At 37.2% G+C, this 72089-nt stretch overlaps 1 long non-coding RNA gene across 1 annotated transcript; it reads left to right on the top strand.

Moving 5' to 3' along the window:
- The first annotated feature begins 21891 nt into the window (after positions 1 to 21891).
- Positions 21892 to 28440, top strand: LOC114048763. The gene is made up of 4 exons (XR_003569800.1): positions 21892 to 21979; positions 26374 to 26509; positions 27414 to 27508; positions 27795 to 28440. It is a non-coding gene; the product is annotated as an uncharacterized LOC114048763 (long non-coding RNA).
- Positions 28441 to 72089: the final 43649 nt, after the last annotated feature.

Here is a 72089-nt window from a genome sequence, read left to right as displayed (position 1 = left end):
ATAACCAGAAGTAAAACTGTCCCCAGAGTTGCCAGAAGATGATGAGCTAATGAATGTGAGAATAGGGCTTCTCATTCACATATTGAGAAGTCAGCCTACTCCAGAGGTAAAGTCATGAAAACCACAATAGCTCGGTAAAGAACAGGGAATGGCACATGTCATCAACCCTGTGACCTCTCCTAGAATTCTATGAAGGTGTATGTCTAAGGCCAAGTCTTAAAATGGAGGGTGCTGAGATATAACAGATGGGATTCCTGTTAGGGTACAGGGTGAATCAAGTTATCCTTGGAGTCTTCTCCAATTCTAAGATTCTAAAGAAATGAATGGACATAGAAATATAATGGTTTGGGAAGGGAAGGTGTAAGAAGCATTAAGCATAGGAAGTATGGAGGGGGTCGAGTGAAGAAAGGTCATAGGAGAAAGGGAAGGGAGAGGAAGAGGTAGAAATATAAAAAGAGAGAAAGGTAATAGAGAGATGTATACATCTCAGTAGATTGCCATCACCAACAGCCTTATTTTTATTATGCCATTGGAAATAAAGGAAAAGTAATGATAATAATGATGATGATGATGGTGTTACATAGCACTTTAAGGTTTGTAAAGCACTTTATAAATAATATCACATTTTATCTTCACAACAACCCTAGGCAAGAGGTGCTATTATCATCATCTTTTTACATATGAGGGAACTGAGGTAGAAGTTAAGTGAGTCACCCAGATTCAAACAGCTAGTAAATGTCTGAGGCTGGATTTGAACTCAGGCTTTTTTGACTCCAGGTCCAACTCTCTACCTATGATGCCACCTAGGTGCTTCAAAGAAAGTAATCCAATTTAGAAAAAAGAAGAGACAGAGTGAAAAACTCCAATTAAATTTTAGTTATTTCCTTTTGTCAGTGTGCCTATCACATAACCTTGTGAGTGAAGGTTAATTTAAAATGCTGTTTTGTGCCCAATTATTTCCCAGCTATTTCTTCAAATCCGTCTCTTGATCTCTCTCAACTTGTCCAGTGCTCATTGGGTGTAAGTTCCAGGAAATAATGAGACATCTAAAGGTAAACAAGTTTTGATTCTTTTGACTCAAAAAGCAGTGTGACATCCAGATCCACAGATATAACTTCCATGAGAATGATACATTTCCCAGTCTCAGATTTTCAACTTAGAGATTAAAGTAAAGAAACATTATATTTTAACCAGAAGGATAGAGGGTTGAGATATTTTGAGTCATAGGAGACAGACTTTGTGGGCACATAGAGAGACTTTAGATACTCATTGGTGGAGTCTGAGAAGTTGGAGGTGTAAAGTCCAACCAAGGAAAAGTAGGTGGAATCAGTGAGGAGAAGGGTCTAACTCAAGATGGAAGGACCCAATCAGAAAGAAAGATAAGAATAGTTGCAAAATCCCCCTGGAGAGTTGAAAACTAAGAGCTATGGGAAATAAATGTGATTCTCATGGAACACAGAGAAAAGAGAGCTGGAGAGAGAGAGAGAAAAAGAGAGGTGGGGGAAGGAGGTGGCACTAAAATGTGTCACTAAGAGACATTTTTAGGGGCAAATTAGAGGGGAAAGAAAATAAAACCTAGGACTGTCCTCCCAAGATGTTGATCCCCTGATTGTAGGAAGATGACATTTCCATATTGCCAGTCTACTCTAAAATGTGCCTGACTGTACTTTGATAAGACCATACATTAACATAGCACCTTTCCACATTCTGAATTGCAGTCCAAAGGAGCCCAGAAATCATTGTAAGTGTGCAATGAAGATAATTATTACTGAGGTGCACTGTATTTTCTCAGTAGCATAAGTATAGTAATGTGATCTGACTTTGTAAGTGCAACTGCTCTTTTTAAAAGAAGAATATATGGTTGGGGCAGATGGGAAGTGTGAGGAACACCCACAAAACTTAATGAAAGAAGAGTCTAGGCTGGTCTTAAGTAGCCTGAAGATTTTTTTAATCTGGAATCTAAAAAAACACTTGAGAAGTTAAAAGTATTATTCATTATTTAGATGAATGTAGACCCTTTCCCATTTTGTGAGGTCATTAAAACAACAGTTAAAAACATTCCAGACCTTGTGATTTCATCACATACCTAGGGATGATATTCTTCAGCCAAACTACCAAATGTACATTAAGGAACTGATGTTCACAGTATAGCTGATAGCTAGTGGAAATGAAATAATCTGTATTGACACATTTGGAAGTTTCACATCTTTTTCCACTTAACATGCTAACGTGATAATTGCCAGACTGATGATTTTTCCAGTGACACATCTCCCTTTGTCAATATTTAGACCTGTGTATAGAAAGCTTATCTAACACACCTGGCTAATTTTCACTTCATTTAAAAATAAACGGAACATGTTTAGCTTGCAGGGTTAGAACAAAAAAAGGATTTCATAAATAATTCAGAACATCTTTGCAATAACAAGAAAATAACTACAAAAAAGTAAAAAAAATTATTGAATGTACATATTTGATCCAATAAAGTCCTTAGCCTAAATATGCCTTAAAATTAATAACATATTAAATATTGTAGCTTTGACTTGCAGACAACTCTTTTAAGTCACTCAGAAAGTAGTTCTTTATTTCCTAAGGAATAGGTCAATCTAGCTGCTTTAAGAGATGCTCTGCATTTACATTTATGTTTATTTTCATGCTTTGGAAATCTCCTCCCAGGAACTAATTCCTTTTCACATTAAACTTCAAGACATTAAACTCCTCAGATCATGGAGTCAGCGTCTTGTTCCTAACTTGACATCTTGAGAGTTGAAAAGTAATACAAGATGGTTCCTTACTGGAACCAACAATAGACGGCCAATCTTCTTCCAATTGCTTAGAGAGACACTTAAAGATGAGTGGGTTGGGGGGGAGGGGTGGTGGGGTGGAAGGTCCCTAACATAACTTTTTTTCCTGAAGCCTGATAAAAGATGGGCCATCTTAGTGTTGCTTGCAGTTCATCACTGGCTTGGAGGGCAGGAGTCTCAGGATTGCATATGAATCTCTTTGGCAGCCTATGCTTTCTTTCTTTCCTTTTTTTTTAAGCCTATGATTTACCCTTGCTAACTTGGCTAATAAGAAAATAGCAGAGGGATTGGAAATTCTTATGTACATATGTATGTATGTATGTATATATGAATATATGTATATAACACACATGGAGGTCCTAATTTTTTTTGATTGCTTTATCATCTAGCACCTGAATGTGCATTAATGGATCTTGGGTTTTCTCTCCCTCCATAATTTCCTCCTTCTCTCCCCCAACCATCCCCTACCCAATGAAAAATAGTTGCTCTTAAGAAAAATAAAATCAAGTAGGCTTTCTTTTGAAGGAAGAACTATGGTAAAGAATTCTAGGAAGAGTAACTAGATTAACTGTACTGTTGGTTTTTTCTCAGTTCCAGAGGATGATTCAAAATGTGGAATAAAGCTCTCTTTCTTATTTTTGTATAGGCTAACAACTTCCTCCAGCCTTCTAATTTGCTGTCCTGTTGCATCAGAGTTCATTATCTTTGTGTTACAATTTAGTCACTCTGCCTGAGTTTCTATTCCTTTTTTCCTTCTCAAGTCCCTGCTGAAAACAGCAATACAAGTAACTCGGTCGAAGCTTGTATACAGACAGAAGATATAATGAGACTAACACTTCTCATGGGAATTCAATGCAACATCACAGGGTTTCATTTGCAAATATTTCTCATGAAAAGCATACTCAAAGTGTATTGAGATGGAGTCTTTGTCTAATTTTTTTTCCCTTGCCTGTCTTCCCAGGAATGCTGTCAGAGCACAAGATAAGGCATGCTGTGATAGTGAATCTTCACATGCTTACAGAGGGAAAAAATCAAGCTCTCTGCCCAAAAGATTAGAACTCAAGGCACCAGAGGTCGTTAACCAGGACCAGTTTTACAGCAACATTAAGGACAATAGCAAGACAGTGTACCAGTGATTTGAATTATGGAATAAAGGGAGATGCCATAAAAGCAACAGTTGAATAGTCAGTCAGGTAGCATTGACTGAGTTCATCTGGAGAGCAAATTCAAAAGAAATAGTGTGATGCTCTTCTTCCAAACATTATCTGGAAACTGTAAACCATTAAGTGGGAACTTTAAAAAAAGGAATTAGACTTTTAGGGATACACTGTTGAAAAAGAGGACTTAATTTCTCTAGTTACCATACTGTTTGGGGCCCAATAGACAGGGTTAGATTTTTTTTAATGGAGAAAGAATATTATCGAATCTCATTAATTATTTATTTGCATGTTCCCAGTAGGCAGAGAATATGTTATGTACCCACGTAGAATAGCACCAAGTGCTATCATTTCTATGATGAAATAATAGCACTGAATAAATTAATGTTTCTGGATGATACTGTTATCAGTCACTTCAGAAGAGTTTAAATCAATGGTTATGATTCTCTAGTGAATAAATAATAATAACAATAATAATAATAATAATAATAATAATAATAATGATAATAATTCACTTTTTCTATCTCTTTAAAGTTGCAACAATCCTGCATGATAAGTAATATCAGTTTAATTATCCTCAGTTTACAGTTTATTACCCTGTGATAACAGACACAGAGAAATGAAGTGACCGTTAAATGATGGACTATTGTTTTCCAGTAAAAACTATTGTATTAAATAACCCCTTGACAGTCTAATTAGTGAGATTTGGTTGACAAATATGATGATTCCTGACTTGCATGGTATACTGGAAAGAGTTCTTGTTGAATTCCAGCTCTTTAATTAGGATGCCATGAAGGCAAAGTTAGCCAGAATAAAGATATTTGGAAAGGGCTATGTGTATGGACTAAAATAAGGGCAAGGCTTTTTTTTTTTTTAATTGAATGATGGGACAAGATTTCCTTAAGTATAATGGTGTCTCCTCTTGAAGAGGCAGCCTGAATTTTGGAGGAAATTGAGGGGAAAATACACTCACCTCTTCTTTTACGCTAAATTCTCTATAAAGAAGTTGGCTGAAACAAGCAGAGCAGAAGGGAATAAAAGAATATTTAACACAAGAGTAAAGATCAACAAAATTTTGTCATTCAGTGTAGGATTAAATAAAATTGTGGGAACCAACATTCTTGTTGGTGGGGGCAGAAAAAAAGAACAGAGTCAGTAGGATCCTCTTCCCAGGCCCTTCTTTTGGGACTGAAGAATCTTTATTTAATTGGGCATTGTATTTTTGGTTTTAGAAGGAGGACCAAACTTTTAAACAGCCTTTAGGTTTTTGAACCAATCAACCCCATTGACCCATGGGCCTAAGATGAAGATCTTCCTTTTATTCTTTTGCTATTTTCTTTTTGTCTCCCCCCCCAACCTCCTTCATTCTTCTCTTAACTATTATCTCTAGTGGGTAAAAACCTTTCTAAAGGGAATTGTTTAAATTGCATTCAATTTGGAATTTGTTTTGTTGAGCTCTGCATTTTATAAGAATAATTGCTACGTGGAATGTGTCAAATGATGCCTTACATCCTGCTAAATGAAAAATGAGGAGATGTAAGAGTGCCTGACATCTTATTTCCCAAAGTAATGAGAGTTTTAGCTTGGTGAAACATGCTTGGAAAGAAAGAGAACCATTTCTTTCCCTTATCATTGGGGTATAATCCATCAGGAGATATCATAGTGTTTCAAGGTTCTTATAAACGAGTGTGTTCTCAATAAATTCAGCAGGATCTGCCCCTCCTTGATGCACTACCTCTTTGTTTCCCCTACCACAATTCCAAACATAGACCATAAGTTCCGTGACCATAGGCATCCTGTTTTATCTAAACTTAGAGTCTTTTTCCAGTGCTTAGCCCAGTGTTCCCTGAGCTCATAGGAGTTTCATTCAGAAAATTTGTTGATTTGAATTACAGGGTGTTAGACTGAGCTAATCTAAAGGATTTCAACTGTGTGCTTAATTCAAGCAACAAATTCAGCAAACATTTATTAAATATCTATTACTTACAAGACTGTCCTAGGTTCAAGGGACATAAAGATTAAATATGATAATATCTTTCCTTAAGAAGCTTACATTCTACTCATGGATGGGAACCTGCAGCCTTGAGGCATGAGTCCTTCTAGGTCCTCAAGTGCAGCCCTTTGACTGAATCCAAACTTCACAGAACACATCCCCTTAATAAAAGGATATGTTCTGTAAAACTTGGACTCAGTCAAAATATTGCACCCAAAGACCTAGAAGGCCACATGTGGCCTCAAGGCCACAGGTTTCCCACCTCTGTAGATGGCGGATGGGGAAGGAGAGGTGAATACAATATGAACAGTAAGCATAATATTGGATATGGTGTTATAGGGGCAAAGGCAAAGAGAAATTTGTGGAAATACTCATCTTCTCCTCATTTAAATTGAACCTTCTTTTGAAACAAAGAACAGAAGTTAGGCAAACAAATAAACAAAAACTTGATACAGGGACTGCATTTGACAACTGTGCTCTAGGAATTTCTGAGGAGCTTCTAGGTGGGAAGGTGGGATCAGAGAAGGCTTCATATAGGAGGTGGTACCTAAGAGGAACCTTGAAGGAATGGGGGAGGGAAAATAAATTATTTTTAATGTTCTTATAGCATATAATCCCTGAATTTGTCTTGGCAGGTATACTTCCACATATTTTATATTATCTGTTATTATTTTGAGTGGAATTTCTCTTTCCATCTTTTGCCACTGGGCTTTGTTGGTAGTATATAGAAATCCTAGTGATTTATGTAGGTTTATCTTATATGCTGCAACTTTGCTGAGGTTGTTGATTATTTCAATTAGTTTTATAGTTGATTCCCTAGGGTTCTCTAAATATACCATCATATCATCTGCAAAGATTGGGAATTTTGTTTCTTCATTACCTATTTTTATTCTTTCAATTTTTTTTGTCTTATTGCTATAACTAGCATTTCTAGTACAATATTGATAATGGACATCCTTTTTTCACTCCTGATCTTACTGAAAAGCCTTCAAGTTTATCCCCATTACAGATAATGCTTGTTCTTGGTTTTAGATGGAGATTCCTTATTATTTTAAGAAATTTTTGATTCCTACACTTTCTAGTGTTTTTAATAGAATGGATATTGTATCTTGTTAAATGCCTTTTCTATACCTATTGATAAATTCATATGACTTTTGTTGTTTTTGTTATTAATATGGTCAATTATACTGAAGTTTTCCTAATATTGAACCAGCCCTGCATTACTGGTATTAATCATCATAGTGTATAATCTTTATGATATAGTGCTGTAATCTGTTTGCCGGTATTTTATTTAAGATTGTTGCATTGATATTCATTAAGGAAAATGGTGTACAGTTTTCCTTCTCTGTTTTTGCTCTCCATGGTTTAGGTATCAAAGCCACATTTGAGCCATAAAAGGAATTTGGTAGGACTCCTTCTTTACCTGCTTTTTTCTTTCTTTCTTTTTTTTTGATACCTTCTTTTTTCAAATACTTTACATAGGATTGGGATTAATTGTTCTTTAAATGTTTAGTAGAATTCATGTGTGAATCCATCTGATCCTGGGAATTTTTTCTTTGGCTGCTCATCAATGGCTTGTTTAATTTCTTTTTCTCAGATATGGTTATTTAAGTATTCTATTTTTGACTCTATTGAGCTGGGCAGTTTATATTTTTGTAAATATTTATCCATTTCACTTAGACTGTCAGGTTTACTGGCATATAAATGGGCAAAATAACTACTAATAATTGTTTCATCTTCACTGGTGGTGCATTCAGCTCTTTCATTTTTGGTACTAGTAGTTTAGTTTTCTTCTTTTTTTCTTGTAATCAAATTAACCAATGATTTATTTATTTTGTTGTTTTTTTTAAAAATAAAACCAGCTCTTAGTTTTATTTATTAGTTCAATGGGTTTTTTAAACTTTTAGTTTTATTAATCTCTCCTTTGACTTTCAGCATTTCCATTTGGTGTTTAATTGGAGATTTTTAATTTATTATTTTTCTAGCTTTTTTTTAGCTGCATGTACAACTCATTGATCACTTTCTCTCTCTTTTTTATTGATCTACGTGTTTAGAGATATACATTTTCTCCTAAGTATTGCTTTAGCTGCATCCCACAAATTTTGGAATGTGGTCTTGTTGTCATTCTATTTAATGAAAGTATTGATTGTTTCCGTGATTTGTTCTTTGACTCATTCATTACTTAGGATTAGATTACTTAGTTTCCAATTAACTTTTAATCTGTTTTCATGGCCATTTATTAAATGTAGGTTTTATGTTATTGTGGTCTGAAAAGGGTGCATTTAATATTTTTGCTTTTCTGCATTTATTTGTGAGGTTTTTATGCCATAATACATGGTCAGTTTTTGTGAGAGTGCCATGTACAGCTGAGAAAAAGGTGTACTACTTTCTATTACCTCCCCCCCCCCCCCCCCCCAGCTCTATCATATCTAACTTTTCAAAGATTTTATTCATCTCTTTAACTTATGTTTTATTTATTTTATGGTTAATTTATCTAGTTCTGATGGAAGGTTGAGGTCCCCCACTAATATAGTTTTACTGTCTATTTTCTCCTATAATTCATTTCACTTTTCCTTTAATAATTTGGATGTTACACTATTTGGTGCATATATGTTTAGTATTTGCATTTCTTCATTGTCTATGATTCCTTTTAAGCAAGAAGTAGTTTCCCTGCTTGTCTCTTTTAATTAGGTCTATTTTTCCTTTTGCTTTATCTTTTGCTACCTACCCTGCCTTTTTGTCTTGAGCTGATGCATAATAGAGTCTGTTCCAGACCCTTATTTTGACTGTGTGTTTCTCTCTATTTTAAGTGTGTTTCTTATAAACAAAATATTGTTGGATTTTTGTTTTTAATCCATTCTGCTATCCACTTCTGTTCTATGGGTAAGTTCATACCAGTCATATTCACAGTTATGATGACCAATTGCACATTTTCCTCTATCCTGTTTTCTTCTGTTTATCCTTCTCTCTCTTTTTATCCTGTCCTTCCTCTCAAGTCTGTTTTGCTTCTGATCACTACCTTCTTTTTACCACTCTCTCCCTTTCTTTTGTCCTCTTTTCCTCCTACCTTATCTTGTTGGGTAAGATAGATGGCTATTGGGGCAGCTAGGTGGCACAGAGGATAGAGCACCAGCCCTGGATTCAGGAGGATGTGAGTTCAATCCAGCCTCAGACACATAACACTTACTAGCTGTGTGACCCTGGGCAAGTCACTTAACCCCATTGCCTAGCCAAAAACAAGCAAACAAAACAAGCAAGAAGAAGATAGATGGCTATTACCACTTGAGTATGCATATATATTTTCCTTCTTTGAATCAATTTAGATGTGAGAGAGGTTTGAGCATTGTCCTTGAACCCATTTTCTTCTCTATTGTAAAAACTCTTCCTTACATGCCTCTTTTATGTGAGATAATTTTCCCCATTCTTCTTCTCTTTTCCCTCTTCTCCAAAGACATCCTTCTTTCTCACCTAACAATTTTTTTACATCATTCCAGCACATTCCCACGCCCTCTTTCTAAGTAAAATCTTTCTAACTGCCCAAATAATTGTAAAGTTCTCAGAAGATAAGTGTCTCATCTTCCCTTATAGAAAGGTAAGCAATTTAACCTTATTTAGTCCCTTATGATTTCTCTTTCGTGTTTACCTTTTTATGCTTCTCTTTAGTCTTGTATTTGAAAGTCAAATTTTCTATTCATCTCTAGTCTTTTCATCAGGAATGCTTGAAAGTCCTCTATTTCACTGAATATCCATTTTTCCCCTTGAAGGAGTATACTCAGTTTTGCTGAGTAGGTTCTCCTTGGTTATAATCCTAGCTTTTTTGCCTTCTGGAGTATCATACTCCATGCCCTCCATTCCCTTAATGTAGAAGCTGCTAAATCTTGTGTTATCCTGATTGTGTTTCCACAATACTTGAATTGTTTCTTTCTGGCTGCTTGTAATATTTTCTCCTTGACCTGGGAACTCTGGAATTTGGCTACAATATTCCTAGAAGTTTTCCTTTGGGGATCTCTTTCAGGAGGAGATCAGTGGATTCTTTCAATTTCTATTTTGCCCTCTGGTTCTAAATATCAGGGCAGTTTTCCTTGATAATTTCTTGAAAGATGATGTCTAGGCTCTTTTTTTTTGATCATGGTGTTCAGATAGTCCAATAATTTTAAAATTCTCTCTCCTGGATCTATTTTCCAGGTCAGTTGTTTTTCCAATGAGATATTTCACATTATTTTCTAATTTTTCATTCTTTTGGATTTGTTTTACGGTGTCTTGATTTCTCATAAAGTCACTAGCTTCCAATTGCTGTATTCTAATTTTTAAGGAAGTATTTTCTTCAGTAATCTTTTGGACTTCCTTTTCCATTTGGCCAATTTTCCTTTTTAGGGCATTCTTCTCCTCATTGGCTTTTTGAATCTCTTTTGCCATTTGTGTTAGGCTATTTTTTAAGGTTTTATTTTCTTCAGTATTTTTTTGGGTCGCCTTTAGCATGTTTTTCATGATTTTCTTGCATCACTCTCATTTCTTTTCCCAGTTTTTTATCCATTTCTCTTACTTGCTTTTCAAAATCCTTTTTGAGCTTTTCCAAGGCCTGGGACTGATTCGTATTTTTCTTGGAGGCTTTGTATGTAAGAGCTTTGACTTTGTTGTCTTCTTCTGGTTGTATGCTTTGATCTTCTTTGTTAACAAAAACAGATTCTATGGTCTGACACTTCTTGCGAGGTATGCTCATGATCCCAGCCAATTACTTGAGTTATAAACTCTTTATTACGGTAGAGGTCTGCTTCCAATGTGGAGAATGTACTGTCCCAAGCTTCGTGGGTTTGTACACCTGTTTTCAGAGCTACTTCTAGGGACCTGTAAATTTTCAGTTCTTCCAAGGTGCTATGATAAGGGGCAAGGTGTTTCCTCTCCACAGCCACTACAAACTCCACCATGCCAGTGCTCCTCCTTGCCCCAGGACCGCCCCTCAGAACTGTGACCCAGATCCAAGCATGGGCAAAGGGAGAGATTCCGGCCTCAGCACTAGCAAAGAGATCCCTGTAATCCCCCTCTGATCAGCCACGTGATTCCCACTCAGTCTGTGTGCCAGAAGCTTAGGAAGCAGCCTCTGGAAACCACCACAGCTGCTGGCAATTTAGTGCTCTGAGGCCTACTTCAGGTTCATTTCGACCTTTGTGCCTACACCAAACTGTGCTCCTCTCCTAGCCCAGCACAATATATGTTTCTGATCAGCCATCCAGGTTGTCTTGGGTTGGAAATTTGTTTTACTCCGTCTTTTTGTGGGTTCTGCTGCTTTAGAATTTGTTTAGAGCCATTTTTTATAGGTATTTGGAGGGGTTTGGGGGAGAGCTTAAGCACGTCACTGCTTTCACTCAGCCATCTTGGCTCCACCCCCAATTCTGTTTTTAAAAGTGTTATTTCCTTCAGTATTTTTTGTGCCTCTTTTGCCAAGCTGCTAATTGCATTTTTATAATTTTTTTCCTTTACTTTCATTTCTTTATCTAATTTTCCCTCTACCACTCTTACTTGATATTTTTTTTTTAAGGCAATTGGGGTTAAGTGACTTGCCCAGGGTCACACAGCTAGTATGTGTCAACTGTTTGGTCTGAGGCTGGATTTGAACTCAGATCCTCCTGACTTTAGGGCCGGTGCTCTATCCACTGCACCACCTAGCTGCCCTGGCTCTTACTTGATTTTGAAAATTCTTTTCAAGTTCTTCTAGGAATTCTTGTTGGGCTTGTGTCTAATTCACATTTTTCTTTGAGGCTTTGCTTATAGCTGTTTTGACTTTATTGTCTTCTTCTGAGTTTGTGTCTTGATGTTCCCTGTCACCATAGTAGCTTTTTATGGTCAGATACCTTTTTGTTGTTTGCTCATTTTTCTACCCTATGGAGCTTTGTGTTAATGTTAGGCTCTGGGAGTTTGGAAGAGGCATTGTCTTAAGCATCAGGCTTTTTCATATTGCTATTTTCTGAGCTAATTTTGGGGGTGTGAATTTTTCAGTTCTTTCAAGGTGGTGTGATGTGGGGAGAGATGTGGTCACTGCTTTCCCAGTCTGCACTCTGGTGCTTACCCAGGAAGAGCCCCTGATCCCTTGGGATTACAGTAGATACTCCTCCTTAGGGCCTTTACTTCCTTGGGACTGGAAGCAATACTATTCCTCAGTGTCTCTGATCTCTTGGGGCTGGAAGTGATACTGTCCCTCAGGGCTTCCACTTTCTCTTGACTGAAAGTGCTTCTCCCCACACTTCAACTCTGACACAGAAGTGGGTATAGGCAATAGAGTTGCCAGAGTATAGTCCTACTTCTAGTACTAGTACGGAGGTCTCCTGTAAGACCAGGTCCCCTTACCATCTCCAGCTTGAGAATTCCTGAAGCTGCTTCTGCTTCAGTTACTACCACCTTGTCCCATAACTAGTGTTTTATACATGCGGGCTCTGGGCCAGCCACTTCCTTCTCTTTCTGATCTCCTATGTTGTGTCAGGCTGGAAGGATGTCTCATATTGACCTTTTGTTGGCTCTGCCACTCCAGAATTTCATTTGAGGCATTATTTTAAAGTTGTTTGGAAGGGGATGTTGGGAAACAATCCATTCCATTTAGAGAAAACAATAATTATTTGGAATTTTCCTCTTACATTGAAGAGGAATCTACCTATGCTAGATCCTAGCACAAAGCAAGAGCTCTAATAGCTCCTTACCCCTTTGCCAAGGGGAGGGAACCATGTATCATTGTCTCATGTCTGAGACCATTACTGGTTTTAATTACTTAGATTTCTACGTCCTTTTAGTGGTCCTTTAATTTCCATTGTTATTATCACTATGAATAATGTTCTTTTGGTTCTGCTTATTTTAGTTTCATATGTTCTAAGGGCAGAATTTTGCCCCTCCAGGGCAAAGCAGAACAAGACAGTTCCTTCTTCTAGATGAAAACACTTTAACTTTTCAAGATAACAATCATGTCTCTTTAGTTCAATTCAACAAATATTAAGTGTTTGCTGTGTGCAAAGTATTGTGCTAAGCACTAAAATAAATACAATGAAAAAATGAAAGAATCTTTTAGAATGATTGATTGCATGAATAATAAATGAAAAGGCATTTCTCTAGGACTTAATAAATGCTAGGCATTGGGGGTGGGGGTGGGCGAAAGAAGTAAGACATGCTAACAAAGGAGTTTACATTCTAATGGAAGGCAACACATGAACCCATGAGCTAAAGTTAGTAAGTGTTTATATTGTATTTTGTATGTTTGTATAACCTGATAAAAACATGGTTTGGAAAGGGCTATGAATTTTATAGTTGCCTGGTTCTAGGCAGGATGATGTGAGAGTTCACTTATACGAGTCTAAGATCCTTTAAGCAGAGTTTGAGTTCATATGAGAGGAAGAGAAAAAGAACAAAGAGGAGGAGGAGGAGGAGGAGGAAGAGGATGACCGGAGTGTAGGTGGCATGGTTTGGAAATGACCAGAGAGTATGTAGTCGCTTGGTTCTAGGTAAGATAAACTGAGAATTCATGTATCAGATTAACTGTTGACCCTCCTTTAAGATAGTTTTGGATTCCTCCACAATCTTGGTATTTTTCCTCAGAATTTGGCCCGTCTTACCAATGTCGTTTTTAAGATGTGATACCCAGAATTACACATGATGCAGATTTACTATTGCTCAGTAGTATATTTCATCATTTTTCAACTCAAAAATATTTCGGTTATTCCCTCTTTCTGTGTTCAACTGAGTATCCCCTTTCCTTTTTGTTTCTTTTTCCTTTTGTCAAAGCCCAAGTATTCTTCACTTGGCATGGAAGTCAAGAAATACATTTCTTAATGAGACTGCCTTTTCTTAGTGGTCAAGTAACCCATCCTTGAACTGGGTCATTTGAGATGGAAGGTTACCACCATTAAATGGGTTCCAAATAATGCTACCTTCTACTATTGTCCAAATGATTAATCAAGACTATGATAGAATCAAGTCCTTCTTCAATCTTAGCAGATACAATGATGATACAACAAGTGCACATTCACACTTGCTATAGGATCTTGGAGAATTTCCTTTCCTTTCTTTTTTTTTAAAATAAGTTTTCCTGCTGCCTTTTGTTTTTACACCAGAAAAACTTCTGGAAATATCCTCCTTCCTCCTTCCCCATTGAAAATGAACATTCTTTTGAAATAAACAATGGTAGTGAAACAAAAACACCTGATAATAGTGACTTCATTTGAAAATACATAAGACGTTCCACTCTAATAGCTCCCTACCCCTTTGCCAAGGGGAGGGAACCATGTATCATTGTCTCATGTCTGAGACCATTACTGGTTTTAATTACTTAGATTTCTATGTCCTTTTAGTGGTCCTTTAATTTACATTGTTATTATCACTATGAATAATGTTCTTTTGGTTCTGCTTATTTTAGTCTGCATCAATTCATGTAAATCTTCTCATGTTTCTCCGAATTAATTGCTCATGGTGATTTCTTACTACCCAGTAATATTTCAATATATCCATAGAACCCAATTTATCCAGCAAGTCTCCATAGATGGGTGAGAATTTTCTTTCAGAAGAAGAAATTATTAGATACTGACAGTAACTAAGAAAGTTAACGTCTGTTGCAGGCAAGCACATTTTCCTAGTTACTTTTCATATAATATTAAGTTTCTTAGGCTAATCAGAGAACTATAACTGCTGCTAGTTATATACTTTGACCTTTGGAGTACATTGTCTAAATGTTACACACATTCACAGACGCAATTATAGCATTATATCTTCTCTGGCGTGACTAAACTATTTGATAGGTTTTGCAAGAAAAGCCAGTAGTTAACTTCAATGTGTTTTACTTGTGCTATATAATTATAGTGAAGGTGTGGGCTGCCCTAGTCCATCCCCACTCCCATTTCAGGTTCTATGGCTCACAGATTTGATTATGTGGAGCACTGTTAGAGAGGGAGAGACAAACATTCTAAAGGTGAGTAAGCAGCCTATCCAGATTGCTTAGTAATTAAATTAACTAAGTGATATTCCATGTTGTCCCATCAAAAAGATCAATGTTGCTAGGTGTATATCCCAAAGACATCCAAAAAAGGGAAAAGGGTCTATTTGTACAAAAATATTTGTAGCAGCTCTTTTAGTGGTGGCTGAGAATTGGAAATCGAAGGGATGCCCTTCAATTGGGGAATGGCTAAAGAAGCTGTGGTATATGATTGTAATAGAATATGCTGTAAGAAATGACAAGCAGGATGATTTCAGAAAAACCTGGAAAGGCTTACATGAACTGATGCATAGTGAAGTGAAGAGAACCAGAATATTGTACACAATAACAACTATATTGTTTGACGAAGAATTGTGAATGACTTAGCTATTCTCAGCAATACAGTGATCCAAGATAATCCCAAAGGACTAATGATGAAGAAGACTATCTCCTCCAAAGAAAGAACTGATATTGATTGAATATAGACTGAAGCGTGCTATTTTCACTTTCTTTGTTTCATTTTTTTCTTCTGTTCAAGTTTTCTTGTACAGAATGACTAATATGGAAATATTTTACATAATTGCACATGTATAACCTGTAACTGACTGCTTATCGTCTCATGGAGGGGAGGGAAAGGAAGGGAGGGAGAGATAGAATTTGAAACTCAAAACTTTAAATAAAAATGTTTAAAAAAAGATCAGTGTTTTCTGCATTCCATCAATACTTTTTAGTGATGCTTGCTAAGGCTGACCTGCTCTCAAAGGGGTTATACCCAAATCTCCTGGCCCTGATAATGTTCTACAGGTTTACTAAGGAGCATACATCAGAAGAAAAGTAAAATTTACCTTTTGTTTTCCATGCATGTTCAGGCTTTTTCTAAGCTCTCTGAAGAAATGGCTTTATCTTTCAGAAATCATGAAGATACAATAGCATTCTGATAAATAACAATTAAGGTTTTAACTTCAACAGTGATCAAGCTGGAGGCCTATGTCAGAAATTCATTTCACTGAAATACATGATGTGTTTTGTGTGACATTCACCTATGACCCAACTACATATCATCAGGGTAGACACTAAATCTGAAGACTAGTTTCCAGATTTCCCTGTTTTCAAGCTCACACATTCATAGGATAATAGATTTAGAGCTGGAAGGGATCTTAGAGGTAAACTAGTCCAAACCTCAAACTCGCTCAAGGTCACATAGCTAGTAAGTAGCAGATCTGGGATTATGAACCCAGGCCCTTTGGTGTCAAATCCATCTCTTTTCATTGCACCATGCTTTTTTTTCCAATTCCACAGGCCTTGAGTGGTGGCATGAAATGATAGATAGAGGGCTGATCTTAGAGTCAGGAAGACCTAGATTCCAGACTAATATCTGACACATGCTGGTCTTGTGACCATGACCAAGTAAGTCACTTACCTTTTGGTGCCCATGCATGTAGATAAATATATATGTACTCGTGCGCGCACTTACGTGTGTGCATGTATACACACATACTCACACACACACACACACACACACACATATATATATACATATACTTCTGTGAATTATACATATATATTAATGTATTATCAATTCACTTTAACCTGGATAGGCCCTTTTCTTTATCTGTATTCACAATCTAATCCACAGTACTTCATTTCTCACTTTTATCTCAATTTGTGAGACTTAAAGTGGGTACCTGAGACTATCCATGGATTAATGTAGGGATATGCAGATCTCAAATTTTTCAGTGATGGAATGAAATACCCTAAAACTATCTGGCCCTGGTTTGACCTCCCCTTGGGCACTGAAGTTCCTTTTTAAGCTTAGCACTGGCATTCTTCCCATATTGGATGTTATTCAATACTAGGCCTTACAAACAACTCCACCTCCTTTTATTTTTTTCCCTTGAAGTTTTTTTTTCTTTAATGTTAATCTACATATCTTACGCCTCCATAATTACAATGGTTGGAGAAGTAGGAGCCAAACAATTAAATTCTCCATAGGTGCTGGGGGTAATGGTTTCTAGTGAATCAGAAGATTAAGCTTGGCAACAAAGAATAGTACAAGATGGTCTAAACTCTGTTTTTCCTGCAGAACTGGCAAATAGTCTCAAATCAAAAGGCAGTTCTCCTTAATTACCACTGTATGAGGCAGTGGGCTAAAAGCAGGCTCATTCTGTAATGTTTTCTGTATAGCTACAGTATGTACACACAATTCAGGCCTTTATGTACCATCTAATAGACAATACTACACACACTATTATTGCTGACTTTTCATCTGATGTGGAGGGAGATACAGCCAGAGAGCTTAGGACACTGGCCCCTGAGCTGTGTGTGCATTGAACTAAAGGAGCAGTTTTACTTGCTCAAGCTAGTCGAGACTATTTATATTTAAACACATTTCTTCACAACTTACAACATGTCGCGCTAGGTGACAGTCCGTGAGCTGGACAGACTGCAATCACAGGCTTGCTGCCTCCGTGAAGCTCTCAAGCTGGAGCTTGTGGCGAGCTTCACCAAGTTTACACATTTTCTCTCTTTCTTTACCCTAGAATCAGCTACCCTGCTGATCCGGAGTCCTTCTGGGACGTGAACTCTCATAGCAGGAAATAAGAGAACTGATGCAGTGAGAGGAAGAGCAGAGCTGGGGGCGGGGGGAGGCTGGGGGGACATCTCTCTCCCCACCCTTCTTCCCTCTCCCCAAATTAAACCTGCTTGTTTATTGAAATTGGTCAAACAGTTTAATTAGCATTCCATGTTTGTTATTTCTTTAATCAAGGTTTCAAACAGAACAAGGCAACAAGCCAGGCCAATAATGAGTCTCTTCCACCTACTCTTAAGTTAAATACTTGTTGAGATTTCCTTTCATTTCCCAGGAATCTTTTCACTTGCTGATGGTGCTTTCACTCATCATCAAGGTTACTGGGCATCTTGCGTAAATGTATGCTAATTGGCAGCAGGCAATGTATATATTTATGTAAATATATAGTTACATAAAGGATACTAGAAAAATATGCATACTTTTTTTTGAAAGCCAGGAGAGTAGAATGAGTTTCTAATGAAATCTGTGATAATGTGAAGGCTGTCTATGAAGAAAAAATAAGTGATTCACCGGGTCTACTGACTCATGCTTCAAAAGCCATAAATTAACCTTTCTGCTTTTAGAAAGTTCACTTGAGACACAATAAGCATGGAAATGAAAATAATTATTGAAAAAATGTTAAAGCATTCAATTACTTGGGTTTCTACCATAAGTCATGGTAATTATATTTTTTATGGAAGGTCAGCAGCAGACAAATGCATTTCGTTTTGTTTTATCCAAAATACCATCTTACTTTTAGCTACAAGTAGAGATAACTTAGGTAAGAGCTCAAGAAATTATGCAAATTCTAATTTGCTTCCTTCTTTTAAAATACATTTAGACTAAATGTAATAATTATTTGAAAACCTTTTTTGAGTTGAATGTACAATAAAAGGAAACTTTAGGCAAACAATGGAGGAGAATATCAGAGTTGTAAATGAGGGTGGTGGTGAGCCTCCTGCCCAAATTAGGTATAGCCTGAGATTAGTGACTGTTGCTCTTCCTAACCTGGTGCTTCTGATCCGTTAAGGTCTACAAAGCTTCACAAGCACTGGTAATGGACGTAATAGTAAGAGTTACTGAACATTAATAAAACTAAAGCTGAAGTCTGAGTAGCAGACATTATAAAGAAATGATGGGTGTGAGCTGGCCCAGGACGAGGACCAGATAAGGCTTTTGTGAGCATAAACACAGGTCAAGTGTATGAATCAGAGTTTGGACTTTAAAAAGGTGCTCAAAATTTTGCTTTTCCTCAGTCTTTAAATGCTTAATTGAAAGTATGCCAGTGCCATCAGTTTAGGGCCTAATTCCTGGGAGTCAGAGTAGTTCTGAGGATAAGGAATGGATAGAGAAGAGGTCAGTATGCTGATATGAGGGAACCAGATTTGTCTAGGATAAAACAGATCCTATGGACAGCTAGGTGGCACAGTAGATAAAACACTGAGTCAAGAAGACTCATCTTCCTGAATTTTAACCTGACCTCAGACACTTACTAGCTGTCTGACACTGGGTAAGTCATTTAACTCTGCTTGCTTCAGTTTCCTCACCTGTAAAATGATCTGGAGAAGAAAATGGCAAACCCCCTCCAGTATCTTTGCCAAGAAAACCCCAAAGGGAGTCACAAAGAGTAGGACATGACTGAAATGACTGAAAAACAACAGAAGGGACCCTAATGAATTCTGCTGTGGGGCATGTTAGAGAAGAGGTACTAGTGATCTCTTGTTGGTTTTAGAGATCATAGATTTAGATGTGGAAGGGACCCTACAAGTCATCTCGGAGCAGCGGGGTTCCAGATTATAGGATCTGGGTTTGGATCACCGTTCTGCTACTTCCTGGGTAACCCAGTGCAAATTACTTAACTGGGCCTCTCCTTCGTCATTTATAAAATGAAAGGGTTGGACTAGAGGACCTCTTGGGTGCTTTCCTGCTCTAAATCTGTGATCCTGCATCTAATCCAAACCCTTCATTAAATAGACAAGGAAACAGAGGCAGAGAGATTAAACCGCTTGCCTAAGGTTACACTGTGGCATGGTGGAGATGGATTAAAGGTTTCTCAGAGCAAATTCAGGAACCAGAAAGGCAGAGGAATCTAGTCCAGGGCAAAATCTGCCTCTGAAAGTGGAAACCTCCTGCTTTAGATATGGATAGTGAGGACCTGCATAAAAGATGGGCAGGTTCTTTGGGATGAAAGAGAAGAGTGGTTCCTTTGGGATGAAAGAGAAGAGTGGTTCCTTTGAGATGGGGATGCTTCCGTTGTGCTTTGGATAGCTCCAACGGGGTGGTGGGGTGGTGGTGGTGTTCCAAATTAGTCAGGTCTATGGGGATAATGATGGAAGTCAGTTTTAGTTTGAGTAAAAAAAAAAACAAACAAATCTCAGGGTGATTAGCGATCATCTCTGTCTGAAGCTCTAGTGGTTTTCCTCTGGTTCACTTTATTTTTTTAATATCTTGTTTTTTATCAATATTATTTATTTATTTATTTATTTATTTTATATTACCAGACTACTAGACTTGGAGTCAGGTAAACTTAGGTTCAAATCCCAATACTTACTAGCTATGTGACCATGGGCAAATCACTTACTTAATCTGTGTAAAATGAGTCAGACCTGATAATTTCCAAAATGAAATCTATGATCCTGCGATCCCTACCTAGTGAGTCATTTCATATGACAAAGGTAAGGGAGGGTGGGAGGTGGAGGGATGGAGGGAGGAAAGCAGTACAGTAAAATTTAATTCCCTTTAGAGCAGAGGAATCAAACTCTCCATCTGGGCCCCAAGCTACCCCCAAACTCCCAGTGCAGCCTGAACCAGATGAAAATTTAATTGGGAAATATTTAACAGAATAAATAAAATGCAATACAACATAAGTTCTTAATAACAACTCTTAAAAGGTAGTTTGTGCTATTATTATTATTTACAGATGAGGATACTGAGACTTGAATGCAAAGTGATTTAGCTAGTCATGAAGCTAGTATGATTATATATTATATAGCATATATAATATATACTGTATACATATTATATATATACATATATATATAGAGAGAGAGAGTATGATTATATATGATTATACAAATAAGTCAAACCTGGGACTTGAACCTTGGTTCTCTGTCTTCAAGGAGGATGTTCTTCTTTTATTTTTGGTGCACTTAATAGTATTTTATTTTTTCCAATTATATGTAAAGATAGTTTTCAACACTTACTTTTCAAAGATTTTGAGTTCCAAATTTTTCTCCCTCCTTCCCTCCCCCTCCCCAAGATAACAAGCAATCTGATAAAGGTTATATATGTACAATCATGTTAAATATATTTTCACATTAGTCATGTTGTGAAAGAAGAATCAGAACAAATGGGAAAAACCACAAGAAAGAAGAAACAAAAAATAAAAGTAAAAAGGATGTGGATAGCATTTTCCATCACAAGTCTTTTGGAATTGTCTTGGATCATTGCATTGCTGAGAAGAGCTAAGTCTATCATAGTTGATCAAAGTAGGATGTTCTTTAAACACTAATTCAGCCAATATTCACTTCAAAACTACTGATCCTTGTGCCTGTCTTTTTCTGTTATCAATTTTCTTTTCTTGGATGTATTTTTTTCACTGAGTTTTTCTTTTCCTCTTTCATTTTTTTATTTCTCCTGCTCATCTAATTAGTCTTTGTTTCACTGAGCTTCCTTACTTTTAAAACACTGTAAATTACATATATATATATATTTAACTTTTGTAGTATTTACTGAACTAAATTATATTTGATTTATTCTTATTCTAAAAGGCAAGTGAATCATCTCTCAACTGATTTATTTTTTCCTGTAGGCCTTAGGCCCCAAGATAAAAAGCCTCAAATAGAGGCTTGTTTGCCTTTGAATGTAATGGCAGATTTGGGTTGAAGTCTCAATCTGAGTGTTTGGAAAGGTTGTTCAGAGCTCTGGTTATTACAATGGAACGTTCAGGATGCCACATTCTCCTTAATCCCCACATCACCTTCAGGAGTATGAGAAGTATTTCCCATTTCTGTCCTTTTCCTTTTACTTGGGGTTATCAGTAAATTATGTAGTTAATCTCTTACAGGATATTTCTTTACTTAATAATCACTTATTTTAAAAATATAGGTGAGCAAAGAAATGAGAGGGTTATTTACCCTCCCAGCTACTCTTGCCATGGAGGAAAATTCCATCAGAGCACTGCCCGCCACCAGCCAACAGCCCAGACTCTAGGGATACAGTGATGGACTTCCTGGCATCTCAGTCTCCAAGGAATAAGAGACACATTTTCATGGAGATTGTTCCATTTTTAGGAAGCAAAACTCACTCTTCTCTACAGGCTTATATAGTAAACATGAGAGAAAACTGGACAAGAAAGATAATTATGCAACACTACGTACTAGGGTACCATCACTAGACTTCCTGTTTATTAGAACAATTCCTGTGGAGTAATCATCCCTGAGCCCAAGAAATTAAGCGCTGCATTTCAACAGAGAACTTAACGGGAAGAGAAGTATTTTGAGCCCAGGTTTAATGGTGAGTAGAAATGGGAGCCCAAATGTGTGTTTGTTGTGCTGATTTCCAGCATTTATATGTGTGTGTGTGTGTGTGTGTGTGTGTGTGTGTGTGTGTGTGTGCATGCGAGCGTGTGTATGTAACAAGGTTTACCTGCCATAATCTATGGACCAGGGACATTTTTTTAAAATAGGAACCCAAGGTAAGCCCCCAAATGACCCTTTTAAGCTCATTAGGTGTACTGAATACTAATGCACAAAGGAAGTTTTTTTTTCTTTTTTAAGCATATTTTCCCTTAGATATTAAACAGCTCCAGCCACCAAAACACCTCTTAACTGACCTGGAAAGATTTGTAAATAATACTGAACACTTGGATTTATGGGTTTCTAAATAAGTTCAAAAACACTGTATCTTGCATTTTTAGCATCCAGTAATTAACCACATGTGGATATTCAAGCAAACAATTGTTGAACTTGATCCATGATTATGTTATACTCGGGGCTTATTTTCTGCAAACTTTAATTAAAGCAAAAACAAGTTTAGACTGTTCTGAAGAGGAGAAAAATATGCATCTCATCCGTGTAGTTGCTTTCATCCTCTCTGCGAATCATCTTTCCTCGCAACCTCGGAGAAGGCAGGTTTTACCTTGCTCATTGCAGTCAAGGCTAGAAGCTCCCCAGTCAGAGCCTAGAAAAAATGATGGAATCTTGTGAGCGGGGGAAGGTGGAAGGGTTAAGCCCCCTGTGGAGAGGGGGCAAGTCAGGCTTGTGAGCTGAACAGCAATGTGGAAATTTGCTGCAGTAATTATTCTCCTATCATTAGTGACAGGCAATTGCCATGGCAACCCTGCTGCCACCTGTCTCTCACACACAAGCGACATGTTCTCCAGAATGAAATAAAAGACTACCTTAAAGTCAGTTGTTGAAGTAGGAGTATATAGCATATAAAATAAATGCATATATTGGTCCTAGGAACTTAGCTAGTATTAGTCATAGTAGTCACTGGGTTCTTAGAATGGAAAAAACAAAACAAAAACCAAAACCCAACAGACTTAAACACACATCCAGACACACACACACACACACACACACACACACACACACACACACACAAGACTTGTGACTATATTTACTTCTTTGGTACATTTTCTAGTTTAGCAATAATAATGTCTTTGATCTACTTCTAGGTAGGGCCTACGCAGGTAAAGCCACTGGGAGAATGGGATAATTAAATGTTACGATACAAAGCCCACAATTCAGGTTCAAAAGATATTTTGTTGATTTGATTTATCTAGGTTGGAAGGAGCAAAGGCCTTGGAATCAGAAGACCTGGATTCAAGTCCCCACCCTGCCATTTATTTACTGTGTGATGATTGAGTCAAAACTTCACTGTCTTTGTTTCCTCATCTTTAAAATGGGGATAATAATATTTGCACCTCCTGCCTCACAAGGTTGTTGGGAGGAATGCTCTTCGTAAGCTAGAAAGTTCTATGGAAATGTGACATATCATTATTGTTTAACAAAAAGACCAATGTAATTCAGCTATGTTGTAGAATTCAGGTTAAAAAAATTCTGAATTTTCTACTATCTCAGGTTGAATTTTATAGATTGTTGTCCCAACATCCCACTCCTCTTTTTGGGCATAGCTTTTAAAAAAGTATTATCTATTTTGTTTTTACATTACTTACAGTTCCCAATCTATCCTTCCTCTTTCCAGAGAGCCATTCTTTATAACAAAGAATAAGAAAGAAAGTAGTTCAGCAAAACTAACTAGTACATCAAAAAAGTCTGACATTATTTGTAGTATACCATACTTATGGACCTTCACCTTTGCAAAGAAGGGAGGGAAGTTTGGCACAGCTTTTACATTACATCATTCTCATAGCTACACTTCAATTTCTGACACATTTTCATTTTATTTTTTAATTTAATTTTTATTTTATTTCTACATCAAGGAATTTTTCATCAGATCATTCTCTTCTAATGATGTATCATTTAGATAAGAGATTCTTAACTTTTCTTTTTTTTTGTATCATGGACCCTTTTGGCAGTCTGGTAAAACCTATCTACCCCTTCTCACAATAGTATTTGTAAATGCATAAAATGCATAGGATTACAAAGGAAACTAGTTATTACTATATACTTATGTGTATTATGTAGTATGTATATTATGTATGTATGTGTATATATATATATGTATATATATATATATATGTATATATAGTTCATGGATTCCAGTTAAGTACACTGGATCTTTTCATATAAGTCCTTTGCAAACCTTAAAGGGCTATAATGCCATTATTATTATTACTATAATTTAGACAAGCCTCAGTATCAGCTGAAGTCTCTTTTAAATTTGAAATTTCCTGATTATTATTGTTTCTTTAACTCTGCATTTCTCCTCATAAACCTTGAGTTTGACTCAGTGTGGAATTTTGATTAAAGATATTAATTTTTCCTTTGCTCCAGTGGAAACGTTTATCTTAATGTTGGACTTCCTGGTAGTTACTTCCTTTTACTTGAACTTTACCCTGAAAGAAAACCAATATGAAAAATAGCTGGTTGGGCAGATTAGAATTAGGAGACTGTTTGCCAGATGCTATACGTTGGTGCTTCAAAACATTAAGCTAAGTAAATCGAATGCTAAGCTCTCTTGGAGCTCACAATCCCCAAACACAGCCAAGATTGGGCATCTTTCCAACTCCATGGACGGAGCTATATATAAACACAAATGTAACATTTCTGAGGCTGACATTAGGATTTCTTTTCAAATTATAGTAAGAAAGAACCTCATATAAGTTATGTTTTCATCCAAATCCTACATCACCAAATTCATCATTTTAATTGTCAAAGATCTTTGATTTTTGTTAGTGTGGAAAATCTTTCCACCTGGGCATATTGTGGCCCCATCTGTAACAGTAGATGTTTTAGGGAGTTGCCTGTAGTTCAGAGATTTTAAGTGACTCCATGATCCCAGCAAAGTTGGTAATTGTTAGAAGTAGGATTTGAACCCAGGTCGTCTTGAATCTAAATCCAGCGTTCTAGTCACCATATCACATGGTTTCTCTCAATGGTGAGGTCATGTGGTAGAATGGAAAGAGCACTAAATTTGGAGCTGACAGAGGACCTAGGTTTAAATTCCAGCTCTGATACTTACTACCTCTACCTTCAGCAAGTTACTTCTCTACTATAGGCCTCAGGGTTTGAACCTGGACATCTGTCATTTGGTATTTACATAGGAGTTGCCTTATATGCACTTGTTGAATTGAATTCAATTTGTTCCAATATCCTACATGTACAATAAATAACAGCACAGCACTTTGAGCTTTAACATTATTTGCTTAGATGGCAGCTTTTTCCAACATGACTGATTTCCTCTTCACAGGAATATGTTCCACCAGTACAAATACCTTCTTCTAATGGGCTTCCCAATGTACTCTTGTTAAATATCTTTTTTATTCCTCTTAATTCCATTCTTCTCTAAAGAGGATGTTTTGGAAAAAAGTTTGGACAGTTGGCTACACACTATTTCCACTAGATGTCACCAAACTCCTGACGAAAGCAATTCTAAATACTGAGTTATTTCAAATAGATTTCTTTCCCCCATCCACCTCCCAGTTTTCTTAACCTTATCATTCAGTGTCCTATGACTTCATCTGAGGCAGTAAAAATTGGAGACAACAGCAAGAAAATCTGTGATACATGACTTTATGACACAAACTGTAATTTTACATGTTATCTTTAGTTTTGGGGTTTTTTTAAACTATAATGTGATATTTCTTTAAACTATAATGTGATATAACTAGGGAAGGAAAATGATACAAATCTCTAAATTCTCTTTTCTGAAGAGACTTTTAGAATAAGAAACTGTCTTTTCCCATAATTTGAAAGATGAAAGGCCAGAGTCCTCATTTAAGCTAAAGTTATTTCCTTAATAGGATAGCTGACTGCTAAATTAGTGAATAGAAATATTTTAAATACTAGACTACCTTAAAAAATCCCTGGAGCCCATGAAAAATAGTTTACAGTATGCTGCAGTCTGAAAACAAACAAACAAACCACTTTCCTATTTGGAAAACCAGACTAAAATGAAGTATCTCTCATTTAACTTAACAAAGGGTAGTAAAGGGAAGCATGTTCCTTTAAATGTATGGAATGGTATCTGCTGTGTCTGCTCAAAAGATGTCTTTATCTGATTGGCTGACTTAGCAACTAATGTGAGGACGGAGAAAGCTTTCTTCCAATGAATTTGGCTTCCAGGACGTCCACAATTGGCCAATCAAAAGACATTTGTCATAAGCACAGACTCTCTTACAACAAAATGTATGCAAACCAGTCCCCCACACTACTGATCCCTCCTGTGGCTTTTGTTTTTTAACCTAAATGCTTCATTATTGTTCTTATGTTTTGTCACAGGACAACCTGGTTTAATACAACTGTGGAAGAATAACAAACAAATGAACAAAAAAGATGAAATTTCCCAGGGTCTATATTATCTGTTTGAAGAATACCAACCTTTTAGACAGGAAATACTAATAACCATGGGTCCCAGGTAAAGATGTCTCTGTTTTCTTACATTTTTTTGGCCTCTATCTTTTTTCAAGTTTTGGAGATGGAAGAGTAGGAAAGTAAGGTGGGAGTTATTCATGAAAATCTTAAGCTTGTTTAGGAAACTAGCTTCCCAAAATATTAGAGGAAGGACAGAAAACTTTTAAAAAATGAAAAGGAGGACAAATACAAAATCAGTGAATCTTGTTTCCTCTGTAGCTCAAATACTCTGGAATGCCTTCAAAGAACAACTTCTAATTAATTAAAAAGTCCATGTTTATTATAGCAAACTTTTTGTTGATCCCCATCATCCTTTTCAAATTTTACCAATTCAAATGAAGAGACTTGTATTTTCTCAAAGTATCTTTCTTTACATTAATTGAAACATATATTTAAAATGAAGCATAGTACCTCAAATTGGACCGACATATATTTTGTACATAAACTATGAATTGTAAATTATAGTCTTTATTGATAAATCAAATCATCCAATGTTATCAGAAATAATATTGGTGTTATGGGGTTGTAGTTCTTCCAAAATTTCAATTATATTAAGCTTAAACTCAAAGTATCTGACTTGAAAGTTGATTGTAACAATAAACAGTAACATCTAATTGATATAATATTCAAAGATTCAACACAGGAATCAAGATTTCTATTTAAAATATTTTATGCTCTATTTTAAAATCTGGTTTTATTGCATTATATTTACTTTGGTGCCTGGGTCCAGACAATGTAGGGTAGGGGCTCAGAGATGCGACTCTTTTAGGACCCTTATGCTGCATTTATGATTTGCTCGTTGTCTAGTTCTCCATGAATTAATAGTCCCACTCAGTTTCCTATACAGGATGTAAGTCAAACCACTTGACATTAAAAAAAAAATGTTAAGTTCTATATTCCTTTTCTAGAACTCTATTCTGTGGTGGGAAGAACAGTGAAATGAGTCGGGAGACCTGGCTTCCAATTTTAACTCTTGACTTTTTAACTAGCTGTGTGATTTCAGGTAAGCCCATTTCCTCTCCAAGGTCAGGTTCTTAGTATGTAGTAGTGTGGACCAAATTCTGTCCTCTTTAAGCCTGATATTCTACGATTTCATAATTCAGCTCTCAGCATTTATAAGTTTATTCACAATGTTACTTAGGCCTTCCTGAGTGTAATTTATCATAGAGACTACTCCCAGGCTTGAAGGAAAGACTTTTTTAAAAAATATATTGATTTTTCTTTCCAGACAAGATGCATTCCAGGTTGATTTTTTTCCTTTAAAGTATTTACTTAATTTCACTCCTTAGGTTTTTTTGGGAGGTGTTTTCAATGAATTCCTTGGTGCCTGGAGGCAAGTTTACTGGGAAGATATGTGCAGTTTTATAAATGAAGATATCAATAAATAGAAAACTTGAGAAGAAGAGGTCAAGTACCTTACCCTGTAATGTCATTTGCTTCTGGAACCAACCATGAAGATTTGCTCATCTCATAGCTGAAGGATGTTGAAACACATTTCTTGCCAATATGGCTTCATCTGGAGTGTGGATGGGCTCTTCATTCTGACACATTGCATAAATGGCAAACGTAGATGCTAAATACTACTGATGATTAGCCATACAAAAATGCTTTTTACTCTCATTCTTGACAGGAATGACAATCCTTTGGCCAGACTCACCTCCTTCTGGACACCAAGGGCTGTTTCATTCTTGGTTTTGCCATCTGGTTTCAGTAAAAGCCAGAAATGATAAGAGAAAAGGGATTCTTAAAGAGGCAGCAAATAGAAAGGTTCTTTTGGTTGTATATGACCACTTTAATAATTCAGGAAACTTGTTCTTTCATGGATAAAGTCAAATCAACAAATATGTATTAGGCTTATACTTTGTATAGGTTGATATACTAGGCCCTGGAGGACAGACAAAGTTTAGATAAGGTACTTCTCAAGGAGTATATGGTGGTGTAGTAGTATATAGAGTGATGGGCCTGGGACTCATCTTTCTGAGTTCAAATCTGGGCTCAGACACTTACAGTCTATGTGACCCTGGGCAAGTCACCCAACTCTGTTTGCCTCAGTTTCCTCCCCTGTAAAAATGAGCTTAAGAGGAAATGACAAACCACTCCAGTATCTTTACCAAGAAAACCCAAATGGGGTCACAAAGAACTGGACCTGACTGAAAACAACTGAACAACAAATGGGGATAAAACTCCAATGCAAATAGTTATAATCAACAATACTGCATGATTAAGTACTGTAGAGGGTTACAAAACAACGTACTATATGGTAAATGGAAGCATTAAAATAAACCCTGAGATGTAAGCAACAGCTCCCAAAAGTTCCATTTCTGGTAAATAAGGATCATTGGACAGTAGATTTGGGGCTGAAAGGGACCTCAAAAGTCATCTAGCTTAACCCCTTCCTTTTATGGATGAGTAAATTGAGGCTGAAAATTTAAGTGACTTGCCTAAGGTCAATGTGGTAGGAGCAATATCCTCACCTCTCCCCTCATGCAGATTAGTCTAGTTATTCCTTAAAACGTATTGAGACGTTTCTTGAGACGTGGTTGGTTCAGGGAACTGAGGATGCTCAGACTGTTGACTTTAATTTCTCATTGCCTAATTACAAAGCAGCCAGGAGGAGCTTGGAGGAGCTCTCAGACGAGAGGCTTGACTGGTAGATTGTAATGGGAGTTTTGCTCAGCTGAATCAACTCCAAGGGTTCTCCGTTGCCTATCCCTCTTGAATATTCTTCTCTAGCTATGCATAAGTCTACCTCTTTTTGTTGACTGTTGCACGACCTAGGAGTGTTTCATTCCAAACTACTGGAATGCTGGCCTGAATCAAACCCAGCCTAGAACAGTCATACAGGTGTAAGTGTCAGAAGTAGGTTTTGAACTCAGGCCCAAGAGCGTTTAGATTATCCCACGTTTGAGGTATATTTGTGAATTGGCTCTGTAAACTTGGGTGTACAAGCTTGGTTAGAATATCATTCAATTCATGAGGTTGTGCTGTGGAAAAGAACTTGATAACTTCTAATGGTGAAGCATACTTGTTATAGGGATCATTCCCACAAGGGAAAATACAGAATTAGCCAAGCATTTACATGGAAGCTATGCTGTCAAGACTTTTGTGACTCACTTTCAATATCAGAGCTGTAATGAACAAACTAGTTTCATAAATTTAGGGCAGCTTCACAAAAAGTACCCTTAAATATGTTTTTAAGACAAATTTAGTTGGAATTGTGCATATGCAGTTGTGGAACAGAAATCCTGTGAAATGGTGAGTCCTTTCCAGAACAGTTAGGGGTATGTATGTGGTGGAGATCAGTTTCTCTGGAGTGTTGTTGTATTCCATTGGAAAGACATCACAAGGGTCTTGTGGGAGCAGTTGGGAAAAGGTAAAGACCATCATCTGGTAGCTTCCATTTAAAACTAATTACACTTGTTAACTAGGTACTAAGTTCAGTAGTTTCTTTGTTGCTAAAAGAATGCTCTTAGCACCCTCTAACTTTCAGTACTCTAGAGCAGGAGTGGGGAACCTGTGGCCTCAAGGTCACATGTGACCTTCTAGGTCCTTGGATGCCACCTTTTAACTGAGTCCTTTTATTAAGGGGATTTGTTCTGTGAAGTTTGGATTTAGTCAAAGGGCTAGCACATCCCTGAGTCGTAGGCCTGAGTCAAGGGCCCTAACAATTCTCAATAAAATATTAGAGTTAGCCCATAGAACAGGAACTACTCTTACATGAATAGTGCTTGGGGACAAAACCCAACATTTCTTTCACTGAAACACGACAATTCTTTCTCTACCTTTTTCTTTACACCTTACCTTTTGCCATTCCCTAGTCCCTTCCTGTGTCTGAGGTTCTATTTTTGTAATAGAGGCAGGTAAGGTAACAATCAAAGTAAATACTCAGGGAACAAATGTGTTTTCAATGAAACATTAGGCTAATATTGAGAGTTAATTTTCATTATCACTTAGATAAGAACTTCAAGATTATTGCAATAAATATAAATCATAGGCATAATAAAAACATGCTTCACAGGTATTTGAATCAAATCAAATTGTGAATCAAAAACTAGAACAATCTACCCTAATTTGTTGAACTCTAAGGTAAGTCTAAAATATTATTATTATTGTTGTTTTATCAAATGGCAAACAGAAGCAAAGTTTATTTAAAAATTAACATATGCAAAGCACTTTCAACTGAAGGTAAAGTGATATTTCTTCTAAAACTATTGATCAGGACAAATGTAAAAAAAAAAAGAAATTTTTCTCAATTGAAGATGAACTGGATTATTTATAGTTTCTCATTGTTCAAGACTTTATTCTAAGAAAAAGTATTATTGTCTCCATCAATATACTGGGCTGTCTGACCCCCAGCAGTGATGGGCCTACTATTTTTGAAGGGGCTCATCTGGAAGAGGGATTTAAACTTAGGACATCAAATACTATCACTTCAAGCAATCCCTCGGTTGTTATGACCTGGTAAGCCACAAGAAAGAGTTGGGTGTTTTGAAAGGAAAAAGAGACTTTTCTGAGAAATTCTTTTCTGAATAACCTTCAGAAGACAGAGCCCAGTTGAATATAAATGGAGCCCTAAGAAGAAATTTAATGAACATGGTTGAATGACCTTAGACCACAGACCACAGAAGGGAGTGGGAACTAGGAAACAGATTGTTGTCTCTCAGGACCTGGTATGGCATAAAATGGGTGCAAGGCTGAACTTGGCTCTGGGATAAATTGGCTCCATAGTAAGTCTGAGAGGAACCATTGTACAGATAAACCTTCCTTTCTTTGCCCCATTAAGGCAGTGGAGGAGAAGGGATTGAACCTTAGAAATGTGCCTTTGTTGGGCTGTCTTCCTACTTTCTGTTAACTGTCCAAGAGCAGAGAGGTAGAAGTGAGTAGGATAGTGGGGTCATGGTTTACAGAAGGGATACAGGAGGCAGGACAAGGGAAGGTGGGGCTTTTAAAAAAAAATGAAGTAAAAGAAATGAGGCAATGGAATAGCATTAGGCAAGAGATGTATTTGCTTCCTTCTGTTGGTCTGGTCAGGATTGAGAGACCTGAGCAGATCATGCCTTGTAAGCAACCTTCCCTTCATACTTTCTGCAAAGGAAAACATAATTGGCCAACATTCCTATACTTCTTGGAGTAAAGGAGGGCAAAGGAGACCTGTACCTTCTGTTAGAGAGATGACCAAAGAAGAGCAATGGGGAGCTGTTTCTGGGAGGGATCCAGCTGAGAATTCCATGCTTAGGTTAATCTCTATGAACGAGTGAGCTCTCCCTCCTTCCTAGAAGTAGAGGAGTAGATTGAGAAATTTTGAAAATGAACAACACTTGTGCTGTGTTCCTGGGAAGGGTTTATGTGTTTCCGGGAAGGGTTTATGTGTTTCCAGACTACACTGGTCACTTTTTTTAGTTTTATGCCTTTTCTTAGATGGTTATGAGTAAGGAATTATATGTAGTTATACCACTGATTGTGCAATTGAATTCTGTTGAAATTCATGAAGGAAAGGGGGACAGTTTTCTGGTGAGGTGGGGCTCAACCAAGAATCTATCTGGATATAGCCACATATACCAAGACCTTAAAATATGGAATAGATAAAAAAAAATAAGAAATAAAAAAATAAAAACAAAAAAAATGGGGCAGCTAGGTGGCTCAGTGGATAGAGCACTGACCCTGGAGTCAGGAGAATCTGAGTTCAAATCTGGCCTCAGACCAAACACTTGACACTTACTAGCTGTGTGACCCTGGGAGAATCACTTAACCCCAATTGCCTAAAAATAATAAAATTAAATAAAATAAAATATGGAATAGAGTACTGCTACCCACAAGAGGAGCATAGCTAGGTAGGCTTGCTGAGAGCCATAGAAAGCTTGGCATTACTATACAGCATCCTATGGTATTGGATGGAACACAGAACCACTGGAAAGTAGTCTATGATGCCTATACTTGGTTATCATTATTGAAAGGAATTGATCAAGTGGTCTCTATCGCCCTCTGTTGACTAAGAAGTGAATTAAGTGAGGATTTTGGAACGTTATACATCCTTCACTCTCCACCAGACATTATGAGGGTGATGTCTTGACTTGAGCCTGAATTGGTTATGGATGGAGCAGAGCTGCACAAAGTAGTCAGCCTTACTGTTTCCTCCAGAGTCAATAAAGTTCAGTGGCAAGACAAAGGTCAAGACTACTGGCCGTGGCCCAACATACACCCCTAAATTAAAGGCTTTCCCAGGTCTCAGTTTGTCTGAGGCCATGCCCATTCAATGACTAAGGGCTGGGTAAGAGTTGAGACAAAAGATGGCTAAATTTGCCATCACAAAGATATCCATCTGGGAGGGGAAGACTTTCAGAGTTTCTCGCCAGAACAGAAAACAATTTCTATTTACACTCTTTCTAAGCCTTAAAACCTCAACAATGAGCCACAGAGGCTTCAGTTGCAGCTATTCTTGTCCATTTGATGCAAGCTACCTTACAGAAGGACTCCAAATTAGTATGGTGGAGAGATGGGAGAAATGGTTTTAAATGGAGCAAAAGTGGTTTTAAAAGTCTCTCAATGTATAGAGCAGAATGGAAACTTCCAGACAACACCTGAACACAACTGCCCTGATATAAAGCTTCAGGGTAAAATCAATTTTAGCAATTGATCAAGATTACCAAGATAAAATAACAGTATTATTTTGGCAGTTAGAGCTTAGTAATATTTTCTCTGACTGGAATCCTAGCCCTTTCTCCTTGTTTCAGTTTGTTTCATCCAATTTGCAGCCCTAGCTTTCAGTCATCAGTTAGAATCAAGGTTCCCTAAGTTTCATCAAAGTTCACCAAAGTTCCCTAAGGTTTTGTTTCCACTCTTCACAGACATGAAACCTCAGTTCTAGCTAGAATGCTATAGTTAGTGTATCTTGAATGTACCAGGGTCATTACTATTTCTGGGACTTTGATTATCTTGCTCTTCCCCATCTGGAATGTACTCTCTAATTCTTTCTATCTTTCCAAATCTTACTCATCTTTTGGAGCCTAGCTCAAATTTCATGTGCTCCATGAATCATCCCTGAATATTTCAGCTCATATTGATCTCACTCTTTAATTCCTATGGTGCTTATAATTTCTATAATCTAATATGTAAGTGTGTATTGTATTGTATTGCTCTCTAGTTTTTTCATGTGTATTTTCTTCCCAACTAGACTGTAAGCTTCTTGAGGGTAGGGACTATGCATTTTACTTCTATGCTGGGCATACAGTATGTGATCAATAAATACTGAATTTTAAAAAATCAGTTGCCTAAGTTATCTAGATCCATAACTAGACTTTCTTAAACTCAGAGTGAATTTAGCTAAGGACATGGAGGTAGTGGCATTATGAGGACAGTACATCATGGGCATTATGGCATTATATGGCATTATGTGGCATTATGAGGACAGTACAATCATGCTTGGAGTGAGGACTTTCTATTCCCTGAGAGTCCAGGTTGTGTCTCACTGAATGGCTGATGGTTCCCAATCTTCTGAATCCTGAGATTAGGTAGAAGGAAGATAGAAGGTGTGGTGGACAGGTTTGGGGAGAGGTCCAGTAATTGGACCTTGGGTGGGTGGACTTGGGCTTGCTGGAGGAATCCATCCACTTCTAAATACAAGGAAGTGAATGGTTCAGTTTGTTGGAAATACAGAGTATGTATGAGATGTAACTGAAAATACAGTAGAGCCAGATAATGGAGCGCTTTAGATATCATCCAATCAATTTGGACCTTATTTAGTGGGGAGTAAGGAATTGTTTAAGAATTAAAAAACCCTAAATTTGCATTGATTGATGGATCCCATACAAAATTCAGTTTGTATATAGATTCTTTCTGGAAGTTCTTTAGATGCTTCTGTTCACAAATGACATTGTGCTAATTTCATCAAGCCCCAGAACACTGCAGAGTCTCCGGGAAGAAATCTATAATTACTCAAAAGAGTTTGACTTAACTGTCTACACAGGAAAGACCAGGTGGATGAAGAATGTCTATTGCTATGTTCTGGAATACAACAGAACTTGTCCATCAATATGCATATCTGGATAGACAGTACAGATGGACATGAGTTGGGCCTAGAGTTTAAAAGAAGAAGGAGATTAGCTAGGTTGCCTTTAGGAAGCTCTTTTAAGGATTCCAACCTTCCCATGAAAACAAAGGCCCATCTCTTAAAATCCACCATTTTGTTGGCACTGCAATATAGCACTACAACAGGCTTTGAAGAATTGAAAAAATGAGTATCCAACAGAGCAACAGAGAGGTATGTGGTGAGTGTGAGACGGCTGCAACATGCAACTAATGAGGGATTCTTAAGAAAATAGGGGTTAAAAAATGTCAGTAAGGAATTAGATAATAGAAGGGAAGATGGAATGGTTATGTGTCAAAGGAGAGAGAGAGCGGGTAGATAGCTAGAATGCTCTGCTTTGAAGTCAGAAGAAAGCAAGGAAGACTTCCAGAATGGTGAATGAGCCCCCTCTGATGGATTTATGGGAGGACATGGACAAGAGTTACATAGAATGGGCAGACATAGATCAATTGTCATCTGCACTGTTGGAGGGAATTTCAAGTTTGATGAGATCACTCACCTATTGGAGTATCGGAGATTGTTATCTTTTGTTTTATCTTCATTTCTGAATCTATTCTTCCCCCAGCCAGTGAGCCATCCTTATAACAACAATAAAGATAGGAAAAGAAAGGAAGGAAAAAGGAACAGTTTGGGGAAAATTAACTAAATACGTCTACCAAATCTGACAGTATTTTCAGTGTTCCACACTATAGTGCTCCCAAACCCAGTTCTGCAAGGAAGAGGGAGAAGTGTATTTTCTCATCTCTTCTTTGGAGTCAACCTTGTTCATTATAATTACTTAGTGTTTAGTTTCAGGTATTCATCTCACATTACATTGTGGTAGACATACATATTGGTTTTCTGGTTCTACTTATTTTGTTCTGTATCTTTTCATATAAGTCCTCTCTTGCTTCTCTGAACTCTTCATATGGATAATTTCTCGTGGTGTATCATTTAAAGTGGTGGAATGGCTGGATCATATCAGACGAAAAAGGAAATGAATATGGTAAGAATATGAAGGATGATTTCAAGTGCCAAGAGTCAGGAGATGGAGATTAAGTAGGCAGTTGCAGTTCTTTTGGAGACCTGAGCTCTGCTCACGTCTAACTCATGTCCATCTCATAGCCTTCTTGCGAGGTCTCCAAACATCTACTTGCTATGTACAGGAGTCAAGTGCTGGGCAGCTGGTCCCTAATTATGTTATTTGAAAAATGCTATCCTATGTCATTTTGCTTTGTTGAGTGCTTTATATGCTGTTCCACTGAGCCCACTTGATTTTGTCTGGGCATCAAATGGATCAAAAAGAATCATGATTGATTCAATTGTACCTATACTTATCTCTTATCAAGACTGAAAATTTTCTTTGGAAGTGGAAGCAAGTTTCAGTAGCAATGACTTGCCTACTAGCTTCCTATTCCTAATCATCAGACTTTATGGAAAAAAATCCCAAGATTTTTGTTTTTATTTTGACTGATCATTTTCCAAATGCATTATTAAGTTCCAATGCTGGAAAGGACTTTCAGTTCTTTTAGGTCAGTGAAGATAAAGACCCTATTTGCCACATATCCTTTTTGCCATTATATAAAGTACAAGCCATCAAAATTACTGAAGAGGAAAAATAAGAAATAATGGGGAGAATGGCATTAAAAAGATTTAGTGATGCCCTTTATTTTTACTACCTCCTTCCCTTGTGATGATAGTAAAATAGGCAGAAAACAACCAAAAGAGTGAGCATGCTTGTGGACATATAGAATATTGAATCCATGTAGTCCTGTGACTCTGCAGAGAGCAGAGGGATACAATTCTTTATTGTTTTCTGGAACTAAGATTAGTTGTTACAATTATTCAAGGCTTAACTTCCTCATTTGCAATTTTTTAATTTATATTATTCTAGTCATTATCTGTTTTGTACTTTTGATTTCACTTTTTTTTTACTCTGCATCAGTTCATAAACAACTTCTGATATTTCTCTGAATTTTTCATATTTATCCTTTCTTACTGAACAATAATATTCCATTACTTTGGCCGTTCCTCAGTTGATGGGCATCCATTTTCTTTTCTGTTTTTAGCTAGCATTAAAAAAAATGCTGCTATGAATATTTTGGATTTATCTGGGACCTTTCTGACTTCTGCATTCTTGGAGGAAATGACATTTTTCTTGATAAGACACCAATGAAAGAAAGTCTAATATTTATTGCATACCACAAGTATTAGTTCATGCTAGAAACAAAAGTATACACATCATTACGTTTTGAACCTTCATATCCTAAGAAATCTAAATATTCATCAATGGTCTACAAAACACAGTTTGAGAACCATTGTTTTGGGACCTCTAATTGAGTCTAGAAGGGACTTACTCAAACTACTGTAGACAGATAGTGGCCCTCTGGTGCCAAGTAAGAAAACTTTAATCCTTTTTCCACGTGGTAACATTTCAAATTGTAGGGAGTAGCTCTTATATTTTGTTTTCTGCAGGTTTAGCATTTCTAATTCCTTCAACTCATAGGCATGAACTCAAGACTTGTCACCATCCTACTTGTCCTCTTTTATATGTTCTCTACCTTATCAATGTTCTTTCTAAAATGTAGAGTCCAGAACTCAACATAATAGTCTAGATATGGGCCATCCAAGGCAGAGTACACCGGAAATGTCCCTCCTGTAATCCCGGGTGCCATATGGACACACCATACCTTTCAGTATAGCACAGTGACTTCCTTGGTACTCTTATCACATTCTGTGTACTCATGTTGAACTCACAAGCCATTAAAACCTAGAGATTTTTTTTAAGATAAATTACTGTCTAGCTACACTTTCCCTCTCTTGTACTTCTGAAGTTTGATTACGTGAACCCAAGTGGAGTTGCCCCTGAAACTTCACATGATTTGCAAGCCTAGACAACTAAATATCACTCCACTGTCACCAGATAAGTATTTTAACTCTCAGGAATGGGGGAGATGTATCAAGAGGTGAGCCCAGGACACTAAAACCACCCTCTTCTCCCCTTAATTCTTACCACTTCTGAAACATTTAACTTGGTTCAGTTTGTTTTCTTCCCATGAAGTTCATGGGGACCCCCTCCCACCTCATACTACCTCCTCCACCTTGCTTCTCCTGCTCTTTTAAAGGCCTTCCTCATGTTGCCAGGGTGGTTATTGTTTGTCTAGGCCACCTGTCTCTTTTGACTCTAGTGGAATAGGCATAGGCGCTTCCTCTTCTTAGCATCACTGCCCTGAATTCAGCTTTGCTGTCTTGTGCTTCTGTTTTGACCCTCAGGAAATATCTGGGGCTTTCTACTTTACATGTTTGTCTATATGAATACCTCCACATACAGATAAGCCTCACTGATGTAAATGTTAATAGGCCATTGGAAAATGTTTTGAAGGGCCTTAGAATTCACATTCATGGCTGGGGTCACGCAGCAGCATGAGTAAATAGGAGAATTAAATTACAGACAATCTGGCTTGACCCCCAGCTCTCAGCAATGCAGGGTGCCTCCACTTAAGGGAAGGAACCCAGCTCTCTCCGGTGATCAGCCTGGGAAATGAAAGTCAAGGGTGGAGATAATACTGTACCACTCTGAAGCTACCGAGAAATTGGCAGTCACCTTGACTGTTCCTGTCTTGCTGCTTCAGCCGACACATGCTGATTAGGTGAGTAGCTGTCGGGTCACTACATGTCTTGTCTTGAAGTAATATACGGCAGCATGTACAATTTTGATATAAATGACAGTGAAAAGTCCTTATTATATTATCCAGTGGTCTAGGAAGAAAATATTAAATGTGCAGAACCTGAATGACTGTGTCTACTGAGCATAAGCCAAATTGGAGAGTTGGAGTAGTTACAGGCCAGCCTCAGTCAACTGGAACCCAATTAATTATATACCAATCATGAGATTTCTTTTTCTTGAATTCCACTTCTAAGAGAAAGATAGAGGGTAGTGATAAGAAGGAAGGAAACACATTTATTAAGTGCCTACTATGTGCTAGATGGAAGCAACTAGTGGCTCCGTGGATAGAGTACTGGGCCTAGAGTTAGGAAGACCTGAATTCAAATGTGGCCTCAGATACTTACTGGGTGTGTCACCCAGGGCAAGTCACTTAATCTCTGTTTGTTTTAATACACTGAAGAAGGAAATGGCAAACCACTCCAGTATCTGTGCTAAGAAAACCCCACAGACAACACTGGAGTGCTACTGTTCAAAAGATCACAAAGAGTTGGGCACAGCTGAATGTACAACAACAGTAACAACAACCAATGTACCAGACACTTTACAAATATTACCTTGTTCAATCCTCACAACACCTCTGGGAGATAGGTACTACTGCCATTTTACAAATGAAGACACTCAGGCATACAAAGATTAAGTGACTATCTCAGGGTCACAAGCCAGTAATATTATAATTATTAATAGTAATGATAAAAGATAATAATAGCTAACATTTATGTGGGTATACTATGTGCCAGGCACTGTGCTAAACACTTTACAATTACAACCAGCCAAGGCTGGTTGTTGGGTGTCCTTTGTTCTCAAAGAGGACCAAAATGACATCGCTGTGTTGGAGTCAAGTTATGGTGTGTCTGACCGTGGCTAATCAAATCATTAGGAGCTTGGAAGGCTTTACAACAACCCTGGGAGGTGGGTGCTATTTTGATCTCCATTTTACAGTTGAGGAAACTGAGGCAGATAGCAGTTAAGTGACTTGCCAAGGTTCACACAGCTGAGTAAGTATCTGAGGCCATATTTGAACTCAGATCTTCCAGATTCCAGGCCTGGTGCTCTATCTACTGCATACACACACACACAAACACACACACACATATACACATCCATCCATTCATCCATCCATCCATCCATCTATCTATCTATCTATCTATCTATCTTTCTATGTTAACAGGCCACCTAATGGTACTAGGCATGTAATTTCATTGATATAGGTGACTCTTGGAGGAGGAAAGTCCTCTACCAGTGCAGAGTGGAACCTTCTCCAAAATTTCTACTCTTAGAGAGCCTAGAGCACTAAGAAGTGGCAACTTTTCTAGGGCTCCAGAGTTAGTATGTGTTGGAAGGTCTTCTCGGTTCTCAGGATATTTCTCTGTCCACTAGTCTATGTTACTTTGCATTCTAGGGGAAAGAAGAAATGAAAAACAATAAGTAACAGTCAAGGCATGCCCTAGGCTCAGGTCAGATAGTGACCCTAAGTGTAAGCATCCTTAGTCAACAAAGACTAGAACTTAAGTCATCTGTCACTCTACTGATTCTTTACTAAGATAAGAAAGTGTATCATACAAATGAATTGAATTAAATCAGGCCTTTTCAGGTACAAGATAAGATTTTCTAGCTATTAACAAGTTAACCAGAAATTGTAATTTTTCAGAATGCCTGCATTTGTTCATTTTATATGGTTATTTTTTTTTTCGGGGTGGGGGGAGGCTTAAGGCATTGGATTTATGATTTCGTTGATGTAGGGAATCTCTGGGTGTGGAAGTGGCCTCTACCTATGTAGATTGGAAACTTCTCATTAGGCAGCTCAGTGGTACAGTGGATAGACAGAGTGTGTAGAGGAGTTGCCTCAGATGTGTAATAGGAATGTTACCCTGGGCAAGTCATTTACCCTTTGCTTCAGTTTCCCCAGCTGTAAAAGGAGGATAATAATGTTACTTATAATATATATAATTATATAATAATATCACAAGGTTGTTTTAAGGATCAAATGAAATAACATTTGTAAAGCACTTTGCCAGCCTTAAAGCTCAATATCAACGCTAGTTATTCTCATTAACTTGGAGTCTTAGTTGCCTGGGTCGCCTTCTTCACCTGTGTCTCTTCAGAAGAATAATTTAGGTCCTTCAAATTTTCTATTTTGGAACAGAGAGCACTTTAGGGGTTTGATTTCTTTTATTAATTTTTTTTAAATTAAATTTTAAACATAAAATAAATATTGATTTAAAAAAAAATCTCTATCCCTTCACAATGACTCCTCACCTTTTTCTTCCCCCATGACCTCCAACCCTCCCTGGTAATGAAGAAATACAGTATAGTTAAGCAAGATAACCCAGCACTTTGACCATGTCTGAAAATGAATACCTCATTCCACGCTTACAATCCACCACCTTTCTGTTGACAGGGTGGAGATATCTTTTATGTGCATTCAGTATCTCTGGAATCAAGACTGGTTGGTCCCATAATGATCAGAGTTCTGATATCTTTCAATAGTGTTTTCCTTCACGTTATTGTGCTCAAGTCCTGATTTTTCCAGGTTATGTGTTTCCTTCCTCCACCTACTGTTCATGAGGTAATTGTTCAACCCTTTGTTTTCTTTTACCAATGAAGAGTCAAGCTCATGACAGAATATTATATGTATATATATTAATCCATTTTTTTTAAAAAAAAGAAACATTTTCAAAAATAAACACAAGATGTTCACTCTAATTGCAGACGGTAATAGGACTGAACTTTCTGGGACTTAAGATGAATTACTTATGCTACCCCATTATCATTATCTAGAAGGAGCTGAGTGTGTTTAAACTCTATTTCACTGTATTTAAGATGAAATACAACATATTTACTATTAAGTTCCACAGTTTATAATAAAGTTTATACTTCTGGAAATTTAAATAGAAAATGTTTCCCAGAACCAGGATGTGTATGGGCTTTTTTGACTTTTCTGCAAGAATCAATCAGATCATGAAAAGGTGCACAATACCTTTCTTTTCAAAGCCTGCTATTAAATATACATAAGAATAGACGCTTTTCAGTGCTCAGAAATAAAGAGAAAGAAAGTGTTCCATGTTCCTGAAGATTGAAATCCTTCAAAGCTTTTCTCCCCCCTCCTTTTTCAAGAAAACAAAAGGCTATTGTCGACTGAAGCACTGAAAAAAAGCCGAGGTAGCTGCAGCAGCAAAGTAATTAACCGTTCATTCATGAAAGAAGATGTACAAATGTAGGGAGAAGTTAACTAGTCCTGTCCGCCTCACCCCCCATCAAGTGAGCTCCTAAAAATGCATCTTATTGGTTCCTATGTTTGCTTGCAAAACATGGGGGTCCATAATATGGCAGTATTCTTTGTTTGCAAAGTTTCCGTATTTGTTTATGGGAGTAGTGTGGGTTGAGGGGAGTAGTTGTCATACCTAAGAGAAACAAAAATCAACTTGGTTAAATCTTCTATAGGCTTAAGGAGATTTTATATTGATTAATGAGAGGATCAGTTTGATTTGGCTTGTGGTTTTATTTTATTAAATTGCATAATTGGAGTTTGACACTTCCAATATGCTATAATTGTAATTATAAGACTAATCCCTTCAAACAGCTAATCTAATTTTATATATCTATATGTGTCTTTTTCTCTCTCTCTCTTTATATATATATCTATATCTATATATCAGAAGTGATTATGAAGCTTCAAGGGAGCTGTGAACAAGTGTTAGAGATTGAAGAGTATATGGGACTTTCCCTTAAACAGTCAAATTAAGTGATCAATCCCTATTTAGGAAGCTTTTTCAATATATTTGATACCCCGGGAAATCTTGCTCCAACCCAGAGCTGTGGATGATAGTTACTCTGCCTACCTTTGCAACAGCTTGAGCTATGCCATCTCACAGGGTATAGGGAAATTGCTGCCAGCATAAACCAAATAATTCCCTCCCTCTGGTCCTCAAGAATGGCTGGAAACTGTAATCTCTCATTATCAAACCTTGTGCTTCATTCTTTCCCTGCTGTACTTCAGGATCATTGGTCTTATAGGCAATCACCTTTCCCTATAGATAGAAGTCTCTTTTGATATTATGGGATCACACTTAGTCATCAGCCTGAATGACAGGTTCCCAGGGTGGTGGGTAAAAATCTAGATCAGACAATAGGATGGTTATGGAAGGCCTTAGCATTTTTTTTTTATTAAAGTTCTGTTTGTTTGTACCTATGGAGATTCACACATCTAAGTAAGTTGGAGACCAAAGCATGCATTGAAGTTTCTCCCCAACTATTGGGTTAATTCACCTGAACTCACCTCAGGCAGGAGCTCCTGGGTTAGCAATTACAATACCCTGGATTTGCTGAAATCACTTTTGTTTGCAGAAGGAAGGACTGAGTTTGGACTGGGGAAAGAAAAAAGAGGAAAGGATGTTCATTGGGGTGTGATTAAGGTTGAATGTGGCCTGTGGTTGCTTTTGTAGTTTTGCCAATAAAATATCAGTGGCATTTATAAGAAAAGCCCCTAACTTTAAACATGGCCTAGACATTAATCATGGCCTAGCATAATCATATAGGTATGGCCTCCCTTTGCTTAATCATGACAGCTAAACATCTACAAGGTTATTTTTGGGGGGGTGTTGCAGAACACATTTACCTACATCATGTCATTTAATCTGCTCAACAACCCTGTGAGAAAGATACAATAATTTGACTCATTTCATAAATTAGGGAATTGAAGCTTAGGGATAATAAGTGATTTGCCCATGGTTATATAGCAAATGTGAGAGGCAGGATTTGAACTAAGGTCTCTCAACTCTAAGAACAAGATTCTTTTCACTGTGTTATGCTGTACTTTTGGGCACTTATTGTACTATCCTCTATTATTGCTTATCTTTTTATGTGTATCTGTCTTGTCTTTCCACCAGTCTGACTTATTGTCTACTAAACTGCTCTAGGCAAGATTGGTACCTATATTGATGCCTTATATTGTCTTTCACTGTGTCTAGCACATAGTAGGTCCTTAGTAAATATTTTTCGATTGACCAATGGAAAATGTATGTACAAATAGGGCAGTTGTATGGACACATTCCTATATATGTTATTGTTCGAGTTATGTTTGTAGGTATGGGTTTGAGTGGACAGTAGGGCTGTGTGAAATTTTTTTCCTGGATGCTTATGGCTCCAGCTGAAAATATTAGTTACCCTTTACATTAATTATTTCATTTGAGTTCACTACATCCCTGAGACATATGTACTTCAGGTATTATTACTCACATTCTACAGATCATGAAACAGAAGCCCAGAACCTTAAATGACTTGCTCATGGTGAGACTAGTAAATGTCAGAAGTAGCATTTGAACTCAGGTCTTTTGAATTCCAAGGTCTGCATGTGGTCCCCTATGCCCCCTATGCCATGTTCATAGCATGTTCTAGGGGAGAGGATTTTGAGCTTAGAATTAGAAAGACATAGGCTCAAATCTTGCCTCCAAATTTTTTGTTTTATGATCCTGGGCAAGTCACTTAATATGTCTGAACCTAAATTTCCTCATCTTTAAAATGGGGATAGTAAGAGTTTCTGTGAAGCTCAAATGAAATCATATATGTATATGCATAGATATTTATATATGTCTGCATATTTATATACATAATGCAAATGTATAAAATCTCATACACATACGTAGGAATATATGCTTATATAAAGTGTTTTGCAATCTTTAAAGCAATATATTAAAGTCAGTTGTTATAACAGTAACAATGACAGTTATCATAGAACATAGAACAAATCCTTTTATTAAGGGGATTTGTTCTGTGAAGTTTGGATTAGTCAAAGAGCTGCACTTGAGGACCTAGAGGGCCCATGTGGCCTTGAGGCCACAGGTTCCCCACTCCTGGTATAGAGGATAAAGAGTTGGCCTCTGAATCATTAAGACCTGAATTAAAATCTTTAACACAGTCCACCTGTGATTCTGGGCAAATCATAAGGTTTCAGTGCCCCAGGCAACTCTAAAGACAGCCAACTGCTTAGCTAGCTTAGGTAGTGAAGGTTACTGGGGTGGGGCGTAGAGACTTAGGGGAAGGGAGAAGGGACTTTGGAGAGGCGGATGTTTCCTGCACTGATAAAAATCACGTCTGGATTGAAATATATTTATCCCTAAATAGATAAAGAGATATCTCTTTCTCTCTGTCTTGGTTTCTGTCTGCCTCTGTGTCTCTGTCTTCCATTTCTCTCTCTCTAGGTGTACATATTATACTAGTAATATAATAATTATCATATGTGTATGCACATTATTATTATTATTAGCCTGAAACAGTTTGCTGATTTAAGTTTGGTTGGGGGGGGCAGAGCTTCTCTAGTTTACCTTTGAAACAATGACATATGATTGGCACTAAATCAATTTTCTCTCACACAAATTCATATTTATTCCTGATATTAAATGTGTTTAACAAACCTCCCTTCCTTCTTCAGTAAAAAATAAACATTTGTCATTATGTAATTCACTTGGAAGGGACTTAGTGGGAAAACAGCCTTCAGGAATTTTAATACTTGAAGATGGGCACCCTACAATTTGTGTTTTCACAAAGAAAACAAATCGGGGGGAAACCTGGTTCTTTTGAGGATCTCTATTAAGCTGAGAATTAATGACATTACCAGGTCTTCGAAAAAAATATCGCAGACTACTATTACTTGGAGATTGAAAAAAAGCTATTCAGATATGTGATATCTCCCAGCAGGAATGCTAAGAGAGGAGTGAAGATTAAAACTATGGTATAGTCCTGGGGACACATCACCTACAGTAACAATCATGACATTGTCTAAAATGGAGGTGACACGTAATAAGATGAAGGACGTGTAGAGTGGATTTAGAAATTCAGTGTAGAACGTTTGCAGTTCTAAATTTGGGAGAGAAAAAAAGATAAAAAATTTGGTAATTAGATTATGGGGATAAAAAAAGGGATTTAGAGTTCCACATTTAATTGTTTAGATGGAGAGGTTTAATTGTTTAGATTGTTTGTGATAATGGATTGAAGTAAACAAATATACTCCATTTAAATTTTTTTTTTTTTTTGAAACTGGGACTCTCTGTCTCATAAGGGCTGGAAGCAGTGGCCACTCATGGACCTGATCCCACTACTGAGTGACCTAGAAGCTTAAACTTTCTCCTTTTTCTTACCTCGGCCAGTTTGCTCCAAGTTAGGCATCATGGGATCACCTTCTCCTCCCCTTCCCATCAGTTCCTTTGAATTTACCATATTGGTGCCAGACTTTGGGTGGATGCTCAATATTTCTTCTTATGTTCTGCAGGATGTCTCTTAATATTGCAAATTCTCTTTCTTCATATATAAAATGGGAAAGGTAATATTTGCACCACCTACCTCAGTGGGCTTATTTTGAGGAAAGTGCTTTGAAAACCTTAAAGCACACATAAATGTAGATTGTTAGTAATATCTCCCCACTTTTAGGAAATTCTTCCCTAGTATCTTCTGTAGTCTTCCCTGCCCTCTCAGTAGTCTCTGTCCTAAAGGGAAAGGTATTTAATTTAATTTAATTTAAGGGTATTTTAATATCCATATGTGGTCATGACCCACAGTTTAAGAAGCACTGAAGGGGTCACGAGTGGAAAAAGTTTAAGAAGCCCTGATATAGTACTTTCCACTAAGGTTACCTACTCTCAGCTTAACCCCACTACAGCTCAGCATTCTTGAGGCCTCCCCTTCACCCACCCCAATCCACCATCCTAAATTTCCCTCAGTATCAGGGATTATAGGTATGTGTCACCACAGTAGCAAACTATATTTTTCCATCTATTTTGAACTGGTCAATGTTATGTTTCGTATTTTGTTTTTGTTTTTGAAGCTCAAATGTAAAGTTAAAATATTAGAGACAGAAGGGAATTTGGAAATAATTTACTCTAAGGATATAAAATCTGTTCTTTTTAGTTAATATCCCTCCAACCCACCCTACACTCAGTTGTCAAATTGATCTTACTAAAGAACAGGTCTGACAACGTCATTCCCCTATTCAGTTATCACCAGTGACTCCCTATTACTCCCAGGATCAATTAAATTCTCTCTTTCTCTCTCCCTCTCTCTCTCTCTCCCTCTCTCTCTCTCTCTCTCTCTCTCTCTCTCTCTCTCTCTCTCTCTCTCTCTCTCTCTCTCTCTCTCTCTCTCTCTCTCTCTCTCTCTCTCTCTCTCTCTCTCTCTCTCTCTCTCTCTCTCAGTCTCTCTCTCTCTTTTAAGCCCTTCATATCCTGAACCCTTCCTACCTTTCCAGTCTTCTTACTCCTTCCTCCCCTCCATGTACTCTGTGATCCTTGCTCGTCTTTGCGTAGGACACCCCATTCCCTGACTCTGGAAATTTTCGCTGACTGTCTCCTGTGCCTAGAACTTTGTCCATCTCCTAAACCTCTCAGGCTTTCTTTAAGTCCCAGTTAAAGCCCCGCTTCTGTAAGAAGTTGTTTTTTTTTCCCCCCTAGTTCTTATTCCAAGTGCTTTCCTTTTGAGACTATTCTAATTTATCCTGCAGATACTTTGTATTTAGTTGTTTGTTGCCCCTTCCCTTCCCCTCTCCCACCTCCTGGCAATTAAACTGTGAGCTTCTTGAGAGCAGGGATTGTTTCGGGCTTTTGTTTTCACTTTACTTTGTATCCCCATTGCTTAGCACAATCACTGGCACTTGGTGGGTGCTTAGTAAATGCTAATTGACTGGCTTTTCCCTTACTGATCTTTGTATGTCTGTTTTTAGTACAGAGCTTTATACATTAGCACTTAATGAATGTTTGTTGAATCAATTCATTCCTTTGGGGAAGGAGGTAGGTAAACTTAAAATAAATCTTCAATTTGAGCTCAAGGCCACAGGCCTAGTCCAACATTCTCATTTTAAAGCTAAGGAAATTAAGATCTAGAGAGTTTATGAAGTACATAATTTATGTACGTATGAAGTACATAATTTAAGGAGGACTAGAATCCAGAACCCTTTCCCCACTATACTTTGTGACCCTGGTTGAATCTCTTAATTTCTAGAATGGCTCCCTTCCTCTCTCCTCCCTTCTAAGGTTCCCACTCCCAAAACAAAAGGAAACCATACTAAAAAACCCAAACCCAAACCAAACCAAACACTAAAACTCCAACCTCGCCTGATAAAAACTCCTACAAAACCAACCAAACACAAAACAACCAGAACCTACACCTGGAGATGACAAGTAGGAAGGCCAAACCTGAGCTGAACCCAAAGTGTCTCCTGATGTGCGTCTCCTTAGCATAGGCTTAGGTGCAGAAGGGAGCCTTGGTGAAAAGTCTGATATTGAGCTTTGACACTCTTGTCTTTGGGACAAACACTATTAAGAAACCACTAAGAGTTGGAGGGAGTTCCCATGCTGAGTCTCATACACTGATGATTATCATAGTTTTGTTTTCCGAATTTTTTTTTCTTTTCTTAAGCAATAGTGTGTTTGGCTAACATAAGGAGTAGACCTAAAGCTTACCTTTGGATAGCTAGGGGTTGTTGCCCTTGAAGGAACAAATGTTAAAGAAGAGTAATTTAGGGCCAAGGATATTACAAGATCTGGAAATACCCTAACCTGGAGGAGGGGGCACAGAAGTTTCACTTGTATCTCAAATGAGTGGTAGCCTGACCTCTGGGTTGTTGAACTACGGTTGGCAGAAGGAGGCTGGGGGTTCTGCAATGATCTTGTAAGAGGTGCCCTCAGATTTGGCGCATCCAGGCTATGCCAAGGTCTTGTTCCTCCAGTACGTAGTTATATCATAGGAAGCTATTTACATAGATATCCCAGGTTTATTTTTGAGGAGAGGCTGGAAATTGAGGTAAAGGTTTTACCCAGGGAATGTAGAAATGAGGGAAGGATGTACAAGCAGAAAAAAAAAGTGGCATGTTATGGGTTAACTATTGTCTAATAGCATTGGTTTCCAAACTTTTTTGCTTATACATCCTCAGTAACATAGCATTTTTAAGCACACATTCCCACATATGTATAATGATTTATTTCCATTATATATTATAAAATAAACGTTTAAAAGAAGATAAAGATGAAATAAGTATTTCTAAGTAATTTTTATTTTATTTTATTGATAGAACAAATTATCTTTTTTCGCTCGGAAAATATATATCGCTGATATTTTTTAGTGAGAACAATGGGATTCAACATGCTTCATTATCTTTTAAAATCTTAGTTTAACACTTCATTGATGTAGAAATTCAAAGGTTCTAAGTTTACTTTATTCCCATATGTGGCTTTAACAATTGTCATAGCTCAGAAAGATATCTCCAAAGATATGTAGATAAGAATGCAAGGAAAAAGTACATCACTGAATAAGCTTACTAATTCATGGTACATATTTTTTCAGTCTCATCTACCAATTACGCAAAGGTTTTTGTTTAAATTGGCTTGTAAATTTCCATGTTCTCAGAAGTCAATCAGTTATTCTTGCAAACTAATCAGAAGGTGTTGCATTTTTATGTTTTGAACAAATGTTTTCGATATCCAGTGAAACTCTACACTAGGAAGCTTTTTAAGCAGGTTAGAAAATTCTATTTCCAAGTTTGTGTGTAGATGTGTGAGTTTTTGTAAGCGACACATGTTGTTTTTGGCAACAGAAGCTTGGTTTTCAAATGTCACGTTAAGGGCAATGACCTTATACTATTATTAACTAATATCAAGGCATAATATGCACTTAGAGAAAGGTTAATCATTAATGATAGTGGATCTAAATTCATTTTTCAAATTGTCTGCAATAATTTTGAATTTTGTTGGCTGACTACTTTTCAGATCTGATTAGACTGTCATTTTTATCTCATAGTATGGCTAAAGAGTTCATACTAGAAATAGGAAAAGTATCAATGCTACCATTTTCGTGTGTGTGTATGTGTGTTTGTGTAAGTTTTGCTTGTGATTGCATTATTATATCTTTAATCCATGGTTTCTTGTAAGGAATCTTTTAAAGATATTTGTCCTTTGAGAAGGTTACTTTAGTTAAAACTAGAAAAAAATCAACCATAAATACATTTTAAATTGGGAATACACAAACTGCAATTTATAGTGATATGCTGAATTCGAACTAGTTGGTCAACCTTTTGGTGTTCGGAAACTCCCACTTTTCCCTTAGGATGCCTCCCATATGTGACACATGACTATCTGACACTCAGACTACATTTCAAAATGAATATTAAGTGTTGATAAAATTTAATTTATAAATAAAAATTCCAATATTTTCTTCTTATGCCTCAATGGATTGTTTTGTGAATCTCTTGGGATGCTCACACCCCACTTTGGAGATTACTGGTCTGCTTCAAATTTCTTACTTTGGTATTCAAGGCTCCCCATAAACCTACTTTTCCACCATTTACCTTTATCCCACTGTACTCCCTTTTACATACTCTATTTTTTCTGATGAACTCATTATTTCCTACAAGCATGTTGCCCTTTACTGCATCTTTGATTGTCCTAGAATATACTGCCCCCTCATTTTCACATGCTGAAACCTTACAAGTCACTTCACTTCCTTCATGAAATCTCCCTTCCTTTAAATCCTCCTTGGATCTGCTCTTATGCCTACAAAATATACTAGTTTATATTATAGTGATTGTGCACCTAGACTTTCAACTAGATTATAAGCCCCTCTAACAGGAGCTGTCTTATTCGTTTTTGTTTCTTTTGCCATCTAGAACAGAATATTGGACATGGCAGACACTTAAGAAATGTTGAATGAATAAATTTCTTTGGTAAAGCCAGCTCCATTTGCCACTGGTCATTGTTTCCTGATTCAGAGTTCTAACCTTTGAAGAAGCAGGGTGGAATGGTAGAAAGAACCTTTGATTGATAGTCAGATAACCTTATTATTATCACAAACTACTTATTTAACCTTGGGCTAGCCACTTAACCTTTATCGATCTAAGTCCCCTCCCCTCAGAACATGAAGGAATTGAATGAGAGGGTCCCTGCCAAATCTAGGTACTATATCTAGTAGGGGAAGAGATCCCAGCCTTTTTTTTTTTTTTTTTTTGTTGGTTGGTGATGATGGCTTGGGTGGGATGGGGGGTGGGATGATAATCATGTGAACTTTCATGGAATTTATTAATGATTTTTAGATATGGAGAACAGAGACCATAACTATGATTTAATTGGTATAGGAAACTCCCAGGTGTAGAAACTCCCTCTACCAATGCTGCAGCTTAGAGAGCTGCCTAAAGCAGAAATATCAAACATGCATCCCACAACTTTCCCAAGTGTACACCAAGCCAGATTAAAATATAGTTCCTATTTAATTTGAAGGTGTTGATATAAACATGTCAATATGCAGCTTGCAGGGATCCTTATGTATGGTCTATAGGCCCCTGTTTTTATTTGAGTTTGCCTAGATCATCAAGTGATTAAGTTATACAGACAGTATCTGTTAGTAGCAGTTCTTGAACCCAGATCTCCTGGTTTCCAGGACAGCTACTACTTTCAAGAGTTTGTAAGAGTTAAAATGGGGCGCAACCAACGTATCTTTATGATACTGGTGATTTAAGAAAAAATAACAATAGAGGGCTATGCAATAGATCTACACAATCCATTGTTTGTTTGTTTTTGAACTAATCAGAATCCACCGAAGGCAATTTAAGCCTCAATGACTTGAAGAAATAGGAAAAGAAATATCGAAAAGGAGGCAGCATGGTGTCATTCCTTTGACCATAAGCAGGTTTATGGTTAGATCCACATTTAGATTCTGACTGCCAGTAAACTACCTGTGTGATCTTGGGGAAATAACTTTACCTTTCTGGTGCTTGCTTTTCCTAGTCTGTAAAATGAGGGAGTTGAACTAGCGGACCTCTTAGATCCCTTCTGACTCTAAATCTATGATCCTAAGTGAAATAATGGAGGTCATCTGTGAATTTTACAGAAAACTCTTGTTAGAAAGCAGTGTTATTTGCACTGCCATCTTTCAGAGGATGAAAGCCTAATGTGTGATATTGAAAGAATAATAAAAGGCATCTGCATATTTGTCAAGAATCTTAGTTGTGATCAATTGTCTACTTTGACGCTTATCACATAAAATCCCTTCCCCCATCTGTACACACTACAATAAGTGGTGCAGTGGTTCTACAAAAGCCGAATGAGTTAAATTTCCCCAGGCAATTTTCATCGCTAAGAAAAGAGATGCCTTTTCAAACTAATGACTATTTCATGGATACAGTGGGGAGATATTCAGCATCTGTAATTCTCTTTGGCCCAAGAGTGAAGAGATAAGTAGTAATCATGCCTTCAAGGTAGAATTCATAATCAAATCCCTAATTAAACTCAATATGGAAAGTCCTTAATAAATATCAAAATCTGACTATCAGATTTCCTGGCAAATATTTAATGCTGTTTAGTGTCTGAGATCTGAAAAATCAGTATGGAAAGAACCAAGCCTTACTTTTTATTTACTGAATACATGGAAATATCAATGTCATATTGAAATAGGGAAATAACCAGCATCTTAATAACACATGTTCATATTATCTTATTCTGGCTTCACACATATATAACACGTTTTTTTTCCCCCTCAGGAAGTTCCAGGCATTTTACTATGTTGGAATTTATTTTTATTATTCAGTGGTTGCTTGAGGATGGTGAGACATGGACCTTGTCCTCGAGAAGATTGTAATCTAAAATTTTAGTGATATGGCTGAACTCATGAAGAGTATCTGGAGGGGGGAAAACTCATTGCTTAGAAAATTAGCTGCTGGATTTATAATGAATTCATATAAAAGCTACATGCAATTGTGAGACTTGGTGAAAGGCAAGGTTGTTCTATTTTTTGGACAGGCTAGTGCTAATAGAAATTGCCGTCTTCCTGATGGTGCCAGGATAGCTTCTTGGAAGAGATGGGATTTTAGGGCCCAGTTCAAAGATGGGAAAATTGCAACATGATCAACATGATAGGGATTAAAAGATCATGAAGCTTGGAAAAATATTTGGAAAGTAGTATAGGCTGACTGGACAAAGTGAGAGTCTGCTAACTTTTTTGAGAATTGGGGCAGGGGGATCACTGTTACTGTAGGAAGAGGTAACACAAATGATATGTTTTCGGTAGAAGACCTTGATAACAGCCAGTAGCTTACATAGCACTTTAAGGGTTACAAAGCACTTTACATACATTATTACATTTGAGGCAAATATTATAATCACTATTCTATAGGAGATGAAATTGAGAGTCATAAGTTGAATGACTTGCCTGTGTCTTCAATTAACGTCAGAGGTGAATTTAAAACCCAGGCTTCTTCTAGCTTAAATTGAGCACTCTATCTGGTACTATAGAGGCGTATCTTATCTTGGGGGGTGAGTGGAGCAGGGATGATGCAGTAGAACACTGGACCTGAATTTAATACTTTGATACTTACTAGCTGTGTGGCCCTGGGCAAGTCACTTAACCTCTCTTTGCTTCAGTTTCCTCATCTGTAAAATGGGGATGTTAATAACACCTATCTCGCAGGGTTATTGTGAGGATCAAGTGAGACAATAATTGTAAAGGGATAAGCACAGTGCCTGGCACATAGTAAACACTTCATAAATGTTAGCTATTATAGTTATACAATTGAAATTATCCTCGAAAATCCTTTAAATCACCCATAAAGTATAGAACCTTTAAAAAGTTATAGATGGAAAGGGGTTAGGCTTTCTTTAAAATTAGATTATCTATATCATAGAGCAAAGGCATCTGAGATGGTTGCTATGGAAATGGTTGTAAATTTTATTGTTCACTATACAAAGTTAATTTGTCCATCAGTAGAGACAGGAATCAGGACTTCTCAAATAAAAGAAAATAAAAACATTAAAGGCTCCACTGCCGGTAAAATGGAAAATTACAGAAAAAAAATCACTCTTGAAAGATCTTTACACATAGCAATGATTTTGATTACAGGATGTTCACACTGACACATTATTGCTTCCTTTTTCTTCTTCAATATAAAGCAAAAGAGGACACAAGGAAGTCAAAGTGAACACAGCAAGAGCCTTCTAGCTGACCAGGAATGCTAGATGGGTCCACAACAGCTGGCCCTCTTATCAGCTTTACCAAAGTAAGCAGAATGAATAGACAGACTGTGGAGGAAGATGTGGAGAAAGAGGACCTGAGACCAACTGAGGAAATGGCAGACAGCAGGCTCATGTCTCTCTCACCACACCCAGCATATAATCATTGAGTGAGATACCTGATAAAATAATTTCCAGCACCATCCTAGAGTCAGGTTCCCTGGAATCAACTATTAAGTTTTTGGTGTGAGCAGGTATACTTCGGAAATTCAAACAGGGTTAATTTTATTGTTTTGTTAATTGTCTAGACTTGAGAAAATGATGGAGAAAACATTATAATACTTAACTATAATAATAATAATTATTATTAAATTAATATATTATTAATTAGTTAATAATATGCAATTATAAACTTATAAGGATATGTTTATAATGATTTTATTATAAATTATATAAACATATTTATATATTATTTATATTATAACATGTTTGTTATAAATAATTATACTTATATCTAGTTAATAACAAGTTTTAAATTGTATCATGCTTTTAAAAAAACTGATTGTTAAACATTTTACTAGCACATCCCTAAATTACCCCACTACTTAAATTATTCCTTCTCTTCTTTCTGTATCTGTCTGTCTCTATGTCTGTCTGTTGCTCCCAAGTATTTTTAATTGAATTTGGGTAAGTTAAATGTTTATATAATGTTCACTACACTGCCTCCCCTAGTAGAAGAGGATATTAGAACTGAGTTTTAGTGTGCTGGGAATGATCCATCAGAAAATCATTCGTTCGCTTAATCCACAAGCTTTATTAAACATCTCATATGTGCACTGTCCTCCACACTGCGGCTGCAGTGACAACAAGGAAGCATTCCCTGCTCTCAAGGAGCTTGCATTCTATAGACCAGCATTGCTTAAACTGTGGGTCACAACCCTATATGGGACCGCAGAAAATTTGGCAACAGTAAAAGGTTTCTGAATGTTCAATGACCAAAAATTAATTATAAATCAAACGTGTAATGAATCCGAGGTGTTTATGGCAGGCCCTGTCCATGTTGCATGTGCAACTTCACTGCAGACTTGGTTCTGAACACATAGCACAGACACTTTGCATTGCCTATGCACTCAGGCCATGCAATGCTAATGAAAAGGCTATGGACTATGATAATGACAGGAATATGTAATACTTGAAGGTTTGCACATTGCTTTTGTAGCACATTTGTTTCTCAGAACAATCCCATGAGGTAGTATTATATTATAGGTATTATCCTGAACTTTAAGATGAGGAAACTGCGGCCTAAAGGGGTAAGGTGACTTGCCCATGGTCACATAACTATTAAGTGTCAGAACTGGGATTTGAATATATTACCTCGGTCAACACAGAAGATTGAGAAGACAATTTTGGCAGAAGTATTTCACAATCACTGGAAAGGACTTTCAGTGGCAGAGAATCTAATAAAGAAGGGCATCTGGGAATCTAGGACAAAGGCCTCTGACTCTTGATTAAAGACTTCTCTCTAAATTAAATTACAGTCAACATTTATTAAGCAACTACTGTACACAAGGCACCATGTTTGGGGGTCCTTCAATCTGCCCCCCACTCAGTCGTCCGCTGTCCCTTAGATGAAAGTTTGTGAAGTGAAAGTTTCTGAGACTGTGAGGTGAAAGTTTGTGAGGTGAAATTTCTCGAAGCAGTGAGTGAGGTGAAAGTTGAAGCTGTTAGCACCTGAGCTGTGCTTTGGACAAAGCCATGAATTCTAAAAGGTAGTGGGTGAACAGGAGGGATGTTATTCCAGATGCAGAGACCAAGTGAGCAAAGTCAAACAAAATGGGAAGCAGGATGTTGTATGCAGGCAATAGCTAACAGACTGGTTTGACTGGAATGGACAGTGTATGAACAGAGGTGATATGTAATGATATTGAAAAGTGTAGATGGGAGCTATATTACAGAAAGCTTTAAATGCCAGGATGAGGATTTTACATTTTAGCCTAGAGGCAAGGGAAGCCACTGAAGATTTTTGAGTAGGAGAATGACATGGTCAGATCTGAGTTTTAGAAAATTATTAGTTTGGGGGCAGCTAGGTGGCTCAGCGGATAGAACATCTGTGCTCTGAAGTCAGGACAACCTAATTCAAATCTGGCCTTCAACACTTACTAGCCATGTAAACCTGGGCAAGTCATTTAAACCCAATTGCTTTCCTCACAGTCCAACAAAGAAACAAACAAACAAAAAAATAAAACTATTAGTTTGGCAGCTGTGTAGAGGATGGATGAGAGAAGTTATAAGTGGGGATACCTCCTAAGAAACTATGGAATCATTCCCTATATGAGCTGATGTCAGCTTCATGGGTTTCTTCCAAGCATAGCTCATGGGGTTAGATGAGGCCTTTCCTGATCCCCTCAGGTGTGAGTACTCTTGCCCTCTTAAAATGATTGTATTATTTTGCATATAGCTTATATTTAATAACCAGTTTATACATTTCATTTCTTCCAGTAAACTTCCTGATGGCTGACTGTTATTGGGTTCACTCAACCAGTTATGAATGCATGTGACTTAATTGTTAGCCAGTGTTCTGCTTGTCCACAAAGACATTGTGAATCAATTTAATGACTTACTGAAATCAAGATATACTTTGTGGATGTTATTCTCTGGATTTTCTAGTCTAGTAGTACTATTACAAGGTAAAGAAAAGTTAGCAAGTAACTAGGGAGCACATTGGGAACACATGCTGGTCCTGGAGCCTGGAAAACCCAACTTCAAATACGGCCCTCAGACACTTATTGGCTATATGACCCTGGGCAAGTCACTTAACTTGTGTTTGCCTTAATCCCTTGGAGAAGGAAATGGCAAACCACTCCAGTATCTTTGCCAGGAAAATCCCATGGACAGCATGGGGTCATGAAGAGTTGGACACAAGTCAATAATTGAGCAATAATAACAACCTCAGTTCCTCATCTCTAAAATGGGGATAAATTATTAGCACCTACTTCCTGGGATTGTTGTGAGGATCAAGTGAGATAATACTTGCAAAGAGCTTTGCAAACCTTAACATGCTTTGTAATATTAGCTATTATTAATTAATTAATTAAAGGAAACCCATGGGAGCTCCTTTTTCTAAGTGTTTATGGTGATCTCTTTAATAATCCAGTCTAGATTTGGGGGTGAGATTGACATTAAACTCACCAGTATGTAGTTTACAGAAGTTGCTTATCTCCACTTTTTGAAAATTGGGACACTTTCCTTTTTGACAAGTTCCTTTATGTGTTGGTTTCCTCCATTAGAATGTAAACTTCTTGATGGTAGGGACTCCCTTGCTTTCTTATATTTGTATCCCTAAGGCTTAGCATACTGCCTGGTTTATAACACGTGCTTCATAAAGATTATTGTCTGTGGTTTTACAATCTCATCCTCAGGTTCTTTCAGTTAAGGCTTTCATTTAAACTCTTATTATCTCTTCAATCTTGGGCTTCAGTTTTCCTTTTCCTGTGTTTTTTATAATCACCTCCAGTTTAGAAGTCATTTCCATTAATAGAAAAGATGGAAGCCAAATAAGAGTTAAACACTTCTGTTTTCCCTCTTTCTATTAAAATAAAATAATCCTTTTGTTGTTCGGTTGTTTTGGTTGAGTCTGACTCTTTGTGACCCCATTTGGAGTTTTCTTCGCAAAGATAATGGAGGGGTTTGCTATTTCCTTCACTAGCACATATTACAGATAAGGATCTGAGGTAAACAGGGTTAATTGACTTGCCCAGGGTCAAACAGCTAAGTGTCTGAGGCCGTGTTTAAATTCAGGAAGATCATCTTCCTGATTGTAAGCCTAGCCCTCCATTCATTGTACCACCTAGCTGCCAAAAATAATATATCTCTAAGTCGGGGGTGGGAAACCTAGGGCCTCAAGGCCACATGTGGCCCTCTAGGTCCTTAAATGTGGTCCTTTGACTCAATCCAAATTTCACAGAGCAAATCCCCTTAATAAAAGGATTTGTTCTGTAAAACTTGGACTCAGTCGAAAGGCCACATCCAAGGACCTAGAAGGCTACAGGCTCCCCATCTGTGCTCTAAGCCTTTGAGTCCCATACTTACCTTCTTCTTTTTTATTACAGCTCAGATCTAGTTTGACATCAGAATAGTTCTCCTGTGAATTATTTTTCTGAAAAACATTTTACTCTTGGTCAGGAATATAATATATATTTTAAGAAGAATCTTCTGACTGGTATTTGGGGGCTATTTTTATATTAATCTGGATGAGGGAAATGTATGATGCATATATGTATATCTCTATAGATACATATTTAGTAGAAGAAAAATGGCACTTGGATTTTATTTCAGCATGAACATAAAATGACAAAGATGTACATGTACCTATGTATGCCTTCATTCATTGCCAGGGGAAAATTCATTAGAATAAACAGCTTTTTTGGGGGGGAGCTCTGAGCTTTTAAGCACTCTTAGATCTTCATTTATTGCTAATTCAAAAAGATTGAAAATTAATTAATTTGCTAAAATAGTTCAACAACAGAAAACCAAAGTAGGTAAAAAAATTTATCTATTAACAGGAACAAATGAGATTGGATGTTTTTCTCAGTGTTGCCATATGACAAAAGTGAAGTTGAATTATGCCCTGATTAATTGATTCAGGGTGGTTCCTGTGGTGAATAATTACATTCAATAACTGTTTGTCAATATAATTTGCAATCAATTATCACTTTATAAAAAAGCAGAATATAGCCAGCTCAGCTTTACATGTGGCATAATTTGGCTTGGGATGTGAGGAAACATTGCTTTTATAAGGTCCACATTTGTCTCACATCAACCAAACTACTATTCTCTCCTCTTTCAACTCTTACATTTATTCCTTGCCTTAAAGTCTGCCTTACCATATTACATTTTTTAATGATGCCTTTTGTTTTTATCGTAGAGTCATGTAACCCTAGCATCCAGGAAACCTTACATTATAGAAAAAAGAAAAATAGTGAAGCAAAACCAACACAGCAAAGGTCTGTTTCTGTTAGTGTATTTCTTACATTTCCACATCTGGAATTCCCCACTTCTCTTCCTAGAGGAGGGATATGTGGTCCCTCATCAGTTCTCTACACTGAGGTTGGTCATTACATCTAATCAGAGTTCAACTCCCTTGTCAGGTTGTAATATATATCATTGTTATCTTTACATATCCTGCTTTACTAATTCTGCTTATTTTGCTCTGCATCAGCTCATATAAGTCTTCTCATATTTCTCTGAATTCCTATTATTTGAAGTTTCTTCCAGACCTGCCATCATTTCCCAACAATCCACTCAGATTAGTGGAGATTGTAAGAAGTCATCTCTTAATCCAACCTTTCCTTTTCCTATTATAATTGCACTCTAAATCAAATGAAGAATAGGTTGATCCATCCTATAGCTTAAGTCCATTAGTCAAACAACTGTCCTTCAAATCTCATATCCTTTGGGAATTTTTTTTAGCACTGAACTGATTCATAGTGAAACTGACAGCCAGAGACTTCATTCTATTGTAACTCTTTCTACATGGATGAAGAAGACCAAGCATTTGCCTGCTTTTTGAAGGAGAGGGGATTATGGGCACCCAAAAGATCTACTTATCCCAAAATGTCCTCCCTAAAGGCCTGAGGCTTTGGGGGTAGAGATGGTCAAATCAATGTGTTAGAGTTATTCTTGTGTCTTGTGTGGCATAGTAGATAGAGTTCTGGATCTCTAGTCAAGAAGACCTGGTTTGAGATTTGACATCTATCATTTTATCTTTTATAAACCTCAGTTTCTTCATCTGTACATAAGCTGTGGCCTAGCATCCCAAAATCTGGGCTCACATGGATCATATTTAATTTGGCAGGTTATGTCCTTAAATCTTAACTGTTTCATTTTGGCCGCTCCCAGAGTTTTCTCTTGGAACCTGAGAATCTATCTCATGTTTAGGTCCCTACCAATGTGGGTTAAAACACCCCAGTTGCTGTGCAAACACTCAGGTTAATGATGAATATAAGGTACAGGTAAGCCTTTATGTTATGCCACAGAAAATACAAATTCTATAAAAGATCCACAGTAACTCATCAACAATCAGTACCATTCTCCCCTCTTTTCCACTGAGTTCCATCTTTCCCTCAGAGATAGTCCTTCTTACTCATAGTGTCACTCTGGGGTTTGGACTCCCCATGGGAGAGAAACAAATTTGAGGTGTCTAGAGAAGCAAGCAACCAACCTTCTAACATTCAGTGAAATTATATGTGATAAGTGCTTTGCAAACTTTAAAGTGCTATATTAATGTCAGTTATTATTAGATGGTCAGTTCCTGCAGGGCAGGGACTATACCTTATCTTAACTTAGTATCTCGCCAGCATTTAACATAGTGCTGTACACATCATAGATGCCCAATAATAGATAACATTTACATAGTGCTTTACATATATTATCTCATTTAATCCTCACAACAACCATGTGAGATAGATGCAGTTATTTCTTCCATTTCATATATATGAAGAAATTGAGGCTAAGAGGATAAGTGACTTACTCAGGATCATACAGTGTCTGATTTGGGATCTGAACCCAGGTCTTCGTGGTTCTGAGTCTGATGCTCCATTCATTAAATCTCCCAGCTGCCAAAAAGACAGTTGGGCATGGTATCGTGGAAAAATCCTTGAACTTGTAGTCAGAAGAAATGTGGGATCAAATTCTGACTCCTGCACTTACTAGTTGTATGAATGTATACAAATTGCTTGACTTTTTTAGTACTCAGTTTCCTCATCTACAAAAAGACAACAATTATAGTACTTAACCTCACAGGGTTGTTTTGAGGACCACATTTAAAAGGTGTTTGCAGACTTTAAAGTGATATGTATGTAAATGACAATTACAATAATAAAAAACATTTGTCAAGTTAAATTCTCTTCTTGGTGGTTTATTTGATTTAAACATTGAAGGTATTATCAACAATTAATGTCAACAAATATTGAGTACCTTTGTTCAGTTGTGTCTGACTCTTTGTGACCGCATTTTGGGGTTTTCTTGGAAAAGATACTGGAGTAGCCAGCCATTTCCTTCTCAAGGTCATTTTATAGATGAAGAACTGAGGCAAAGAGCATTAAGTTACTTGCCTAGGGTCACACAAGTAGTTAAGTGTCTGAGGTCAGATTTGAACTCATGAAGAAAAGCCTTTGTGGTTCCAAGCCCAGTACTCTATCCACTGCTCCACCTAGCTGCCCTAATTGAGTACTTAATATGGGCTAATCACTCTACTAATAGCTGTGTGAGTAGAAGAAATAGAATACCTGTCCTCAGGAAACTTACAGTCTAGCTGAGGAGATAAGACTAATGGTAATGAAGCATTGAAAACAATGCAAGAGAATGTATTAGCAAATATCAAATTGTGTGGTATAGACACTAAGTGCTGCAAGGTGATAGGAGAGGGAGATTGGAGACCAACAGTGACCAGGAGAAGCTAATTGAGGACCATGGAGTAGGGGGGATTTGGAGTGGATCTTGAAGAATAGATTGGATAGAGTTGAGCAGTTCAGGTGAGGGGAACATTATTAATGAAAGTATGGACATAGAAATGAGTATAGAATGTTCGTGAGATGATGAGATTGGTCTGACTTTCAGCAGAGGTTATGTTTTGGGATGCAGCAGGAGATAAGGCTAGATAGGTAAAATAACCCCAGATTGTGGAGACATTTGAAAGCCAGCCAGGCAAAATTTGTTCCTATTTGATTTGCTAGTCTACCATAGAAATGCTGATTTTCAGATGTTATGATAGAAGTGGCACTGGACTTGTAATCAGAAGATTTGACTCTATTTTTGGCTAGCCATCCTTTCACTTGGCCTCAGTTTTCCACATCTATAAAATAGGTGGAGGGGTTTTAGACTAGTTGATCTCCTGTTTTTGTTTTTTTTTGTTTTTTACAGTTCTAACAATATATGGATGTGGGATCATAGATCTAGAACTTGAAAAGGCCTCAGAAGCTAATTTGATGCCTTTATTTTGCAGAGAAGGAAACTGAAACCCAGAAAGGTTGAGCGACTTGTCTAAGGTCACAAAGGTGCTAAGTTATCAGAGGCATGATTTGAACCCAGTTCCTTTGACTCTTGTCACTGCCTCCTATCCTGCTTTTCTCTTAGTATTCCATTCAGTGGAATTTAAGTGAAAATTCTTTGAATCCACATTTTTTTTTTTTGGCTAGGCAATGGGGTTAAGTGACTTGCTTAGGGTCATACAGCTAGTAAGTGTCAAGTGTCTGAGGCCTGATTTGAACTCAGGTCCTCCTGACTTCAGGGCTGGTGCTCTATCCGCTGCACTACCCAACTGCCCCCTGAATCCACAATTTTTGAAGTTAAGAAAAGATGTTCTAGTTCTCGGGAGAGAACAGTAGAAACATATATACAAAACAATCACAGTCACTCTATCAGAGGTGGCATGACAATTGGATGGGGTTCCAGACCTAGATTCTAAAAGAACTAGGTTCAAATCCTACCTCTCACACTTACTAACTGTGTGAACATGGGCAAATTACTGAACAAGTGTGAACCTTAGGCAATTCCTTAAGAATGATCAATTCATGTGTGTGTGTGTGTGTGTGTGTGTGTGTGTACATATACATACACACACACATATATATACACACACACATATATATACACACATATACACACATATAAACTATATATCTCAATTTATGTATATATCAATATATGTGTAAATATATGTGTAAAAATATATGTACATACATATACATATACATAGTTATGTTAGGATCTGCTTTGATACAGTAATCACAGATTCTTGCCAGATAGAAAGCAACCAGAATCATTTCATGGGCATAGAGTTACATTAAATTTTATTCGCTTTCCAATCTGGGTGCTATTCCCTGGGAGTGAATTACCCAGTTGGTGACATTTTCAAAACCCAGTTCCTGTCCTTTTCCCCAACATCACAGCCTTTCAACAGCTCAGTTGGGATTTACTCTGCACTCAGACCTGGTTTGATGTTTATTTCCACAAATGACAAGCAGAATACACTCTCCTAAAAAATGCGAGAAAATGCAATCAAGATATTCAAATAATGACTAAATATACTCACATTACCATTCAGGCGAGAGAGAAACTGACTCTAGAGGAAAAGCAGCTGTACCACAGAATAAAATAACAGCCACCATCAACACACACACACACACACACACACACACACACACACACATATCCTTTTTTGTAAATGGAGGATAAACGGAATGTCAGGGAAATAAATAGCACCAAGTTCAAGTGTTATACACAGCAAGGACTCAGTGTGTTGCTGGGAATATCATCCTCCAAACCTTCATGGAGACGTGAGAGATATCAAATAGTATCAAAGTTTGTTCCTCTGTTGGGGAAGATACTTCTAGAAGCTCCTCTCTGTCAAACATTTCAATCATTTGTGCTGGGAGGTAAATGGCCATTAAGACAGTTAAAAACATTATTTTGGCTTCTTTTGGGAGTCAATGGTTTTCACTTTTGTTGTATATTAGAGAAAATATATCTCATTAGTATTTCATTAAAATTCCTGCCATTATGAACATTAGGTACATCGGAGAGCGACAGAAGGGCTGCTTGTTAAGGTGCGATTACTGATACAAATAGAAAAATGATGGGTGATGAGATAGCTAGCTGTGGCAATGGAGACAGGGATAATTGAAACCCACAGGTTATGTTAATCTTTCATTTTCCATTATTTGTTCCAGTTTTTTTTTTAAAGAAATAGCAAAACATACTGATTGTAGTGTTATCTTTGCTTAGGCCTTGAAAACACTCTGGTGGGGTAGTTGCTCACACCATCTCTTCCTGACTTTCCAATTTTATTAAATGGCAGCATCACCATTCTTTCAGTCCCCTTATGCTTATGACCTTTGAGTTATATATAACTTCTCCCACTCCTTCATCATAAACATTCAAATAGTTGTCAAATCCTGAGTTTTTTACATGTGCTTCGTACTTGAATTTTCAAAAATTGATACATTTTGTCATTATATCACTTCCATTTCTGAATGAAATTTCCTTTCAAACTCTTTTACATTCTATTTTCTCAACATACTCTATCACCTAGTCATATTAGACTGCTCTTGGCACATGGCACTCCATTTCCTGTCTCCATGCCGTTGCACCAGCTATTTGCCATTTGTCTGGAATGCTCTCCCTCTCAATTTCTGATTCTTAGAATCTTTGACTTCCTTTAAGACTCAACTGTAGTACCTCCTCCTCCTGTAGGCTTTTTCTCTTCCCTCTTAGCTGCTGGTGCCATCTATTCTTAGGTTATCTTCTGTCTGCTCTATGTTTATCTGGTGTGTTCTGATTTATGTAAGTTGTCTACCCTATTAAATGTAAACTTCTTGAGGGCAGGGACCATTTTTGCTTTTCCTTCGTATCTCCAGCATTTAGCACAGTGTGTGGCATACAGTAAGTGCTTAATAATTGTTATTGGTTGGTTGAATACATCCCCCCGCGGCAGAAACCCAGTGAGCCATCCCTTGTAATATCAGATAAAAAGGAAAGATAAGAAAAGATGCAACTGTCTTCTTGTAAAAACAATAAACATCAATAAATTTATGATATTACAAACTCATAACCCCCTCAAAAATTCTTCAAAAAGGAAAGGAATGTACATTTTCTCAATTTTTCTTTCTGGCTAAGCAATTGTTCAGTTTCATTTTTTGTTCTTCCATTTACGTTATTTTAGTCATGTGTTATTTTAGTCATGTTTCCTGTTTCTGCTTATTAAATAAATTCACATTACTACTTAGTTGAGAAAGTAACTGAAGCTGGATAAAATAGTTGCATTGCAGAATTAATTAATAGTCATTGTCCTCCTCCTCCTCTTCTCCCCCCCTTTTTGTAAATGGAAGATTAATTGAACATCAGGGAAATAAATGGCATCAAGAATTTTATTTTGTTTATTTAAGTCTTCTCACATTTCTGTGTTTGTCATATTCTTTGTTTCTTACATTTGGTAATCAAATGGTAAACATTTATTAAGCACCTACTATGTGTGAGGCACTGTGCTAAGCACTGGGGAAATGAAAAGAAGCAAAAGACAGTCCCTGCCCTCAAAGAGCTTACAATTTATTCCACAAATTGTTTAGTCATTTACCCTGTTGACAGGTATCTTCTTTGTTTCCCATTCTTTGCTACCACAAAAAAAACCTGCTATAAATATCTTTGTGTATTTATATATACTTTGTGTTTTATATATATGTATGTGAAATGTGTGTGTGTATGTGTGTGTGTGTGTGTGTGTGTTAGTATTTGAGACTTCCTAAAGTCATATTGACTAGCAGCAATATCTCTGGAACAAAGGACATAGACATTGTAGTCTCTTTTTTAGGCCATTTCCAAGCCTAGTACTTTTGGTCTTACCTCTGCAATATCTCTCACATCCCTTCCCTCCTTATTATTCTTACTGCTACTTCTCTAATCCTGGTCCTCATTAGTTCTTGCTTGGACTAATAGAGTTTTCTCCTTATAGATCTTCTAGCCTCTGGTTTTTTCTCTAATACATCCTTCATGAGCAAGAGGGCAATCAACAGCATAATCTTCAGTCCACTGTTAAAAAATGTCCAGTGGCTCCCCATTGCCTATTTATTAAGTGAAACTACTTAGCCTATATAAATAATGCATGACTGACCTGTCCCTTTCCCCCTTAACCACCCAAATGTCTGAGTGGTTGTAATTGATGTGTCCCTAGTGAAAGCTGTGCTCCATTCATAAGACAGGGAGTTGTGGAGATACATTGGGATGGAGAAAACATGAATGCACAGCTAGGGGAAGTAGAAAAAAAAAATAGCAGGAGTAACCTGACTGAAAAGGGCTTTCATCAAGTCATTAGGAAATAAAGTTGCAATTAATGAAAATTAACTTCAAATTAAGTGAATTTTTTGCTTTTTTGAGAGTATAGCATTGAGGTATGTCCTCGCTCAACTCTTTCAGTATATTTATACCACCTGAAAAAAAATTACGTACTCTCACAGCCTGGTATTTAAGGAGCTTCATAACCTGGCACCAAACCACCTCTTAGGTTTGTCACACACTTCTCAAGGTTATTGTCAGAAAAGAACTTTGTAAATTTTAAAGTGTTATATAAATGAGTCATTACTATTACTCCCATTAGTAATATCCTACCTCCTCAGCTTTACCTTGTCTCTTCTTCTCATGTACTTGATTCTATCCTCCAGCCAAATTGAATGATTTGCCATCCCCTGAACATTTCCCATGCCCCCTTAGTTTTTAAGCTTTGCTCAGATTGTTCCTTTTGCCCAAGATGCCCTTATTATCATCTCTATCTACTCTTCTTTCAAGGCTTAGGCCAAGTGACACCTTCACTTTGAAACCTTCCCTAATCCCTTCAAGTGGAAGTAATCTCTTTTTTTTTTCCAGATCCACCAGAATTTTACACTTCTCTAATTTACTTGTAGTCTAATTTGTATTATATTTATTCATCTTTAATAATAAATTCTGCCAAATTGTAAGTTTTTTCAGGGTAAGGGCTATGTTTTATTTCTGTTTGTATCTTTCCCCTATACCTAGCACGATGCATTGAACATATCCAATTCTCATACTCAAATGGACTTTGTGATCTCACTGATCTGGCTATTTCCTTCATCCTATCCATTCCTGCCTATCCTATATGACTCATCTACTTCCTTGCATAAGTTCACCATTGGGTTCCTCCCAATGTGTCCTGGAGGTCTTGTTCAGTTTCTCCTAATATCACAAGGATATCAGAGGAGTACTCAGGTTGTCTACCTGTTATCCCTTGCCTGCTCCATTTACCTGGTCAGCCTTCTCTTCCAATCACACATATCCTTGATATCTTTTATTCTTGTTCTTTTAAAAAGTTCTTTATTAATTATATTATTATAGCCTACTTCAGCCCACCATGCACCTGACTGTATGATATTAATTATTAATTTTTAGAGACTATGTTTCATGTATCACAGCCACACAATACTGATCTTAACTACAGGTTTTTGTATCACTTTGCTAAGGCAAACTACTCTATTTGCATATGATACTTTCCCATCCCATCTTCTCCACAAGATTGCTCGCTCTATCATCCCCACCCTCTCACTAATCTATAACCTTTCTCTGTCTTCCCTACTGCTTACAAAGACACCTGTGTTGCAAAGCCCATCCTCAAAAAATCTTCACTTGATTCGATCATTCTCACTAAGTATCATGCTGTATCTCTCTCTTCCCATTAGTGGGTAAGACTTCTTGAGAAGGCTATCTACAATCAATGAATCACCCTCTTCTCTTTGATACCTTCTTCTCCCTATGTTTTTATGACAGTGCTTTCTTCTGGTCTCATCCTGTTTGACTACTTCTTAATCTCCTTTGCTGGATATATGCTGGGCCCTCTTTTATTCTCCCTCTATACTATTTCACTTGGTGATCTGATCAACTTCCATAGATTCATTTATTCATTCAATTATCACCCCTATGCAGATGATTCTCAGATCAATTTATGCAGCCTTAAAATTTATCCTGACCTCTAGTCTCTCATTTCCACCTGCTAATTAGTCATCTTGAACTGGATGTCCCATAAATACCTCAAACTCAACATGTCCAAAATTGAATTCATTAACTTTCCCTCCAAACTTTCTCCTCTTCCTAAATTCCTTATTGAGAGTACTACCATCCTCCAGATCACTCAGGCTTGCAACCTAGGTGTGATCTTTACTACTTTCTCTCACCTCTCCATATCCAATAAATTGTCATTCCTACCTTTGTAACGTCTTTTGTATATATCCCTTTATCTCCTCTGAAACTGCTACCAGCCTTCTGGTTGGTCTACTTGACTCAGGTCTCTCTCCCACCCTAGTCCATCTTTGACTCAGCTAATGCACCCTCTCCCTCCACTGCCCCCAATAAGCTGTAATGATTCCTTATTACCTCCTGGTTCAAATATAAAATGTTTTCTTTGGCCTTCAAAGCCCTTAATAATATGGCCCCCTTCTACCTTTCCCATTATATTATACTTTGCTGTCTTCCATGTTGGATCCAGTGGTACTGGACTTCTTTCTTGTTATTCCTCATATACCATGTTCCATCTCCTGACTGGGTATTTCTCTCCTCCTTTACTCCTCACCTCTGCTTCCTGGCTTCCCTGACTTTTTTCAAGATTCAGCTAAAGTCCCATCCCTCCTCCTCCCTTCTGCAGGAAGCCTTTACTACTTTACCACACACACACACGCACATATATACACATACATATTTTGGTTTGGGCATAGTTGTTTGCATATTGTTTCCCCCATTAGATTAGCTCCTTGAAAGCAGGACTATTTTTTTCCTTTCTTTGTATCATCAGTGCTTGGCACAAGGCCTGACACATAGTAAATGCTTAATAAATGCTTATTGATTTGACTTGAAAGATGCTTGGTGTTATTAAAGGAGCTTTGCAATTTCCTGAAGGTATTCTAGCCCACTCTTCTCCTCCTGTTTGAAATTCTGAGTTCAACTTAACTGTCCATTTACACTGTCTCAGATATACATGCTGATGCACAAGCTTTATAGGTTGTTCATCCACTCTATGTGTCATAATCTGGGCAATAGACATTCTTAATCCACTTGATCTCTCCCATGTGGATGGTCAGTCTGAACTCTCTTGAGAGGTTATAGATCTCTTCCAAGAGGCTATGGAACATTTCAGTTTTGATGCAACAGCAAAATGTCACTTGCAAACAGGAACATCTAAGAGTCTCATCATCCCCAGGGAATTTCTATTTAATGTGGATTTGGTGTGGAATGACCCCTATCATGATTATGAACACCTTTGATAAAGATACATCTCACTGTTTAATATCTCTTTGTACAAAGTGGAGATATCAAAACAGACTAAGCACAGAAAGCTAAATATGCTAAAAATGCCAAGTGAACTGTGGGTTTTTTGATGACTGTGTACTTTTGGTGACAGTACATTTTGAAATACTGTTTTTTTTAAATCAATTTTTATAAATTTGAAGAATTCCATTTTATTCCCTGGTCTCTATGATCAAGGAGTTGTTGAATAAGGTTTTCTGCTATTATACATTTCTTTTTAATTTTTTAAACATTCTTTTTTTTTGGAGGCAATCAAGGTTAAGTGACTTGAGCAGGATCACACAGCTAGCGTCTGAAGCTGGATTTCAGTTCAGGTCCTCTTGACTTCAGGGCTGGTACTCTATCCATCACACCACCTAGCTGCCCCTTTTAACATTCATTAAAAAAATTTTTTTGTTCTAAATTCTCTTCCTTCCTCTAGGCCTCCCTCACCCCCCACTCCCCACTACTGAGAAGGCAAGCAATACGAGGCCATTATACTTATGAAGTTACACAAAACATATTTCTATATTAGCCATGCTGTAAAAAAAAAAGGCAGGAAAAACATTATGCTTCAACCTGCACTGTTTCTCTGGCAATAGCATTTTTTCATTATGAGTCCTTTCTTGGATCATTGTATTGTCTTTCACAGTTGATCATTATTGTAATAATGCTGTTACTACATAAGATGTTCTCCTGGTTCTGTTCACTTTGCATCAGTTCATATATTGTCCCAGGTTTTTCTGAAACCATCTCCCTCATAATTTCTTATAGCACAGCAGTATTCCATCACAATCATATGCTACAACTTGTTCCTGCTGTTATATCCTTTAAGGAATCTTGAATGCTTTTGTTATACGGATACATGCATTGAACATAGTAGGTACTTAGTATCGGTTGAATCAATAAATGGAGGAATGACAGTCAGTGAGAAAAGATGATGAGCCCAATTCTGTAAGCAATCCTAGCATTCTTATTTCTTGGAAGCAAGATAGGATTTCAACCTGAAACTCACTTGAAAGGGGGTGGGGCGTCAGGCTTGACTTGGGGCAAACCATACTGTGTGCTTCTGTAGTTCAACTTTTTATCCAGATGGAATCAGCTTAAACTTAACAGGGAGGGTTGCATTGAATAGAAAAAAGGAGTTAGAAAAGGGGTGTTTGGGAGGGGGAGAGGCCTTGCTATTGCTTTGTATTGGTAGTGATGGTGATACATGGAGGCTAATTATTATGTGAAGTGCATTAATAATTGCCTTCCCCACCCACTAACTCCCTGAATTGTTGTCCTATGGCTGGTCCCTGTAGCAACCTCCCAGGACGCAGATGCCCTGGAAAAGCTTCTTCTTCATATCCTCTAGATGACTGTTGTTCTTCTGGGTCAGTGTGATGAAAAATTCTGGTCAGATTGTAGGTTTTGTTGTGGAGAAGATTCTCACTTATAACTTAGACTAAATGACCACCAAGTCCCCTTCTAATTCTGAATTTCTATGACAGTGAATAGTTCTGTGGCTCCGTGTATAGAAACAGTGTGAAGCAATTTAGATTTTTGGATCCCTAACTACAGAACACTTTCTGAATCAGGCAGATAGATTTCTGGTAATTAAACAACGTAAGCTGTTTGGTAGTTCTGTCCAAATAGCCTCATTCTACACATTTTGTAGGTAAGCAGAAGGAAATGCCTTGTATTTAAACCTGAATTGTTCTTAAATCAGTTATAAGTCCAGCAAATACTCTGTTCTAAATGTTCCTTTAAATGTTGGTTTGACTGCTATTTATGAAAAACAGATCTGAAGCAGCTTCCCCAATAGAGGGTTGGATATAATTGGTATTCAGTATCAATTATTCGCTGTTGATCTTGTAAAAAAAAATTTCTATATTCCCTGGGAAAGATATCTCAGTTTGAGAAAGGCTCATCTTTTCATTCTCTTACTATCTTTCATGGTTTTTCTTTATTACCTCTCCCAGCATTAATCTACCTGCTGTGAGTACTCTGCTAAAATTTACTCTTTTACAGAAACCTCAAGGTAATGTGTAAGATCTCATTTCATCACTTTTATAAAAGATCATATTCTCTTTCTTTTCTTGAGATGCAGATAAATGGAAATAAAAGATTTAAAGAATTTCAAAGCACACATTTCCTCTTAACAAATTATTTATTTGTAATTGTCTAAATAAGATTTTATTTTACTGAAATATATTTCTACAGAGCCACAATTATTTGTATCAGATCTTTTCTATCCTGCAATATAAAATCTTTAGAAATAAATGACAAACCAATGGCATGTCATTATCTTTACTAGGGATTTTTAGATAGTTTGTCAGTCTCTGAATGGTGTTTTCTATCTGAGCAAGTAAATTGTGTGCTCTTTTTTTTGTATCTGTGGGCAGATACAACAACAATAATGAACTTTTTTGATGATGATGATAATGAACTATATAGCCATGCAATGCTGTGCTGAGATTTCTACAAAGCTAGTTAAACATTCTGAAGGTGAATAGCCAGCTATGCTTGATACTAATAAGGATATACACCTAGTGACTGAAATGTAATTCTGGTGAGGAAAATTCAATTCTCTATTTAAAATTTTTGGGGTATAAATATATGTTAATATATATATGTATATATATACATGCATAGATAGATAGATATGTATTGGCGTGTGTATGGAAGATTTTCCAAAAGTACAGTGTTAAACTACCAAAGCTTACATAAGCTTTCATAGCTATCTATCGATCTACCAATCGATAGATAGCTATTAAATATTAAAGACCCAGCAGCCTTTCTTCTGCTCTAGTTTGAGACTTCTGTTCTCATAGGGATAACATCTTGGTTGTCGTAAACTTGTTACTAAGCCAACACCCTCACTAGTTAGCTTCCCAGATCCTATCTCAGCTAACTTAAGAAAGAAACTGCTATAAAGACCGAGACATCTGCTCTCTAACCACCTTGTCCCTAACTTTCCTTCTAATTATCCACCAAAATACTCATCTGTATAATATATAAATATATATACATTTTTTCTGTCTTTGTTTTTATTGTTGTTTCTTATAAAGACAAAGACATCTGAAGTAATCACTTTGTACCTAACTTTCCTTCCTATCTATCCATAGAAACACAGACTATATACACACACACACACATATATATACATACAAATATGTGCGTGTATATATGTGTATCCATACACACGTATATAAACATATACATAACATACATAAATACATACACATATATCTTTGTCTTCTTTATAGCAGTTTCTTTCTTAAGTTAGCTGAGATAGGATCTGAGAAGTTAACTTAGTGAGAGAGTTGGCTTAATAAGAAGCTTATGGCTACCAAGATGTTATCCCTGGGGGAACTAAAGCCTAGGACTAGTGTAGAGGAAAGGCTCATTGATACTTTGATATATAATGAAAGTCTCTCGTAAAGGGCTTCTGACTCCATTAAAAGATTCAGGGTCAATTAGAAAAAAATATACAGGCCCAAATAATGTCAAGGTTACAATAACCTGCTGTTTTATGAACACTGGGACCATAGCAAATGGTAGTTTGTAGGAACTCTTCTCAGAATTAGGGTTAGAAGGGTCATAAAACTTAGAACTGGAGGGAACCTCATGCACATGCCTCACTTTTAAAGAAAAAATTTATTTATATCTTTTGGATGAATGAATAAAAAGCATTTATTAAATAATTACTACATGCCAAGCAGTGTGCTAAATGCTGGGGATACAAATAAGAAATGAAGATATTCCCTGCTCTCAAGGACCTCACAGCCTAATTGGGGAAGACCCCAAAGTAGGAGAATTCAGCTGCAGAGTAGAAGGAAAGTCCCAAGGTGTTTGCCTCTCAGGGTCAGACCATCATAACAGAGGAGGGAGAATGTATTTGAGGATCCAGGTAAAAAGAGGATTTTGAGTTCCCTCTGGCATAGAGTGGAGATGGGGGTTCAGTATCTGCCTAGGAAAGGGAAAGGGGAAAGGGGCA

This window comes from Vombatus ursinus, unplaced genomic scaffold (assembly GCF_900497805.2).
Source record: "Vombatus ursinus unplaced genomic scaffold, bare-nosed wombat genome assembly UNPS02014794.1, whole genome shotgun sequence".
NCBI classification, from domain to species: Eukaryota; Metazoa; Chordata; class Mammalia; order Diprotodontia; family Vombatidae; genus Vombatus; species Vombatus ursinus.
Note: the sequence above shows the minus strand (reverse complement) of the source record. Positions and strands in the feature narration are given on the sequence as shown.